At 38.2% G+C, this 72,089-nt stretch overlaps 4 protein-coding genes across 8 annotated transcripts; 1 reads left to right on the top strand and 3 right to left on the bottom strand.

The window, feature by feature from the left end:
- On the bottom strand, nucleotides 19,457–21,164 carry LOC109850217 (uncharacterized N-acetyltransferase p20-like). The gene is made up of 2 exons (XM_020420179.1): nucleotides 20,804–21,164; nucleotides 19,457–19,825 (listed from the first exon to the last, which is right to left on the bottom strand). Exons 1-2 carry the CDS (start codon nucleotides 21,056–21,058, stop codon nucleotides 19,553–19,555), a joined length of 528 nt encoding a protein of 175 aa, XP_020275768.1. The 5' UTR covers nucleotides 21,059–21,164; the 3' UTR covers nucleotides 19,457–19,552.
- LOC109847839 (uncharacterized N-acetyltransferase p20-like) lies at nucleotides 22,090–23,025 on the bottom strand. Its single transcript, XM_020417075.1, has 3 exons — nucleotides 22,961–23,025; nucleotides 22,481–22,778; nucleotides 22,090–22,419 (listed from the first exon to the last, which is right to left on the bottom strand). Exons 1-3 carry the CDS (start codon nucleotides 23,023–23,025, stop codon nucleotides 22,282–22,284), a joined length of 501 nt encoding a protein of 166 aa, XP_020272664.1. The 3' UTR covers nucleotides 22,090–22,281.
- On the top strand, nucleotides 30,398–30,899 carry LOC109847838. The gene has a single exon (XM_020417074.1). It carries the CDS (start codon nucleotides 30,398–30,400, stop codon nucleotides 30,740–30,742), a length of 345 nt encoding a protein of 114 aa, XP_020272663.1. The 3' UTR covers nucleotides 30,743–30,899.
- On the bottom strand, nucleotides 32,290–49,873 carry LOC109849001 (F-box/kelch-repeat protein SKIP30). Of its 5 annotated transcripts, none has more exons than XM_020418764.1 (3): nucleotides 49,633–49,873; nucleotides 44,420–44,686; nucleotides 32,290–33,677 (listed from the first exon to the last, which is right to left on the bottom strand). In XM_020418764.1, the coding sequence occupies exon 3, from the start codon at nucleotides 33,626–33,628 to the stop codon at nucleotides 32,570–32,572; it is 1,059 nt and encodes a 352-aa protein (XP_020274353.1). In that variant the 5' UTR covers nucleotides 33,629–33,677; nucleotides 44,420–44,686; nucleotides 49,633–49,873; the 3' UTR covers nucleotides 32,290–32,569. The 5 variants fall into 5 exon arrangements, with proteins under 5 accessions (XP_020274353.1, XP_020274354.1, XP_020274352.1 ...); XM_020418765.1 differs by having other exon boundaries at nucleotides 44,449–44,686; XM_020418763.1 differs by lacking the exon at nucleotides 44,420–44,686 and having other exon boundaries at nucleotides 49,633–49,872.

Genomic DNA, 72,089 nt, shown 5'->3' with positions numbered 1-72,089 from the left:
GAATTTTTGCCTAATTTCAGGTGCCACATAGAATTCCATGCCATGATTGAGGTATCCCATTCATTGCTAATACAAGCTGGTATGACAAGATGTCACTTTTTTATTTAACTTGGATGGTGCTATGATGAGTGCATGCAACTATTATATGCAATCACATGTAACTTAACATTGTCAAGGCGAAGCAAGTTCATGTTGGCCACAACCATTTAACATATATTGCAGCATTTAATGTAATAGCTACGTTGTACATGCATAACTGATTGTTAATGAGGAGCCTAAGCACTGTTTTTTGATGCAGTTTGTATATGCATGCACAACCTGCTGTAATGATGATTGACTTTTTTTCTGATATTCTAAGCTAGTAAATATTACATGCAATGTTTTGGCGAGATAGTCCCAACATTTACTTAATAAGCTGAGGAGTAACATGTAAAGGAATGCAGCCAACATTGCGATGCAATTGTTTACTGGTGTGAGATATATGATGATGTAGACATATATCTGAGCATATTTTATCTAACTTTGTTTGTCATTCTCACCATTGGATAATACATCTGCATTTTCTGATATGAAGATGTAGAATTGGATTAAATAATACTTTGTTTTATCTCACTTTTTTAATCATGATTTCATGTCTGGATTCATGATATGTATATCATGATTTCATGTCTGGATTCATGAGACATTTCACTGTATATTTCTTTATTGTTCTGGATTTTCCCAGACTATTACACTCTCTGATGCATTTCACTTTGTTTGTTTCCCACACTATTAATATTTTGCATATAATAGTTGTATAACTTATTTCTCTATACTTAGGGGCTGTTTTCTCATTTTTGTTTTCTTGTGAGTATAGTGTTGGATTTCATTGTTGTGAAAAATACATTTCTGATGCATTTTTCAGCACAACCTAGTTGCCAAATTTTTTTATTTGTTACATGTTTTTACATGTGAGTATTTTGCAGCACTACCCAGTTTTCTAGACTATTACACTCACATATTCTGGATTTTTCAGCATTACCCATTATAGTCATCAGAGAGTTTTATTATTCTGGATGTCTGAATTCAGATACTAAGTTCTTGTTTGTTACCTGTTTTCATATGTGAGTATTTTGCATATAATAGTTGTAGTTAGAGTTATTGCTTTTCTGCAATTTTTGTTATATATATACATGAAGGGATTTGCATCTCATTGTTTTTTTAATCTGTTCACTTGTGCATTTGAACTCAGACATTACACATGAGTCCCTACATTATAAAGAGATTTATGCATTAAATTTATAAAAAAAGAGCAGATTACAATGTTTACGACAAATAAGGAAAATACTAAATATTCCTAAGACAACAAGACTTTTCTTCAAGTAATCGACTTGTTGATTTACAAACTTCAATTCTCTTTACAAATGCTTTGTTTCCTTATTTTTATTTCTAAAACATCATGAGGAGAGGCTTCATCTTTGATTTCTTTACATTTTTTGATATCATGCTCATCTTCTGCCCACCTAAAAAATTTGTTTTGCCTATTTGGGTTTTTAGCGCAGCTCTAAAGGTATTTGCCCTTGTTCGGTCTATTTTTGCACAACTTTAATGGCGTTGGTATTTTACAATGGCAAGTTATCTCTGCAGCTCTATTTTAGAGATTTGGGTTGTTTCCTTGGCTCAGCTAAGCTTGAGAAGAAGTCTCTTTGGTTAAGTATTTGCTCAGGCTTCTGTAGTTTGAAGAGAGGAAATAAGTTAAGGGGAGATTGATTTGCAAATATTAACTCAGCATATCCCAACTATATATGTGCCTTCATGGGTTACTGTGACGAATGAGGAGGCTCAGGTCACTGCTTTCTTGTTTATTTTTTGCTCGTTGCTAAAATTTTACCATTTCCATGTTCTTATCATTGTTTGGGAGGTAAGCTTACCGTAGTGAGCTTATATAGGTTTTCTCATTTTGGGGGATGTGCATGCCAAACAAAGGAAGTGGAAGAAATATGAAAAAGGGCTATGGTTTCTTTATTACATAGTGTTGTACCAAACATGTGAAAAGGAGAACTTTGTTTTCAATCACTTGATTTCATTGAGAAACAAACAAAATATCTCAAATCTGTGAAACCCCATTAAAATGTCAAGAAATAGTTTTCATCCTATATTTCTATTTTCTTTTTTTTTTTCAGAAATGTACAAAACAACCCCTAATCGGAAAGCTCGGATTTTTTAGTGAGATTTGTGGTAGAAGTGGGATGAAGATGATGAAAGTAAGCACACAAAGGGGTGGAAGAGGCAGTGGCAAGAGAAGGAAGGAGAGTAGAGAAAAGTGGGTGGTGTTTAACTTTAGTAAACTTAGTAATGAGAAGAGGAAGGGTAAGGTGACTGGGGTTTTTAATTTTTAATCATTATTGTATGATAGTTTCAACACTTTCCAGCCAAAACTACCCATTTTGAAGGGATTTTGTCAGAGGTGGACACTTCAGCATTTTGGATGCCAAATCAACATCTTGTCATACTTTTAGTGCTGGATCCAAACAATGTAAATTGATAAAAATTGAACACCAACACCACATTCTGACAACTTTTCGCCCCTTTACAAAGAAAAAATGAAAACCAAACAGCCCCTTACTGGTAATTGGTCACTACCAGTACTAACTAGTGTTATTCCACTCTCATAATGCATAAATCTCAGATTTGTCTTATCTTTCACAATTATATATTGAGCTTTTCTCAAATTAATCGGTAAAAATTTGAACAAATCTCTACTCTTCCATTTAAACTAACAAACCTCCTCAACAAGCCCTCTTTTTTAAAGCTAGCCTTCTTCAAAACCCTCTAGCTAGGTGTAGGCACTAGACCGGGTCAGCCCATGAGCCCGTTGGCTTGACTCACGCTTGCGCTTGGCCTGATGTGGTGTAGGTCAAATATCTGAGGATATTAATATGGGAGTATGGTCAGAGATGTTAAGGATATTAATATATGAGTATGCTCCCATAACTGATATGATAAGAAAATGCGATGAGTTTTAAATAGGAGTTAGGACCAATATCCAATAACTATAATTTTTGTGTTAAACTTGGTTAATAGCCTCTATTTTAGGCCCATTAACTCTCAATCAAGCCTGATTATCCCCCAAAGAGATTCGTCCACTACAATGGCTGACAATTAAGTTTTCCTTTTTATTATACAATTACTTTTATCACAATTTGTTATAATTTTTTGTTCTTATATTTTATTAAACTAGCGCATCAATTATTTATTGCTTGTGGACTTGCTCCGAACCATGATAAATTTCTTGTGATTTTTTCCTTTGTTAATGTATACAAATATGAAATTTTACTCAATAAATTTTTTTCCCTATTGGAATTGGGATGTAAGCCTGGGGTGTGTGTGTGTGTGTGAATAGGATTGCTATATTTTTTTGACTAACTTAGGATAAGCAATGAAATAAAATAAGCAACAAACTAAAAGCAAACCAACACAGGGACACACGAAACTTTATAGCGATTCAGATTAAAATCTTACTGTTGTGCACGGCGGAAGCTTTCTCGGGCAACACGAACAATAACTCGAACTAAACCACAATCAATATGCAAACCACAATCACAGCACGAACAAGAGATTTACGTGGTTCGGCAAGTTGCCTACGTCCACAGGGCAAGGAGGGGGGAATTCTTACTACTAGAAATCAAGAGAATACAAATAGGATTACAAATCTCTCAGATCAAACCCTAAAACAAAGATCTAGATCTCTTACAACTCTCCCACAATTGGATGCAACAATTCTCTCTCAAAGGCTGCTCAAATTCGTCCTTGCTTAACCCTAACAAAACAGGTTTAGAGATATATATAACTTACAAAACGAATCGGGTCAAAAACATGAAGCCCAGCCCAGAAACTTCGCCGGTTGACCGCGACGGTCGACCACGTGGGTCTCGCGGTCGACCGCGATGGTCGACCGAATCTCAGTCCCGAGAGCAAAAAACCTTTATAATCATCCACGGTCGACCGCATCGGTCGACCGCCACCATCCGTGGTCGACCGCACCGGTCGACCGCCACCAGCTCCGATTCCCAGTAGGATTTGTGCACGTTGGCGGTCGACCGCGCCGGTTGACCGCTGATCTTTTTGTCTTCTACCTGCTGATTTTCACCTATTTACTATAATTCTTCAATTCTCCACCTCGGCAAATGTTTCCACCAAAACTGAGCTGACACCAAATCATCCAATAGTCCCTCAACAAGTGCGGGAACAAAACTCGAGCTGAAACTCGATCTCCCCCCATCTGAATCAACTGATCAAACCGGCTGCATCTAAAAGAATGCCTACCTATCCTCTTGCCCAAGGAATCAAGGCGAACATAGTTCACCTAAATGGCCTCTAAAGGCCTCAGCACTGAAGGATGTTCAAAAGCTTCAAACAATGACCAAAATTTACTCCTGAAACAACTTTGGTCAACATAACTGCAGGGTTGTCATTCGTGTGGACCTTCTCTAATATGACGTCTCCATCATCCAAAACGTCACGTACAAAGTGGAATCTGACGTCGATGTGCTTCGTGCGCGCATGATAAACCTAGTTCTTCGTCAAATAGATAGCCGACATGCTATCACAATATATCCGAATAGTCTCCTGAGCGATCCCCAAGTCCTCTAATAATCCACGCAACCATAAAGCCTCCTTAATTGCTTCAGTAACTGCCAAATACTCTGCCTCTGTAGTAGAGAGAGCCACTATGGACTGAAGCGTACAACGCCAACATACATGTGCACCTGTCAATGTAAAAGCATAACCTGAAGTAGATCGGTGTTTGTCAAGATCTCCAGCATAATCTGAATCCATATATCCAATACAATCCTGCCCATCATTCTCATCCTTCTGAAATACCAAACCAACATCCATGATGCCTTGAACATACCGTATAATCCACTTCACCGTCTCCCAATGACCCTTCCCGGGGTCGTGCATGTATCTCGATACCATGCTCACGGCCTGTGACAAATCTGACCTCGTACACACCATTGCATACATCAAGCTACCTACTGCACTGGCATATGGGACCTTCGACATATAATCTCTATCCTCAACTGAAACAGGTAACATCAACGCTGAAATCTTGAAGTAGGGAGCCAATGGTGTGCTAACTGCTTTTGCATTGCCATCAAAACTGAATTTCTTCAACATCTTCTGCAATAACTGCTTTTGCATTGCCATCAAAACTGAATTTCTTCAACATCTTCTGCAAGTAGCTTTTCTGTGTAAGTTTCAAACTCCCTTTCACCCTGTCTCTCTCGATCTCCATACCCAATATCTTCTTTGCCTCTCCAATATCCTTCATCTCAAACTCGGATGACAGCTCATCTTTCAACTTTCGAATAGCCGAAGAATTCCTGGAAGCAATAAGCATATCGTCAACATATAAAAGCAAATATATATGCTCACCAACCTGTAGCTTGTGCATATAAACACATGGGTCATATGGGCTCCTCGTGTACCCTCGGCCAATCATAAAACCGTCGAATCTCTTATACCACTGTCTTGGTGACTGCTTCAAACCATAAAGAGACTTCTTCAGCTTACAAACCAATTCTTCCTTTCTTGCAGCTTTGAAACCCTGGGGTTGTGTCATGTAGATATCATCATCTAAATCACTGTGTAGAAAGGCTGTTTTCACATCCATCTGAACCAAATCCAAATCCAACTGTGCCACCAATGCCAATAAAATTCGTATCGACGAATGCTTCACAACAGGTAAAAATACCTTGTTGTAATCAATGCCCTCAAGCTATGCATATCCCTTGGCAACCAATCTTGCTTTAGACCTTATGTCCCTAATAGAAGATCCCTCCTTCTTCGCATATACCCACTTGCAACCTATAGCCTTCTTACCCTTAGGTAGATGTACAAGTGTCCAAGTATCGTTCTTCTGAAGAGACCGCATCTCCTCCTCCATAGCTTCCCTCCACCTGATCGAATCAGGGCTAGACTCTGTCTCCCTGAATGTGGTTGGAACCATATCGTCAACGACCTCCACTGATAATGCATATGCGACCATGACATCATTATACCTAGCTGGCCGACGAATCTCTCTCCTCGGTCTATCTGCTGCAATGGACCTATGAACATGACCCTGAGCATGAGTCCCATGATCCACTGTATCCTGTATCTGCTCGGCTATCATCTCATCTCCTCCTAGTGTCACCTCTGTAGGAGTCTCGATGGATACAATGCTCTCTGGAGTGGGTGGAGTCACATCATCCTCCACCTGCTGTGATATCTCTTCTGTTTGGTCTCCCTCCACCTGCTGAGGGGCTCGAGGCCTCATCATGTATGCCTCGTCAAATATGACATCTCTGCTAATAACTATCTTCTTGTCCTATGGATCTCATAACTTGAAGCCTTTGACTCCATCTCTAAATCCCATAAAGACTACTTTCCTCGCTCTCGGATTTAATTTACCATCACTGACATGATAATAAGCTGGACACCCAAATATCAGAAGTGACTCATAGTCACTAGCCATCGAACCAAACCAACGCTCCAAAGGAGTCTTCCCGTCTATCGCAGTGCACGACAACCTGTTCACGAGATGGCTAGCATAAACTACTACCTCAGCCCAAAAGGATCTAGGCAATCCACTCTGTGTCATCATACACCGCACCTTCTCCAGCAAGATATGGTTTAATCTTTCAACCACCCATTCTGTTGCGGTGTCTCTCGAACTATGAAGTGTCTTCTAATACTGTGATCCCGACAAAACTACAAAAACGGATCACTCTTGTACTCTCCACCGTTATCTGAACGTAGAGTCTTTACCTTTCTACCTATCTGTAGCTCCACTTTCTTCTTTCACTCCACAAAAATATCTAGGACATGATGTTTATGCTTCATCGGGTATACCCAATACCTCCTGGAATAATCATCAATGAAAGTGACAAAATAGTTATCCCCACCAAGAGATGTGTTCTTGGAAGGACCCCAAACATCTGTGTGAATATAATCCAATGTACCTCGGGTGCTATGAACAACGATGCCAAACTTCACTCTAGTCTTCTTCCCAAGTACACAATGCTCACACAGTTCCACCTTGCAGGTCTTAGCATCTTTCAATAGCCCCTGTTTAGCCAATGACTGTAGGGACTTATCACCTGTGTGTCCAAGTCTCATGTGCCATAAGGTGGTAGTATCCTCCTCTGTAGTGATAGAAGCTACCAGACCCCCTGTAACTATCTTGCCCTTCAAGTAGTATAGGTTGTTTTCCCTGACACCTCGCATCACCACGATAGAACCCTTCGTGACCTTCACTATAGCATCCTTTAAGATCAGTCAATATCCTGCTGCCTCCAAAGTCCCAAGAGAAATGATGTTCTTCGTCAACTACGACAAGAATCTCACTTCCTTCAATTCCCTCACTACACCATCATGCATCCTAATCCGGACTGAACAAATAGCACCAATAGGACATACGTAGTCATTACCCATAAGCACGACATCCCCTCTTTCCAGCTCCTCAAAGCTAGAAAACCACTCCCTCTTAGGGCAGATATGATATGTAGCTCCTGAATCCATCATCCACTCCATGGAATCCGCATAGCAAACCGACGGTAAAGCAGGGCATGAATAGCCTAAAGAATCTGAATCTGAATGCTCACCAATGGTTTTTGCAACATTCACCTCTGAAGCTTGTGCAACTTTCCCCTTATTCTTCCCGGCTTTTTCTTTCCACTTTGGGCAGTCAATCTTCCAATGTCCTTCTTCTTTACAATACCGACATTAATTTCTACCAACACTCTTATAGGCACTCCTACCTTTGATTTTGAGCGATTGAACGGGCGACAGTTTGGATCTCGGCCACGAACTGCTAATGCATCTCCCGATGCCTTCTCGGAGGATTCACCATCATTCTTCCTCAACTCATAATTCACCAAAGCTGAGGTCACCTCCTTATAACTGACTGTAGTTCTTCTATTGATTATAGTGAGAACAAACATACCATAATCATCTTCGGGCAACGAACACAGAAGTAGCATCGCCTTGTCTTCATCCTCAACTATAATATCAATATTGGCCATATCTGAAAGTAGCTTAGTGAATGTGTTAACATGCTCCCTGATGGAAACTCCCCTCTTCATCTTGAACTGATAAGATCTCTTCTTCAAGTGAAGTTGATTCTCAATGCTCTTTGTAAGATATTTCTCATTGAGTGTTTCCCATATCTTCTTCGCTGACGTCTCATTCATAACATCATAAATAAGATCCGGAGTCAAGCATGACCTAATAACACCATAAGCTCTACCATTCATCTTTCTCCAAACCTTATCCTCCAACTCAGCAGGTTTCTATTTTAACTCAAGAGTCTCCTCCAAATTCTGTACATCCAAAGCATCCATCACCTGACACCTCCACAATCCAAAATTGATCTTGCCGTCGAACTTCGGAACATCAATCTTTGTGTTATTGATGCTCAGACTCTGTATCGCCTTTGTAAGAGACGAACCTGACGTGCTTGCATCTCTCATGTTGTTGATCTAGCTCTTCAAATATGAATTCTTAAGAGAATCATTCGAACAAGCCCTAAATCCAACCCGGAGCTTTGATACCAATTGTTGTGCGCGACGGAAGCTTTCTCGGGCAACATGAACAATAACTCGAACTAAACCACAAACAATATGAAAACCACAATCACAGCACGAACAAGAGATTTACGTGGTTCGGCAAGTTGCCTACGTCCACGGGGCAAGGAGGGGGGAGTTCTTACTACTAGAAATCAAGAGAATACAACTAGGATTATAAATCTCTCAGATCAAACCTTAAAACAAAGCTCTAGATCTCTCATAACTCTCCCACAATTAGATGTAACAATTCTCTCTCAAAGGCTGCTCAAATTCATCCTTGCTTAACCCTAACAAAACATGTTTAGGGATATATATAACTTACAAAATGAATCGGGTCAAAAACTTGAAGCCCAGCCCAGAAACTTCGTCGGTCAACCGCGGCAGTCGACCGCGTGGGTCTCGCGGTCGACCGAGCGATCGACCGAATCTCAGTCCCGAGAGCAGAAAACCTTGTACAGTCATCGCGATGCCGACCGTTGCGCCACATCCGCGAAATCAGACCGAACACATCCGCAGAATCGAACCTGCCACCAGCTCCGATTCTCTAGGCTAGGGTTTGTGCACGTTGGCGGTTGACCGCGCCGGTCGACCGCTGATCTTTCTGTCTTCTACCTGTTGATTTTCACCTATTTATTGTAATTCTTCACTTATGTCCACTCTTCTTTCTCGTGGAGGGCCTTCTTCACTATGACCAAAATTCACCCAAATCACAACCCGATTTGGTTTGCTTTTAAGACCGTACCCTAGAATCTATCCGAAACTAGTCGTATAGCCTAACCCTTCACAATGATCAAAAAAACCTAGCCCTATCTAGCCAAACCTTCAATTAACCTAGCTTGAGTACGCCAACCTTCAATTATACTGGCATGAGGACGCCGTCAAAATCACAAGTTTGAAATACAATCAACCCAAAACAAATAAAGAACAAAAGATCAATCTTACAGCCATTTATCAAACCGTTCTTCAAATCAATGTAGATGAAGATTCGTGAAGAAGCAGTATAGCATTGTAGGTGTAGGGCACTCATTTTATCTCAATCAAATTCCAATGAAAAATTGCACCGAGAAGAAGTTGAGCAAGACTCGGAGGATTAGATCAACTCTCTCTCTCTCTCCCCCCTCTCTCTCTCCCCCCCTCTCTCTCAAATCCTAGAAAAAAAATCTCCCTTTTTTGTGCAATTGCCTTTCTCTCTTCTTGTTGTCTCTTCAAATATGATCTCTTATATAGGCCTTGATAGAATAGGAAAGAGATACTCTAATCAGAGTTCCAATAGGAAATCAAATCAATTAATGAACGACTAAGATTATATCTAAAAGTATACTAAATCACGTCATAACCATCGATGGTGAGTCACGATCATCGATGGTCCATTGATGATCATTGATGGTTGACAGCAGTTCATCAATTGTGTAAATTCTGGTTTCTAGATTTCTGCGATTGTTGAGTGCAGACTATTAATAATCTGATTTCTAGTTTCTATTTTCTCCGATGATTTCCTATAGTCCATCGATGACTTGCTTGATCATCGATTGTGCCTCTTGATCATCGATGTTTCAAATGCTAAAATAAACCTTCGCATTGTTTTAAATAACAACTTGTTCGTACATGTTTATACCTAAAATATATCATCTCACAAACATATCAGTAGCAAATAAGATTTTGTTATTGATGAAATAAGATATATCATTCTTCATTTCTTATAAGGGTTAGATTGTTAGTTTCTTAATTGTAGGTAATTTTTAAGTGTTAAATAATGCTTAAAACTATTCCATAATAGAAAATAAAAAAATAAAGAAATAGTAAGACAAGTGGGCTGCCCTATGCTATGGTCCGTCCCGCTTGTTCTTGAACCCACGAGCGACTTGGGCCAAACTGGCGAACAAGTGCCAAAGACGACTTATTGATCTAGCTGCATGCCATAAGCTAGTTTGCTCCACCACTAGGCCTGAATGGGCTAGCCCGCGAGATGAGCCAGCTCTCCTCACTGCCCATCTCTTCCTCTAGCCATTCTAGCTCTGGCCACTCCTTGAATACCGCCACCTCCACCTTCTTCACCGCCAACATTGTCGCCATCCCTCAGCCCTAGTGGTCGCATCAGATGCCGTACCCGATCAATGCCTTGTTAAGAAAAGAAATCTTTTGTTATTCATTGATTGTTGAAAGGAGTATGCTGTTATTTCAAAGCAAATGTAAGGGATAACAAAGCTGATGGACCAAAGTCTTTTAGTCCACTTAAATGTATAAAAGATATACTTTATATATACATACTAAATATGATTTTTCTCTTACTAGACTCTAACTTTTATCAATGTTTTTATTAGCCCCGAAAATATTGATGTTTTGTAATAACTAATCAAACCCACATAAAAGGAAATATCCGGCCTTCTAATAGTCAAATAAATTAGAATTCCAAAAGGGCATGAAATGGTTGAGGATTTGAAAGAAGTTTCCCTTCTTCCAGCCTTAGCTTCATCCTTGCATCAAGAGGTGTGGAGTATCATTTTCCTTCCGTTATGTTTAACCTTTCAACAATCTTCTTTGCACAACCTATCTAAGAAACAAAAATTCCTTCTAGACATAATCTATCATAGCCCAAGAAAATAATGCACCTCACGTAAATCCTTCATCTCGAAGTGGATGGATAACTTGGCACATAGCTCGGGTACCTCTGCCTCATTGCCCGTGATGACCATATCATGAACGTATAAGAGAACAATAATATGAATATCACCATTTCTTCTCAAATAAACTCGAATCTAAATAAAGGGCAATATAACCACAAAATTCAAGGTATTGTGCTATTTGTTGCAATATAATTCAAGCTTCTACAGTCCACGTATTTAGGCTGAATAAGTCAGAAATACATAGCTATTTCTTAGGTAGACTTTGTCAATTCAGTTGCTGTTTTTAGCTAATTGTTAGGTGATTATTTATGTTTTTTTTTGTTTGAGTCAGTTTGTAAGCCACTATCTTAGGCATTATTAATCGTAGATAGTGGAGTTAGTTAGCCAAGTTTAGTAGTCTATTTAAGCTCTGTAATGTTCTGAATTAAGTATTCTCCATATATAAAAACTAACATTTGGTATCAGAGCCATAGAGAGAATTCTTGGGTTTGGTGAGTGTTTCGTGTGAAAGATAAAACACAAGGGAAACACAAGTCTGTTAGTGAATCATTCATCATGCAGAACAACAATGGGAATGAGAATTCACTAAATCAGTTACCTATCTTTAAAGGGGTGAACTATCATTTTTGGAGCCTAAAAATGAAGACTCTCTTCAGATCTCAAGAGCTGTGGAATACTGTTGAGAGTGGCTTTGAAGATAATGGAACTGAGGAGCCAGACCAGGAGTTGAGGGAGAAAAGAAAGAAAGATGCCAAAGCACTTTTCATCATTCAATAGGCACTTGATGAAGAAGTGTTTCCACGCATTGCAGCAGCTTCTACAGCAAAAGAAGCATGGAGTACTCTTAAGCAAGAGTATATGGGAGACAAGAAGGTTATTGCTGTCAGATTGAAATCCTTGAGAAGGGAGTTCGAAACTTCTCAAATGAAGGACAAAGAGACAGTTCAAGAGTACCTCTCAAGAGTCTCTAGCACTGTGCAACAGATGAGGTCATATGGAGAGGAGGTCAAAACTCAGCAAGTTGTGAGTAAGGTATTAAGAAGCCTTACAAAGAAGTTTGATTATGTTGTAACAGCAATTAAGGAATCCAAGGATATGGAGACCTACACGTTTGATGAACTTATGGGATCTCTTCAAGCACATGAAGAGAGACAGGCCAGAGGAGATGACAATAAAGAAGAGAAGGCTTTCCAAGCAAAAGGAGAGTCTTCAAGCAAAGAAAGATTTCAACATAATTCAGGCAGAGGTAGAGGCAAGGGAGACTCAAGAGGAAGAGGCCGTGGAAGGGGACAAAGTAATGAGGGAAGAGATCAGTCTTCTCAAAATTACAAAAGTCCTCTCAAATGCTATTATTGCAAGAAGCCAGGGCATAAAGAAGCCAGCTGTTGGAAGAAAGAGGAGGATGAACAGAAAGGTAAGCAAAAGTCTAACTTTGTAGAGCAAGAAGAAAAATTGTTCTTGGCACAGAATGCATCAAGCAATGATGCAGGATGTGGCATCTGGTATGTTTACAGTGGGTGCTCACACCACATGTCAAATGCCAAATCAATGTTCAGAGAGCTGGATGAGACAGCAAAGAGCAAAGTCAGACTGGGTGATGAAAAACAGCTTGAAGTAGAAGGCAGGGGCACGATTGCAATCACAACTGGGCAAGGTAACACCAAGCTCCTATGTGATGTCCAGTATGTGCCAAAATTAGCTCACAATCTCCTTAGTGTTGGTCAACTCCTCAACTCTGGCTATCATGTGCTGTTTGAAAATGAATCTTGTCTTATCTGTGACAAGAAGACCAAAGAAGTTGTTGTGAAGATCCCAATGAGAAGAAACAGAATGTTTCCTCTAGATTTGTCAGGCCACGTGAGCAGAGCCTTGACAGTCAAGGGGGATGAAGATGCCAAGCTATGGCACCTAAGGTATGGTCATCTGCATATGCAAGGACTGAAGTTGCTGCAGTCCAAAGACATGGTGCTTGGATTGCCTAAAACTGGAGAGCTTGAGCTGTGTGAAGGTTGCATCTATGGGAAGCAATCAAGAGGATCATTTCCAAGTGGAAAAGCCTGGAGAGCAAGTGAATGCCTTGAACTTGTCCATGCAGATTTATGTGGCCCAATGAAGACAGTTTCACTAGGTGGAAGTAAGTACTTCTTGCTCATTACAGATGATTACAGTAGAATGAGCTGGGTTTATTTTCTTAAAGCTAAATCTGAAGCGTTTGATTGTTTTAAGATTTTTAAGGCTATGGTTGAAAAACAGTCTGGTTTGTTTATAAAAGCATTAAGAACAGATAGGGGTGGTGAATTCTTGTCAAATGAGTTCATCACATTCTGTGAGGAGCATGGCATAAGAAGAGAGCTGACTGCACCTTATACTCCTGAGCAAAACGGAGTAGCTGAGAGGAAGAACAGGACAGTGGTTGAAATGGCAAGGAGTATGCTCAAATCTAGGGATGTGCCAAACAAGTTCTGGTGTGAAGCTGTAGCAACAGCTGTGTACATTCTCAATGTCTCTCCCACAAAGGCAGTCTTGAACAGAACACCACTAGAGGCTTGGAGAGGAAAGAAACCTTCTGTAAGTCATTTGAGAATTTTTGGTTGTACAACTTATGCATTGGTTGATTTGAGGTCTAAGCTAGATAATAAGTCAGTGAAATGTATATTTATTGGCTATGCTACTCAATCAAAGGCATATAGACTGTATAACCCACTGACTGGCAAGATAATTATCAGTAGAAATGTTGTATTTGATGAAGATGCAGGCTGGAATTGGGAGGAAAGTGAAGTCAGCAAAAATGTTCAGCAGAAATCAGTCTGCTTTGATGGTTCAGAGGAGGATTCAAATGTGCCAGAGAATGATCATACTCCAAGTCCTCGTTCAACACCATCATTATCATCCGATCAGAGCTCAATATCTCCTTCTAGCTCATCATCATCAGGCTCATCAAGTGATTCAGCTCCAAGAAGATACAGGTCATTAACTGACTTGTATGAAAATTGTGATTTTGCATTAATGGCCACAGATCATGTCTGCTTTGAGGAAGCTGAGAAAGAAGTTGAGTGGCAGAATGCAATGAGAGAGGAGATCAGGTCCATTGAGAAGAATGAGACTTGGAAGTTAGTAAATCTTCCTGAAGGAAAGAATGTCATTGGACTGAAATGGGTGTTCAGAACCAAGTTCAACACTGATGGGAGCATTCAAAAGTACAAGGCAAGGCTTGTAGCTAAAGGGTATGCACAACAAGAAGGGATTGATTTTGAGAAAACATTTTCACTAGTGGCAAGGTTTGAAACTGTGAGAGTGGTGCTAGCTTTGGCTGCTCAGTGAAAACTGGAAGTGTTTTAGCTGGATGTAAAGTCTGCATTCCTTAATGGAGACTTGCAAGAAGAGGTTTTTGTAGAGCAACCACTCGTCTTTGTCAGAGAAGGTGAAGAAGGTAAGGTTTATAAGCTGCAAAAGGCACTTTATGGACTGAAACAAGCTCCAAGAGCCTGGTACAGCAAGATTGACTCATTCTTTACTCAAAATCAGTTTGAGAGAAGTGAAAATGAGCCAACTCTCTATGTGAAGAAGCAAGGCATGGATGACTTCATTGTTGTCTGTCTCTATGTGGACGACATTATTTATTTCAGCTCTTCTCAAAAGTTGCTAAGTGAGTTTAAAGTAGCAATGATGGAGAAATTTGAAATGACAGACCTAGGATTACTTCAGTACTTCTTGGGTCTGGAGGTAAAGCAAGGTGAATATGGGATATTTCTGTGACAGAGGAAGTATGTAGAGGACTTGCTAAAGAAGTTCTCAATAGAGAAGTGTGAAGCAACCAGAACTCCCATGAACACAAATGAGAAGCTCCAGAGAGAGGATGGTACTGAGAAAGCAGATGAGAAGATTTTCAGAAGCTTAGTTGGTGGTTTGAACTATCTCACACACACAAGGCCTGACATAGTCCATAGTGTGAGTATAGTGTCACGCTACATGCATTCTCCAACTAAGCAGCATCTTGGAGCAGCATGAAGGATTCTGAAATATGTGGCAGGCTCAATTAAGCTTGGAATTCTTTATGAAAGTGTTGAAAATTTCAAGTTAATTGGATACACTGACAGTGACTGGGCTGGTTGCTTGGATGACAGGAAGAGTACATCAGGATCAGTGTTTAGTCTTGGCTCAGGAGCTATCACATAGAGCTCCAAGAAGTAGGACACAATAGCTCTATCCTCATCTGAAGCAGAATATGTAGCTGCTGGTGCAGCAGCAAGGCAAGCCATTTGGTTAAGAAAGCTGCTAAAAGACTTGTGCTGTGAGCAGGAAGGCGCAATAGAGCTTTGGTGTGATAACAAGTCGGCAATAGCTATGACCAAGAATCCTGCATTCCATGCAAGGACCAAGCATATAGAAGTTCAGCATCACTTCATAAGGAAGCTTGTGTCTGAGAAGAAATTGGTTTTGAGATTCTGTGGCACAAATGATCAACACGTTGATTTGTTTACAAAGGCCTAAACTCAAGTCAAGCATCAGTTTTTTTTGAAGAAGATAGGCATGTACGAGCTTGAATTAAGAGGAGGTGTTGCAATATAATTCAAGCTTCTGCAGTCCATAGGCATGTACGAGCTTGAATTAAGAGGAGGTGTTGCAATATAATTCAAGCTTCTGCAGTCCACGTATTTAGGCTGAATAAGTCAGAAATACATAGCTAGTGTTGCAATATAATTCAAGCTTCTGCAGTCCACGTATTTAGGCTGAATAAGTCAGAAATACATAGCTATATCTTAGGTAGACTTTGTCAATTCAGTTGCTGTTTTTTAGCTAATTGTTAGGTGATTATTTATGTTTTTTTTTGTTTGAGTCAGTTTGTAAGCCACTATCTTAGGCATTATTAATCGTGGATAGTGGAGTTAGTTAGCCAAGTTTAGTAGTCTATTTAAGCTCTGTAATGTTCTGAATTAAGTATTCTCCATAAATAAAAACTAACACTATTTTACCATACCAAGCTCTGGGTGCTTGTTTTTAACCTTAAAGAGCCTTTCTTGAGTTTACAAACACAGTCTAGCTAGATGAGAAGTAGACACATACCCGATGATTGCTCCATATAGATATCCTTATCAATCTCTCCGTATTGGAAAGCATTCTTCACATCTAGTTGCCCCTCCAACCACGACTATCTGCCAAGGAAATGACCACCCAAACTGAAATCATCTTCGCGATGGGGCTAAAGATCTCTTCATAATGTTGTCCACAAACTTGAGAAAAACCCCATGCAACAAGCCTTAATTGCTTTGTATTGCCTGATTCTCCCATCCGCATTTCGCTTTAGCTTGTAAACCCATTTACACGTATCCACGTTTATATCCTTAGATTTTGGCACAAGAACCCAAGCATTATTCTTTAGCAGAGCACGCATCCCCTCATCCATTCCATCCTCCCATTCTTTGATGCCTTTGGCTTCATCATAGCACAAAGGTTCATTTGTATCTGCAGGTCCCGTCAAGAAGTAAGAAGTCAAAGCCACCAAATCTCCGTCTCAGTACTGAGCTGGCTTGATAATATTCTTTCGTATTAACCTTCAGAGAAGTGGTGCACTTTCTATAGCTTCAGCGTTCTCCTCTATTTGATTGTCAGGAACAACATTGCTCCCCCTTTCACTTTGCTCTCCTGACATCGAATACGAGGAAGAACTAGATGCACTTGGATCACTTGATTAAGTGGGCAAGCTCACCGTAGGAACAAGATCATCTTCATCATTCCTATATATATTATCCAACATCATTGATCACAACACTTTAAGGACAATAATAAGAGGATGCCTCATCAAACACCACATATTGAGAAATTGTGAACCTATGAGTCTCTGGGTCCATGCATTTCCATCCTTTCTTTCGTTCATCATAACCGATGAAAATGCATTTTTTTAACCTTAGCATTAGGCCTTCTCCTTTTAGAAGCTGGTACATGAACGTAACTGAACACCTTGAAATACTTCACATTTAGTTTCTTTGTACATATTAGCTTGTAAGGAGATTTCATGTTGTTCGGACCGAGAGGCACACTATTGATGACATATGTTGCACAAGCCATACCCTCTGCCTATAAGGCCTTAGATAAATTTTTTGCATGGAGTTAACTCTTGCAGGCTTCTGTGAGATGTCTAATCTTCCTCTCCATGATGCCAATCTTCTGCGATGTCTCGCACAAGACAACTCCCGTCTAACGCCATGTTGCCAACAAAAGTGGAAGTACTCGTGAGATGTTTATACTCTCCCTCATTGTCGTTCCGTAACCTCTTGATCTTCTTGTCAATGACTCCTTCCATGGTAATATTTAACTCCTTGAATTTAGGGAATACCTCTGACTTCACCTTAGAAAATAGAGTGATGCTACAGGCACACCTCCGACCACACCACCAGCCACACCCCTCACCTGCTACAGTGCAGGGGGCCCCACTTGAATTTTTTTAAAAAAATTTCAAGTGGGCCCCCCTGCACTGTAGCAGGTGAGGGGGTGTGGCTGGTGGTGTGGCCGGAGGTGTGTCTGTAGCATTTTTTTAGAAAATAAGCCCATGTCCATCTGGTGAAGTCGACAACAAATAGGAGTGTGTACAAAAATCCAGAATAAGAAGGAATATTGAAAACCCTCATATCACTATGAATCAACTCTAAAGAAGCTTTGCACCTTGAGAGTGATTGATCAAATGAAAGTCAGTGTGCCTTTTCATATTAGCAACCCTCACATACATCATCATTACTGAGGGTAGTGAGGTTAGGAAAACCATTCACAATATGTTTAAATACCATCACTTTGAGCTCATCTTACTAATATAGGCGGAAGAAAAGAGACCAAACAATCTCTCAGTTGCTTGCGGGAATGGATGGAGTCCACCTTTAATTGTGAAATGTCTCGGAGAAACTTCACATCTTGGGGTCTAAATAGAACATTATATCCAGCATACATTGCGTTTTCTATCGAGAAGAGATTTTTCTTCATTCCGGGAACATGATAAACACTGTAGAGAGTGATGGGTTGTCATTTTTGCTCTGGATCTGAATGGTGCATTCTTCCTCCACTGGTTAAACAATGTTTCTGCCGTCACGATAGCCTCATTGCCATCATAGCAAGGAAATAAAGAGAACTTGGATTCATCTCGAGTTAGATGGTGCCCACAACCAGCCGGAATCAACAATTAATCCAATCTTGAGGGAAGAATACCAAAAGAACTATAGAACATAAAATGTTATAATAAATAATAACAGAGTTCTAACATGAAGGGGATGTATCTCAAATGGTAGAGGTGGGGATCGATTGTAATACCCCAACCCTTGAGAGGGTGATGTGATTAGTATTGATAGATTTGATTGGAATACTCATACCACCAAGATGCATCTTTTTTTTCGAAAACCTAACTCCTAGAAACTCCAAAGTTAAGTGTGCTTGGCCTGGAGAAATTCTAGGATGGGTGACCCCCTGGGAAGTTTTCCGAGGAGCGCGTGAGTGAGGATAAAACATGCTGAAAAGACATGTGGTGGTTTGTGAGGCCAGTCCATCAGATCTAATAACGTACCAACTCCGGGATTCCGGGACGGGGCGTTACAAATGGTATCAGAGCAAAGCCAACCGGAATTGTGAGAGCTAAGTGCTATGCGGCGCAAAGTGCTACGTCGAGAGGGCGGGAGCCACCTCTTGAGGCCGTAGGAGCCACCTCTAGAATCTCACACGGATGGTACGGTCTTGGATGATATGATTTGACACAACGAGGACGTTGTGAATTTAAGTGAGGGAGTATGTAATACCCCAACCCTTGAGAGGGTGATGTGATTAGTATTGATAGATTTGATTGGAATACTCATACCACCAAGATGCATCTTCTTTTCGGAAACCTAACTCCTAGAAACTCCAAAGTTAAGTGTGCTTGGCCTGGAGAAATTCTAGGATGAGTGACCCCCTGGGAAGTTTTCCGGGGAGCGCGTGAGTGAGGACAAAACATGCTGAAAAAACATGTGGTGGTTTGTGAGGCCAGTCCATCAGATCTAATAACGTACCGACTCCGGGATTCCGAGGCGGGGCGTTACATCGATACCCCACATCTGTAGATTTTCATTTTTCCACTAATTTTGGTTTTCAATTATTTACTCTTTTTCAAGCCTCCTGTTTTGACTAACGTACGTTGGTCACTCGAATTGACTGTTTACCACTTGGAGATACCTTTACTAGTAATTCATCACTAGCAATACTAACTAGTGCTAGTCCACTCTCATATAATGCATAAACCTCAGTTTTGACTTACCTATTTCACAATTATATATTGAGCTTGTCTGAAATCAGCATAAATTACAACCACAATCCATATAACTCTCAATCCAGCAAAGGATCCGTAGACAAGAAACTAAACACGAACACATCTCTACTCTCACCTTTAAACCTAACGAACCTCCTCAACAAGCCCTCTCTCTTAAACCCAACCTTCCCCAAAACCCTCACGCTCCCCACATTTGTGATCTCCACTGTTGCTTCCAGCCTCTCCAGCTCAGACCACTTCTTGAATATTGTCGCCACGACCGTCTTCACCGCCAATGTCGCGATCCCTCGGCCCCAGTGGTCGTAGCGGATGCAATATCCAATCGACGCCTTGTTAAGAAAAAAACTATCTTGTTATTCTTCATTGATCATTTGAGGAGACATCATGTATCGGTATGCCCCCCCCAAAGCAAATACAAGAGATAAGAAAGCTTTTTATTCCACTTAAATTTATAGGAGATAGGTGTTGGGACAAACCCGGGGCCCAATAGAGCAGGGTCGTAGCAATAGTAGAGTAAAAGTAGAGATAAAAAATTGGACACACAGATTTACGTGGTTCGGCACTTGATTGCCTACGTTCACGGGCAATGGTAGAAGAATTCACTATAAGGAGAAAAACTCTGGAGTTACAAACTCTCTCTTTCTAAGGAGAAACTCTCTCTATTTTTTTTCTCTTACTCTTCTATATAAGAAGTTGTTTCTAAGATGATATTTCCTTAAGGATTTGGAGCCACATTTATAGTTTTCTTCTCAAATTTTCAACAGAAGCTGCAGGAGATGAAAAAACGTGGGCGGCTTGGGCTTTCTTTCGGTGCAAAAGCATTTCACGAGGCCCGCCTTCTTTATCATTCGTCAAAGTAAGCTGCTGCTGACAATAGGCCTCATATATATGTATACATGCACATGAATATTATTTTTTATATTTTTTTCCTTCTAGAAAACATTACGTGATTTTTTAAAAGAGAATATAAATATGAATTATCTCTTACTAGATCCTAAGTTCTATTGTATTTTTATATTTACTCCCCAAATCTTTATATTTGTAAATCACATATATCCCCAAATCCATCAAATTATTTTAAATAAGACTCCCGTGCGTGTAATTTAAATTCGCACATCCATATGGAGTAATTTTCACTAACACCCCAGGTTCAAACAAATATGAATATATGGTAGTATAATATAAAAATAAGATAGAATTAAGGGTCTGATATAAGCATATGGTATCTGTGAAAGGAAAACTCTAATAAGAAAAGAAAATTATTTTTAGGGAAAAGTCCTGCGAAAGGAAAATACTATATTTAACACCTTTCTGTAGTCTTCGCCCGGTGCAGGCCAGACCGAAACCCAGCCAACGGGCCGATCACCAATGCAAATTGCTCGACAAAAAGGATGGTTGGCGACGTAGGTGGTGATGTACTCTGTGGCCGACTCTTTGGTAGTGCAGAGGTCGCGGCGGACGAACTTCATAACTCGGTCATCAGATTCCCATGCCATGAATTCGTCGGCGTCCGATGGTCGGAAGAGGCGGAGGGTGATGTTTGTCGTCGGGATTTTTTCCATTTTTGAGTTTGAGGGGTTTATTGGGACTGATTGAAGGGTTGTTCTTGGGTTTAGTATAAAAGTGGCAAGGCCGAGTTGACTGGCTAATGGTCTACTTCATAGTTCGTTAATGATGTCTTTAGAAATTTGTTAGTTTTAAAGGTGACTCAGAATGGGACCTAAAGTTTATTATGGCCTTCGTTATTGACCGATCAGCTAATATAGTGGACTATTCTCTGAGATTAATTTGGTAGTTGCTTGGCTAGCAAGTACCTAATTGCTCTAGTTGTTCCTTAGGGAAGCAAGAAGCTAAAATGGATCTTAATTGTGATGATACTGAGGAATTGATTCTTGGACCGCTTGGAGGTTTTTCAAGAAGACCCCATCTTAATTATGCGGAAATCTAAGTTTACGCAACAGAACCAATTTTTTTAAAAATCCATTTTAAAACCGTGTAGGTACGGTAGTTAAGCCTTGACAGCTCTGATACTACGCCAGAGAAGAGAACGCTATCACTATATCAAAATTTCAAAGTTATGATAAGAGTTAAAGTGATGGAATTTCTTCATATGTAGCATTTATTGTAGGTACTCAAGAGTGCTAGCTTCGTCTAATATTGGACACATACAAAAATAATTCTGATAATTGATTTGTAATTAATGCTGAGGAAATAGTCCCAAGTGAATGCTCCAAAAGGGATTTCAATATATAGTATCCCCTACTCCAAGCTAATTAATTGATTGATATACAAATAAGTTTTGTCTTGTGCATAAAGAACGGGTTAATATGATTTATTTGTACATATTTATAAAAGTCCTAGATTTAGTAAATTTCACGTCACCCCGAAATAGTTTTGGATGTTTCCAAAAAAAATCCCCAAAAACTTAATTCGTTTTTCCTACAAAACATAAAAAAAAGAGAGTCCGGCCCCCGTAAATCCTCAAGTAACAAAAATGCTCTTCAGCACAATGGGTAAAAAGAAGAAGAGAAATTTACTATAGACCAATTGCCGATATACTCACTATAGTTCTATTCGTGAGGATAGACTCTCTTGAAAGTGAACATTTTTTTTCCCACTCTTATTAAGAATCCGCTACGGGGATCTTTCCATATTAATTTGGACAAATAGTACAAGGATCTAATCTATACAAACGGAACATGACGGGTCTATCTATAATTGGGCGATACTACATGGAGTCAATCCGCAATTAACCTAATAACATCTGCATCGGTTAAACACAGATCTAACCCTGCAGGAGATCTGCACGCACAAGACCGAACATAACCACATCTCTGACCTCCCCTTTCAAAACCAAGTACCTCCTCAAAACTCCCTCCCTCAAGAACCCAGCCTTCTCCAAAACTCTCATACTCCTAACGTTCTCCACATCAACCACCCCTTCCACCCTCTCCAACCCCTCCCACCTCTCGAACACTCCTAACGTTCTCCACATCAACCACCCCTTCCACCCTCTCCAACCCCTCCCACCTCTCGAACACCTCGGCGACCGCCATCCTCACCGCCACCGTCGCGATCCCCTTCCCCCAGTAATCATGTGCCAACCGGTATCCGACCGAGGCTCTGCACTTATTCCCCTCGTCGGAGCAGGGAGTGATTGAGATCGAGCCCACGACGGTGTTGTTGTGTAAAATGGCGCGGTGATAGGGGTGAGGGAGTACGTGGGTGTGGAGGTAGCGGACGGCTTGTGTGGGTGTAGGATCGCGCGCTGAAGCGGGAACCCTGTCAGCGGAGGGCCCATGACATGATTGCGCTCTCTCCGCGTCGGAGATGCGTTGGCTCGAAGGGCCGGAGAGCGATTGTCGGGTTCAATTCTCTTTTTTTTTTTTTGGTATCTTGATTTGGTCTGAAGATCGAAGAGGGTTTGTGTGAGGAGATGGGAAGAAATCGGAGAAAATGATCACTTGGTGAAGGAGGCTGGGAAAAGAATTACGCTATAGCTGGAGGAGATTACGAATGTATCCTTCATGTACCTACGTTGTCATCAGGATGTGATCAGAAGCGGAAGCAAAACCGCGTGCCGAGTGAGAGGATGCTTGTGGGGCCCACCTTCACGAAGTTCACGCGTGAACTTCGTTTCCGCGTGGTGATGGCCCACCCGAATACCTGGTTTATAAATACCTCTTTGTTTTTTTTTTTCTTAGGTGACGTGCAGGGAGTTATTTTTAGGCAGAGTTGAATTTTGCGGCTGCTGGAGAAAAAGTGTAAAAAGAAAGGAAATAGCGGCTGTGTGCAAGGAGTTTCGGCTGTTGGTATTTTTCGGTAGAGGTGATTGTGTGTTGTCCTTTCGTGTCTTTGAGAGGGTTATTTTTGACATCTCCTCTATGAGAGGTTTGAGGGTTTGTGTGATTGTAAATCTTAGTTGTATTATCTTCCTTTAATAGTAGATCTCCTTCCTCCTTGCCCTGTGGACGTAGGCAATTTGCCGAACCACGTAAAATTAGTTTGTCTCGCTTTTGTGATTTGTAATAGCTTATTTAAGTTCCCTCGACAGGTCAGTCTTAGAACTGATGAGAAGAAGAGCTGATATCCTACTTTGTTGAAATATTTTGCTTTTGCTTCTTGTTTCTTTGGTGAAACATGAATTCCTATTGCGACCCGACTCTCTTGTTGTTACGCCGAGGTGCTGCCGAAATTTCCGCTGCGCGCAACAGAATAGTCATTACTTTTTCTCAGTATAATTGCACGTGTGAATTGCGACTCTAATGACAAATAATAGTAACCCGTGTGAGAGTGGGGGTCACTTTCCCACGTGAAGAGATTTCACGTGAATGATTTGGTTTGTTTCCGCGTGAACAGAGCCGAAGCCGCGTGAATGCGGTTTCAATCAACCCGCATGAAGCCCACGAACCCGCATGAAGCTTCGTATAAATATGAAGTGATTTCCCTTAGGTTTTTTTTGATGCGAAGGAGGGTTGCGGCTGTGCACTTGTGCGGCTACAGGAAAGGTGCGTGCAAGGATTTGTTTCATGTGAGCTTGGCGGCTGCGAGAATTGTTTTCGGCTACTTGGTTTCTTCCTGTGCAGCTGCGGAACAGAAGCAAGAGCACGGAGTTTTGTGAAGCCTTTTGTAGAGAGATATTTGTGAGGGATTTGAGAGAGTTTGTTTGAGGGTTTAGATTGTGAGTGATTGTAAACCCTAGTTGTATTCTCTCCCTCTATTAGTAGATCTCCCCCCTCCTTGCCCCGTGAACGTAGGCAATTTACCGAACCACGTAAAAATTGGTTGTACTGCTTTTGTGTGATTTGTAATAGCTTTTAGGATCCCTCGACAGGTCAGTCCTAGAACTGATGAGAGGAAGAGCCGATATCTCACTTGGTTGAGATATCCGCTTCAGATTCTTGTCTCCTTGGTGAGACGGGAATTCTTATTGCGATTTGACTCTCTTGTTGTGCTGCCGAAGTGCTGCCGAAATTTTCGCTACGCGCAACAAGTGGTATCAGAGCCGAGATTTCAGATCTAGGGTGTTTTGGATTTGGTGGAGGAAGATTTTTTGTGAAGCTTGGTTCTTGGAGTTCTAGGCTTCGGTGGAGATAGCATTAGGAGTTACCGTTGTAGATTTCGCTTTCCTTGTGTGGATATGAGATCTATTTGGAATCCGATCTAGGGTTTAGTTGGGTGGTTCCTAATTTCTATCAAATTTGTTCTTTCTCTATAATTTGGAGTTAGTTCGCAATGGGAGAAGAAGATGAAAGCAGCAAATCGATGGCGAGTACAATACAAGTTGGTTTTCAGAACACTAAGATTAGTGTGGTGAAGTATGACGGAAAAATCAACTTTGGTTTGTGGATGAGCGACGTACAGGATGCGCTCAATGCTCAGAACTTGGAAGAGACCATCATGGTCCACGAAAGACCACCTAAATATGAAGAGGCGGTATGAGAGAAGATGAATAGGAACGCTTGTGGGGTGATCAGGTCCTGTTTGGAACAGGAGCTGAAATATGATGTGATTGGGGTGACGTCTGCAATGAAGATGTGGGAAATTCTCAACAATAAGTATCTCACAAAGAGTGTTGAGAACAGGTTGCACTTGATTCCAGATGTCCAGAGGCACCTCGCTTGCGGCTCATGTGAACAACTATACGAAGTTGTTGTCGGACTTGACGAATGTTGATGAGAAGATATCGGATGAGTACAAGGCGATTATTTTGTTGGGCTCCTTACCGGATGAGGAGTATGATACCTTCGTGCTCACTTTGTTAAACGGGAAATTTTCTATCAGCTATAGTGAAGTGACTAACGCTTTGACAAACTACGATTTGAGGAGGAAGGACAAGGAGACTTCCCGTGCTAGCACTTCAGGCGAGGCCTTGTCGACGAGAGGTAGAAGCCCATATCCGAAAGGTGGTAACAGAGGGAGGTCAAAGTCTAGAGGCCGCCACCAATTAGCAAAGAACCAATGTGCATTCTGCAAGGAGCAGGGACATTGGAAGAGAGACTGCCCGAAGCTCAAGGAGAAGGAGAATGGCAAGAAAAAGGGCCCGAAGGCCAATGAGGTGAACATTGCGAAAGGCGATGATTCCGATGATTCGTGCTTTTCTCTACTGATTACTCCGGAGGTGAACCATGTGGATGCATCAGATTGGATGCTTGATTCCGGCGCTACCTTTCATGTGACCCCTAGGCGAGACTGGTTTGCATCTTTTGAGAAAGTCGACGGGGGCGTTGTTGTCATGGGAAATGATCAATCCTGTGGCGTTTGTGGGATAGGTACCGTACGGATTAGGATGCACGATGGAGTAGTCCGTGAGTTGAAGGAGGTGAGATTTGTTCCTCAACTGAAGAAAAATCTTATCTCAGTTGGAGCTTTGGAGGCGAAGGGATTCAAGGTGACTTTCGAAGACGCTGTAGCGAAGGTTACTAAGGGATCATTGGTGGTGATGAAGGGAGTCCGCAATCGGAATTTGTATTATCTGAAGGGAAGCACCGAGATTGGCCAGGTTGCTTCGGCTATTTCAGAAGCGGACATGAGCAGACTTTGACACTATAGGTTGGGGCACACAGGTGAAAAGTCACTACAGGCATTGTGCAAGCAGGGGCGGTTGCTTCGGCTATTTCAGAAGCGGACATGAGCAGACTTTGGCACTATAGATTGGGGCACACAGGTGAAAAGTCACTGCAGGCATTGTGCAAGCAGGGGCTATTGAAGGGAGCCAAGAGTGGGAAGATTGAGTTCTGTGAGCACTGTGTTCTTGGCAAGAAGATGAAGGTGAAGTTCGGGACTGTCATTCATCAGACGAGGGGCATCCTGGATTACGTGCACACAGACATTTAGGGTCCCACCAAGACTGCATCACTTGGTGGTAGACATTGGTTCGTCACTTTTGTAGATGACTATTCTAGGCGTTGTTGGGTGTACACCATGACGAAGAAGAGTGAAGTCCTAGATTTGTTTGTGGAGTGGAAGAAGAGATTGGAACTGCAGACTGGGAGAAAGATCAAGACGTTGCGATCCGACAACGGTGGTGAGTATACTTCTGACCCCTTTCAGCAGCTATGTCGAGACGAGGGCATAGAGAGACACTTCACGGTTAGTCATACACCGCAGCAAAATGCGGTGGCAGAGAGGTTGAATCGGTCTTTACTGGAGAAGATCCGATGCTTATTGTCGCAGAGTGGTTTGGAGAAGATCTTTTGGGCTGAGGCGCTTACATATGCGAGTCACCTCATTAATAGGCTACCTTCATCTGTGATTGAGGGGAAGACCCCTATGGAGAAGTGGTTGGGAAAGCCAGCACATGACTATGACCAGCTCAAGGTATTCGGGTGCCCTGCATATTATCATGTTAGAACTGATAAATTGGAACCTCGAGCTAGGAAGGCCATATTTGTAGGATTCAAGCGTGGTGTCAAGGGATACAAGCTTTGGGATCCAGTTGATAAGAAGATTGTGCTGAGTAGGGACGTCACATTCGATAAGACTTCTATCTTGAAGCTTCCCAGCTCTCATCAGGTGGAGAGCGACCCGACGGAGGAGATATCGCAGGTGGTGGAGATCGATGCAGCTCCATATTGTCCAGATGGTACAGTATCCATGCAGGTGCCGACTGAGGTGACACCAGGTGAGCACGACGGTGACACGGAGGATACGAGTACAAATGTGCAGAATCAGGAACCGACGGCTCAGGTTCAGGATTCAATTACGGCTCGGAGACAGAGGAGAAACATATAGATGCCAGCACGGTATGCCGACATAGTTACGTATGCACTTCCGGTGGAGAGTATCGATGAATTAGTGCCTACTACATTCAGAGAGGCCGAGCAGAGTTCGGAGGCTGATTCGTGGCAGGTGGCTATGCAGGAGGAGATGGAATCTCTTCATAAGAATGATACATGGGAGCTTGTTGAGCTTCCAAAGGGGCGGAAGGCAATTGGTTGCAAGTGGGTATACACGAAGAAGGAGGGCATTGAAGGCACTCCGTTGAGATTCAAGGCTAGGTTGGTTGCGAAGGGCTATGCACAGGAGGAAGGTATTGATTACAATGAGGTTTTCTCTCCGGTGGTGAAGCATTCGTCGATTCGGATTTTGCTAGCTTTGGTGGCACAGTATGGATTGGAGTTAGATCAGTTGGATGTGAAGACAGCATTTCTTCATGGTGATCTTGATGAAGAAATATATATGACTCAGCCATTGGGATTCCGAGCTGCAGGGAAGGAAAAATTGGTTTGCAGGTTGAAGAAATCGCTATACGGTTTGAAGCAGTCTCCTCGACAGTGGTATAGGCGATTTGATGGTTTTATGCTTGGTCATTCGTACACTCGGAGCCAGTTTGATCCTTGCGTATATTTTCGCAAGTTGAAAGGAGGTGCGTATATTTATTTATTGCTTTATGTCGATGACATGTTGGTTGCCTCTAGTTCCAGGTCAGCTATAGATGAGTTGAAAGTTCAGCTTTCGAATGAGTTTGAGATGAAGGACTTGGGCGATGCGAAGCGCATTTTAGGGATGGAGATCGGCAGAGACAAGAAGAAGGGAAGAATTTGTTTGACACAGATGGCTTATTTGAAGAAGGTTCTACATCGATTTCATATTAGCATGGATACGAAGCCAGTTAGTGTACCATCGGGAGCCCATTTGAAGCTTTCAGCTGGTCTTTCACCGAAGTCAGTTGAGGATCGAGAGTTAATGTTGAAGACTCCATATGCGAGTGCGGTTGGAAGCTTGATGTACGCAATGGTATGTACGAGACCGGATTTATCACAGGCGGTGAGCATGGTTTCGAGATACATGCACGATCCAGGAGTGGGTCATTGGGACGCCGTGAGATAGATTTTGAGGTACATTCGAGGTACGCTCAATGTTGGTTTGGTTTATGAGCGGGACACTACAGGTGGGCAGCTATACATCAGTTATGTTGATTCGGATTATGCTGGGGATTTGGATAAGCGCCGGTCTACGACAGGGTATGTGTTTACTTTGACTCGTGCGCCGGTGTGTTGGAGATGCACCTTACAGTCGACGGTGGCTTTGTCTACGACGGAGGCAGAGTATATGGCAGTTACGGAGGCTGTAAAGGAGGCTATTTGGCTTCGAGGACTTTTAGAGGAACTTGGTGTATCGCAGAGGTCCGTCACTATTCATTGTGATAGCATGAGTACTATCTATTTGGTGAAGAATCAGGTTTTTCATGCGAGAACGAAGCATATTGACGTTCGTTATCACTTCGTTCGGGATGTTCTTGAAGATGGCGATGTGGAGATTGTTAAAGTCCACACGAAGGATAATCCGGCAGATATGCTCACTAAGGTGGTTCCGAGCAACAAGTTTGATCATTGTCGAAACTTGTTGTATATTCGTGATTGTTGAGGCTGTTGGCGGCCATTTGGTGAACTACGTTCGGCTTGATTCCTTGGGCAAGAGGATACGTAGGCAGTCATGTTTGATGCAGCCGGATTGGATTAGTTGATGGGGTGAGATTGTTTGGACTCTCGTTCGGGTTCTCGACTTATTGTGGATTGTGTTTGTACATGACACAACAAGTGAGATATTTGGTTGCTTCGGTGTCAGCTCAGTTTTAGGAAAACTTCGCCGAGGTGGAGAATTGTGAGAGTGGGGGCCACTTTCCCACGTGAAGAGATTTCACGTGAATGATTTGGTTTGTTTCCGCGTGAACAGAGCCGAAGCCGCGTGAACGCGGTTTCAATCAACCCGCATGAAGCCCACGAACCCGCATGAAGCTTCGTATAAATATGAAGTGATTTCCCTTTGGGTTTTTTTGATGCAAAGGAGGGTTGCGGCTGTGCACTTGTGCGGCTACAGGAAAGGTGCGTGCAAGGATTTGTTTCATGTGAGCTTGGCGGCTGCGGGAATTGTTTTCGGCTACTTGGTTTCTTCCTGTGCGGCTGCGGAACAGAAGCAAGAGCACAGAGTTTTGTGAAGCCTTTTGTAGAGAGATATTTGTGAGGGATTTGAGAGAGTTTGTTTGAGGGTTTAGATTGTGAGTGATTGTAAACCCTACTTGTATTCTCTCCCTCTATTAGTAGATCTCCCCCCTCCTTGCCCCGTGGACGTAGGTAATTTGCCGAACCACGTAAAAATTGGTTGTACTGCTTTTGTGTGATTTGTAATAGCTTTTAGGATCCCTCGACAGGTCAGTCCTAGAACTGATGAGAGGAAGAGCCGATATCTCACTTGGTTGAGATATCCGCTTCAGATTCTTGTCTCCTTGGTGAGACGGGAATTCTTATTGCGATTTGACTCTCTTGTTATCCTGCCGAAATTTCCGCTGCGCGCAACAACCCGTGCATCAAGATTTGTAATTGACTTCACGTATTTATTAGTTATTTCTCTATATGATTTTGTACATATGATCATCTATTGGATTTCTTTTGATGTTATGTCTCTTAATCAGAACGCAGAGCACCTAACAACATTCTATGAAGTGAGGAGGCATTATCAACTGAGTACGAATCTTATTAGGGCGTTCTGAACCAACCGATGTGGTGCGTAGCAGGGTATTTTAGTAATTTTAAGGACCTATATGGATGGTTGAGATTGGCCTCTATAATGGGGTGTTCTCATAGGAAGTGTAGTCGTTTTCTTTCTGGTAATCTTGTAGATAAGAGCTTACGAACGGTCAAAGTCAATCTAGGTGGCTTCCGACCAGTCAAAATTTGATCAGAAGCTTCCTTGAGACCCAATCAATCACATTCAGTGCACCCAAACCATCAAAAAAAAAAAAAAAATCCAGGCATAAGTCCACACACAACACACCCTCTAATTACTCCTCGGTGCCATCAGCCAACACGAATGGAGACTCAACACAGCATGATCTCAACAGCCCACAAAGAAACAGTCTCACCTCTCCGCGATTTGAGATCTCCGATATCGACCACTACATGGTCTGCCTCGACGGGAAGCCCATCGGAGCGATATCCGTTACGCCATCGCCGGTCAACGGGCATCGCACAGGCGAGATGGGGTACGTGCTCGCGTCGGAGTACTGGGGGAGAGGGATCGTTACAAAGGCGGTGAACATGGCTTTGAAGGCGGTGCTTCAGGAGGTGGAGGGGTTGGAGAGGGTGGAGGCACTGGTGGACGTCGAGAATGCGGCGTCGCAGAGGGTTTTGGATAAGGAGGCGGGGTTTGTGAAGGAGGGGGTTTTAAGGAAGTATGGGGTGCTCAAGGGGGTCGCTAAGGATATGGTAATGTTTAGTTTTTTGTCTAGCGATCCTTTGTGTTAGAGTACTGATGGAGTGGCGTGGTTATTCTGTTGTGTAGATTATTCTGTTGTAGATTAAATAGTCTTTCTATTCATGAATTGTGTAGATTATTCTGTTGTATTTGGTTTGTTTGGTTTGCACTTGAATTGGACGTATTTGCTTTCTTTTTGTTACCACACCTCTTAGTGAATTTATTACTTTTTTGTACTATAACTGCATGTAAAGTTTGAATTATTCAAAGTTAAGCCCAGTATTTGGTGAACTTTAAACTTCTGAACTTAGTATGGAAACTTTAAAGTAGATTGCAGCCCTATCACTAAATTAGATACTAATGGAAAAATAGTGTTTTCTCATGAAAGTTATTTTTAGCTTTTGTCCAAATTGCAGCTTACGATTTTAATTTTTTTATTATAAAAATCCCTAAAAAGGGGAAAATTGCTTCAAGGCCCCAAAACCCAACTTCTATTGTGCCACAGACCCCCTTACTTTCCCTAATGTACTACAGCCCCTCCTTTTAAAAAAAATTACGTCCAGACCCCTCCATGTCCAAAAACCCGATTTTTCCCTCCCTTCACATCTCTCCTCCTCCTCCTTTGCCGGTCCCCCTTTGCTCCCTCCCCCGCTCTGCCTCCCTCCCCCGTCCCCACCTCCCTCCCCTATGCTGGATGCTTTTGATGAATAGGAATAGGAGTCAAAATCAAAGCTTATAATGAGCATCTATTGGAGTCGATCAGCCTTCCCAAGCGCCTCCGCCTCCGCCGCCAGCGCCTTCCCAAGCGTCGCCGCCTCCCTCCCCTCCCTCGCCTCCCTCCCCCGCTGCACCTCCCCCTACACCTCCCTCCCCCTCCTCCTCTCCTCCTCTGCCCCTCCCCTGCTCCGCCGCCGGCATCGTCACGAGGAACTTCGCGTGGGCACATTAGTAAGAGTTAACATGTTAGCTGCAAGAGTTAACATGTTAGCTGTAAGAGTTAACATCCGCTGGCATGAGAAAGAAGAGGGTAAATTTGGGATTTAAGCTAGCTGACATGTCTAATCATGAGTTGGCATGTCTAATCAACTGCTGGCATGAGCTGGAATCATGATGGAGGGGCCTTGGGCACATTTTTTTCAAAAAAAAAAGGGGCTAAAGCACATTAAAAAAAAGAAGGTGTTGAGGCACATTGGAAGTTCAAATTTGGGACATAGAAGTAATTTTCCCTTATATATAAAGAAGGGATTCATGCTATTTGGATACAATTAAGTATGTTCGGCAAACACCCTACAATTGGTCCAGGAATGATCCTGACCCAATTATTGACTAAACTGAATTTTTTTTTTCCAGTCCTGGGCGGAAGTGCAGCAAAACAAAACTGCGGAACAATTTTGAGCTTAAAGGAACAGGGTCAATAGTGGCCATGTTTTACCCAAACTCGTTTCTTCTCAAAATGGGCTTAGGACTAAACCTAGCCCCATTTGAAGAATTGCCAAACAGGTCTAGCGCCCGAGCATCTGTCAAAGAAAAAGAATAAATGAACACTTACTAATTTATAAGGAAGCATACCGCATGTCCATATCTTACAGTATTAAACTAATATGAGGTTAGTGGTAAACTATTTGCAACATTTTTTTGGAAAACTGTAACCTTAAGAGACATCCTGCAGTAATCATTGCACATATATGTTTCTCAGTTTTAAGGCTATCATATGAGTGTCGTCCTGGTTCTCAATCACCAACAACACTTTCAATCCCTTTGAGACCAAAAAAGCTCTTATCTAACTCCTTTACACGGTTCAACAAATGAAGTAACCTAAGAACCATACATTAACAATAACAACAAACAATTCCACCACATATAACATCCCACATTCCCTAAATCTTCAACAATGCACACCCCAGAATACTTCCCCGACACTTGGTCATCGGCGCAGCCAGTCTCCACCCCGGCCTAGACCCAACCCTGAGCACATCGACATCACACAGCTGCTTGATCGACTGGTTTGTGGGCCCAGGCCCGAGAACGCCTCCGATAACATAAATCTCATCCCTCAGACCAATCATCCCAAACGCAATTCTTCTTTTAAACTCCGACGTAGGCAACAACACCTTATCCATCATCAAATTCTCCTGCTGCTGCTTCAGTATAAACCCTCCATTCAACACGTATGGATCTCCATCAACTACAGCCATCGGGCCCTGGAGCCATCCGTAGTCCTCTACAACCCAACCACGGGCCCCATCCTGTAATATTTGGACCGTCGATAGCCCTTTGTGAATAACATGCATCTTTCCACGAATCACCACACCAGAGCAAGCTGAGGTGTGAGTCTGACAGAGATCTGGCAGAGGGGCCCACGTATCAGTATCCGGATCGTAGATCTCAGCTCTTGATACCGATCTACGAAAACTGGTAAATCCACCAGCAACTATGATTTTATCGTCTAAAGCACAACATGCGAACATAGCACGGGGCAAGATCATGTTGGCCCTACGGGCCCACTCGCGAGATATGGGATCATACGACCAAACCTCACTTGTCGCAAATATCCTATCATGATCACCAGTGAGAGGGTCGACTCGATCGCTTCCTCCGCCAAGGACGAAGAGCTTTCCTCCAACAGAGGCCACGCCAAATCGAGCTAGGTGTCGGATCTCTGATGGCATGACTGGGAGAGTCAGCCAGCGGTCTCTGAGAGGGTCGTAGAGTTGCCAAATGTTTTCAGGGTCAAAAGCTAGGACACAGAGGAGCTCTTCAGTTACATTGACTTCACAGCGGACTTTGAAGAGCTCATGGCTGCGGAGGGCGAATTTCCAAGATCGGCAGACAAGCTGGAGCTGGTTGTGGTAGCAGAAGGGGACACGAGCGAGGCAGCGAAGAGCGACTGCATCTGGAAGGCCTTCTATAAGGTCACACATAGTATCATTTGTCATTCAAAAGACTTTCTGAAGATAACTTGGTGGTTGTGGGGAGCGGAATAATCTGAAATGAAAAACATGATGCTCGGTAACTTAATATGATGATACATGCCTCTGAGAATCTGTACGTGGAGATGAATTAAAAGAAAAAGGAATATAAAAATGAAAGGTAGGAGTAAGGCAAGCTTCAGCATTTGCACTAATAAAGAAAATTTGCAGTTAAGACTTCACATGCCTGCTATAAATTCATGGAACTTCAACTAAACAAAAAAAAGCTGTTTGAATATTGAGATTTAACTACAAATATTCATTTTGAGCACATGAATGCTAACTTTCTTGGCTAATCCAATAACAGAACTGCTTGGAGATTTTAGCAATGTCTAATATTTTCGATGAGTATGCCAAAAATGGTGAGGTATCCAATTCTAGAATAGGAATCGATCCAGAAGGATAAAATCCTTTAGTGCAGCGACTGTACGTCCTATTTCTTAACCTATTCAGATTTGATACGGTATGCAGCCAAAACCTCCCAAAAGACGGTTTCTATAGTTGTTCAGGTTGATCTTTCCTGTTAGTTGGCATTTTCAGTATATTTGGAATCATTTTATCCTACACTACACGATCACAGGTACAGGTGTGGAAACAGGTCCAAGACACAACGATTTGTAAAAGGCAGGGTACTGTACACAACAATCTATGTGTGTATGGAAACTAAATTTCTCCAGCGACAAATATAACTTTTCGTTCATATGTTATGAGAAGTAAAATTCCTGTAAGTTTTAATTTATCTTTGGTATGTAGATTACAACTTAGAAACCGGTTTTAACCCCATATCCAAGGTTTAAAATCATAGTCCTAAATTGGATATGGGCTTCAACAAGCCCAACATATGTCCAACCAGTTTCAAGAAGAGAATATGAAATGTAGGAAATATGTTCAAGAAGAGTACGATGGGTGTTTTAAACTAAAAGATGTATCACATAATTAATCACACGTTTGAACAAGCCTAAGCATATATCCAAGGAGTGTTCAAGAAAGTCAGCGTCTGGTATAAGTATGGCTTGATGAGAGAAGTATTCATGCTACATAGGTTTCATCCCTTCCCAGTGCTTAGCAATTATGAATCTTCCATACCAAGTTCACATAATTATCCAAGCAGATAGAAATATGTGGTCTATGTTAGGTCTCAAAAACATGTTTCAATTTTTTAATTAGAGAAATCGGCATTAGGCTGCCAACTTCTAGATAACTTTCATTCCTAAGCAATAACTTTCATTCCTAAGCACAATTACGTGCTACTGAGTATTTCCTTCCACAATATGTCTATGTTTATCTAATAGGCTATGATGTTGTAGTAGTATCATCTCTTCAAAACCCTCAGCCCATGCCGTGCTCATCAAAACTCATAGCTGATACATAATGTAAATTATATTCTTTATTTCCACAGGGAAAACATATCTTCCTTGATTTTCAATACTATTGAAATTTGTCATGTTTTAAATAGTTGCAAGAATTTAGTACTATTTAATAATTTCGAGGTCTTGCACCAAAAATATAAAATGTTCTGCCTTTATGTAGCCTGAGATATAAGAGCGAAGAAATATTATTTAAACATAGCCATTTGTAAATAAACATTTTTATTTAGCAGAGACAGCAGTCAAAATGGCAGACATTCTAATTTAGAGTGTACCTATCATTGCAAAAATATGTTTAGGACTGTTCAAAAAGTTAGTAGCGTATGAACGTAAACCTCTCTCCCTCCCTATGTAACACGGACACGGATCCGACACGGCCATCCGACACGCCGACACGAGGCAAATCCTAAAAAATACATAGGATACGTGTGTTCGACACGTGTGTCCGACACGGACACGACACGATACGGCTTCATGTTATGCGTGTCCGTGCTTCATAGCTCCCTCCTTCCTTCCTCTCCAAATGATACTGAGAAACAAATTTGAAGTCACGGAGAGTCCCAAAAGTGAAATGATGCAAGGCAAAATCTATCTCGGATGCTCAATTCCTCTCCTTCCTCACATCCTCCCTCCCTCATGTACACATCCTAAACAAAGTATGTGCACCAAGTGCATGCGGCAAAAAAAAAGAGTAAAACAGAATTTGAGTGAATTAAGTTTTGTGATCCATCATGGCTCAAGCTTAACTAGAAACCAGAAAAGATGCAGCAATCAGCTTCCTAGTGGGCAGACAAACTAAGCTACATACGCATGTCTGCATTCAAACATGAGAGAACGGTGGATGATTGACAATAGAAGGAAATTTGGTCCCAAGGGACATCAAAAATTACAGTCCCCCTAAAATTATTCATGATCACATTATTAATGATCTTCATCATCTCAAAAATAGTGGCTTAAACTTCGTATAAGCATGGAACTAGGGGCTGCGTTTGTTCTATTACTGGAAAATGGTAAGGAAAAGTTGTCAGCCCACATAATCTACATCCCAGATCAAGGAAATCCATAACCATTGCCGCCACACCAAAGCATCCACAACCTATCAACCACTTCAGGTGGTTTTCTTTTATTTGCAAATAACGCAATTTAAGAATCAATTGATACATGAGTAATAAACACTGATTTTTAGTCAATGGACAATAAATCGCTGTTCCTTGACAAGTGCATCAACAGAACACCTGATATGGGATATTCTCAATGGAAGGAAGGCATGGGCTCAATGAATTGTACGTTTCCATATTCTTCGTCTGAGAGGTCAACCATTAACATGATATTTGAATCATTATTAATGAAATTTCCTTTGGAAAATGTGAAAAGATGTTTATTGATTTAACAAATCTAAGATCATAGAAGTCGAGCAAATATCAGGACAGGTTGAGAATGTTAAAACATGTAGATTATAAATGTGTGTCCACATACCTTCCTTTTTTTTAGCGGCTTTCTTTTTGTTGTGCGTGAGCGCATGTGAGGGGGCCCCCAGGTGTGGAGGAGTTGCGGGGATGTGCATCTATTACTACTTATTTAATTATTTGAGAGAAGCTAGCCTTTTGGACCATTTTTCTGGTGTTACACCCTTATTTGGTCAAATTTGCCATAAACCCAATGATGTCCTTGCAGCCGCAGGACCAGGTTATAGGTTTTTAAAACATTTACAAAAGGGCAAAATTGGGAAAAAAAATAATTACATGACCCACGTCCTTCCCACTTACCAATGTCATAAATCCTCCATCAACATTCCCCACTTACCCACCTTTTAAATTTCAAGGGGCAAAAATCAAAACCAATCTCTTTGCTCTCCGTTCTGCATCTATCTTCCTTCTGCAAGATTCAGCACGACAACCTTTGCTTCCAATGATAAGACTTTTTTATAGGCAAGTTTCACATTTTCAAAGTGTTTGTTTTAGTGGATAACTATGTATATTTAAAATTTCTCATTCAATTGTATATAATGGAATGTGTTCAAGTATTTCCTATCTAAGATTCAATCTCTCATGATAAATAAAAATTTGAGATTCGGATCTCTTATTAAATTAGTTATTTTGGTACTTTTCAATCTGAATGCTATATATAAGGGTAAATTACACTAAACCCCCATGACCTTTTAGTGTTTTACAGTAGACCACTATGAACTTTAAAAATCACGCTTTAACACCAAATAGCTTTTTGCATTTTGCGGATAACCATCATAAATTAGAATCAGAAAACACAGAAAGGCAATTTGAAAGTTATTGGGGGTTTAGTATAATTTACCAAAAGACATTAGAGTTTTCTACAAAAACTAGTAGGGACTTAGTGTTAACGTTCATAGGCATTTGCTTCAAAATGCTGAAAGTTCATGGGGGTCTAGTGTAATTTACCCTAACTTTAAATTCTTTTCATGATAATGTTGATCAAACCATATTATTGGCAATTTGCTATTGTCTACTCTACAAAACAATGCTAACGATTTTTTGCACAAATATGTACTGTTTATGCATGCACTAGGAATACGAGTCAGCTACTTAAAGGCACTGTTTTAAATATCGGCCGATAACCGATATTATCGGCCGAGTTATCGGATTTGGAAGCTCTCCGATAGGATAACTTGGATTTTTAATCGGTTATCGTTTTTGGCAAGTTATCGGGGAGTTATCGGCGTTATCCGTACTTATCGGCCGATAAGTAAGGTTTTTTTATCGGGATTATCGGCTGATAAGTAAGACTATGCAATCGAATGGTTTCATCGTGCGGTCAAGATGTAAGTTTTGCTTTCTACAATTGGTTAGTGATTTTAAACATGATGATTTACATTTTGGTATGTTTATATGTCATTATGCATGGTTAGATTACATTTTTTAGTTATTATATTATATATATACACCATTCCGTATATCACTCCGATAAATACTACTTATCCCCGATATATCCCCGATTTCCGCTATCCGATAAGGATTTTGGCCGTCCGATAAATCCCCGATAACCGATATTTAAAACCTTGCTTAAAGGTCATGCAAGAATCAAGGGCTTGAAAATCAATAAGGAGTCTTTTAGAGTTTGAAAAGAGCATTTATCTTTGTTGCATGGATATACGTACAGGTACAGGTGCAGACGCGAACACGGGTGCATATATGGGACATGATAAAACTGCAAAACAAATCTTTAAGAGATCGATATTGTTTTTCATTCAAATGTTAAGAAAACTAAAATCCTTATGATGTTTTTATGTTTCTTTTATTGCATAGATTATAAATTAAAAAATTGCTCATTTTTTAACTAGATGCCCAAACAATCTTTTAAAATTATACTTATGAACTACGTATGTGCTAAACGAATCTGTCCCGAGTCTCGCGAGCTACATAATTTTAAGGTGAAGTGTAAAATACATGTTCAAGAAGTGTATCACGCGTTTTTAACTAAAATATGTGTTATATAATTGTATACACGTCTAATAAATGTATGCATATATTCAACAAGTGTCCAAAGAGTGTTTGACATGGATACAGATACAGTAAGTGTTAGACACGGATGCAAGAGCCTAGATGAAGTGTCTGGATAACCTACCATTTATATTATCATATGTCATATCTACATGCATCAACCACAACGACAGAATTGCATCTGCAGTTAATTATTTGAACACCATATAAAAATCCTCCGCTTAGTCCGTCTAGGTGTACACCTAGGCTTAAGCAGTATCTAAACCGCCTAACTAGCGCCTAGTACATGGATGATACCTAGATTGCTCACCTAGGTTTTAGAAGTGTTCAGGAGAGCATTGTCTGCTTACATGAACAGCACCCTTTAGACATTGATTGTGATTTTTTGTGTTGTAGCCTCCACGTCCTCCAACCTACTTCAAACTCATTTAACCTCTAGATATGAACACCTCTAATACCTCCTTCGATACATATATGTCAATTTACGTCAGAAGCAAGAGAAGAGCAGTGTATTAAAAATTAGATGTCATGGATATGTCGGACAAAAAATCCATATTGGATGGTGGATATAGAGGACATATAGGAGATATTTAATAAATACTGACATGTCATATGGGATAATGTCTACATACATATCATAAATGTTAATACTTGATGCACCATAGAATGGAGTTGTGTAGAGATACCTTTTGAAACACTTTTTGCCAAAGAATTTGGTTTAAATTGAGCTCTAATTATTCTTTATGGTTATGTTACATAACTAGATACTTATTTGGATTTAGAGTCTTTAGACCTCAATTGAACCATAAATCTAAACGAATCTTTTAATTCAAAAATCATTTGTGTCAACTTCAAACCCTTTCCTGTAGTTCTTTGGGCATAGCAATTCCATGATTTGACTCTTGAATTTCAACTTCAAATCCTCTCCAACAACTTATTTTTACCCCAACATTTAATTATTAATATATAAAAGAGGGAACATAAGATTTGCAAAAAAAATCTTGGGATCTCATTTGTGTCATATTCCTAATGTTGGAAACTTTCTTGCATAAAATAATATATGTCAATTTTCCCAAAGAATCACACAGGTAAATTTGTAAGACAAGTTAATTTGCAAGACTAAAAAAATATTTTTAACAATTACTTCGATAAGACTAGCTCTTTTCAATGTTTCAAAAATATCTCGCCTAGGCTTACATAGTACCTAGGCCACCTAAGCTTCGGCCGCCTAGGTCTTGAGAGGCCTAGGGAAGCAGAGACCGCTTGTGCGGGATGCTCCGCTAGGTCTTGGTGGTGATTTCCTCTGTTATCGTCTCCACGTCCTCTAACCTCCTCTAAACTCATCTAGCCTCCTCTATCGACTACGAACACCTTCTCTGACTCCTCCAACTTTTAACAAAACCTCTTTTGCCACCACTTAAACCAAAAAAAAAAGAAATCCTCCTAGGCCTAACGCCTAAGGTTTTAAAGATCAGATATCAGGAAAATATTAAATGCTAAATTCATATCAGATAGCAAATATCGGGAAAATATTTGGGGTATGTGGTAAATGTAAAAAACGGATGTTTGCATATATAGTACAACGCACTAAATATAATCTCAACATACTTAACAAAATCTAAGCATACAAAATATAAATTATATATGTTTAGGATTACTAATCAACCTTGTAAAATAAACAAGTACTAGTCAACATTGTAACATTCCGTCTGATTTATTAGGCCAAAATGTCATTTAATATAATGGGAGAATCATGACTTCTCACCCAAAAATTGCCTAATGCGGTATATTATTTTGCAACAAGCTATGTAAAAGGATACATTGGCTAATATATCGGCTAATATCAAGGTTTTAAATGTCGGTTATCAGGGATTTATCGGATGGTCAAAATCCTTATCGGATAGCGAAAATCGGGAATATATCGGGGATAAGTAGTATTTATTGGGATAATATACTAGCAAATAATAAACAAACATAAGCTTTAAAAAAATATAATGTTAGTCAAAATAGAATAATAAACAAGCAAATAATAAGATAACATCAAGAATGAAGAACCATCTATGCATTTATATAAATTATTGTTTAACCATGAGATTCATAAACTAACTTATTAAGTTGATATTTAGTAGTTATAAGCCATTATCAATATCCATAAACAAACATAAGCTAATCACCAATCAACCAAGTTCCAAAAGCAACAAATAGTTCATAATTTGTAAACATTCAAAGAGCAAATCCAAAAGAAAGTAAAAGCTCTCAAATCCTATAGTTCATAATTTGTAAACATTCAAAGAGCAAATCCAAAAGAAAGTAAAAGCTCTCAAATCCTACTTATTCGCCGATAAAGCCGATAATTAGAGCCTACTTATCGACCGATAAGTGCCTTAATCGCCGATAACTCTCCGATAAACCTCAAAAAACGATAATCGGTTAAAAATCCTACTTATACTAGCGAAAAGCTCCAAAATCCGATAATTCGGCGATAAAATCGGATTATCGGCCGATATTTTAAACCATGGCTAATATATCAGTCATATCGGGGATATATAACCCAAAATAGCAAAAAAAAAGGTAAATGATATTTAGAGACCATATCAGGTGCGGCAAGCCATGTAAAACGATATATCGAGCGAAATATTGGGCCATGTTCGGGGTATTAAAAACAATGGTAGCACCAAGGCCCTAAGCACCAATTTGTCACCTAGCGGTGCCTAATGCTTTTGAGAACATTGATTGAACCTAAAACATAAAATAAAAAAAACATCTAAGACCCGTGGAGGCACCTAGGCTTTAGGCATCGGGTTCGGCGCTTAGGCTGCCTAGCGCCTTTTGTAAGCTTGGTTCTTTTAATAAAATAATACATCAATCAATATCAAAGTGTAAATATATGTTTAAGTAACTTCCACAGACTACCCTCAAGTTTTCCTATCTATTCAAGTTAGTGCAAATGGAATGTTTTAAATATTCAATACCTTGTTATGTTTTTGTTGTATACTAGAATGAAGCAGGGAATCTTTCCGTGGTCTACACAAAGACATGGGAAATTTCTTAATCCACAAAGGCATGCATTATCTCTATGAAAAATACAATCCACAAATCTAAGTCATATCGTCAATCTGACAAAATCCAAGGGCCTAGCTTCACAAGGGCTCGTGATCTTCAAGAGATAAGGAAGATATTTCATGAGGAGCTAAAGGATGGAAAGGCTAAGTTGAAAATTTACTAAATGTTTTCTCCTGCATTATCGACAAAACTAACAAGGACGTTTGTCCTAGAAGCTTTTATGCTTTAGGGATGCTTATACCTGATGTTAATGCAATAAATTCTCAAGTGATGCGGAAGCAAGCTAAGGTTTTTAGCCTGCAGAGGGAACAAACAAAATCAATGACGTGAAAGGTAAAGTAGACTAGCTTACAATTACCACAACTCAAGAGGTGCCTTCAGAAACCATTCTATCACGTGCAGAGTCAAATTCTGGCATCGACACAATTTACAAAAGTAGAGGTGTGAGGAATAGTTTGATCCCCTTATGAGATGGAGCATAGATGTGAGCCCACAAATTGTTACATTTTTATGTCCAAAATTTATTCAGTAATCTATATTTATCCAAAAATGGATAATACTCCAAAATCGAGATACGTAAGGAGTAAGAAAGAGAAAGCTATAGTATAATAATTACATATAGAAGACTACCTGTCTGGCTATTCCACTGATTAGCAACATAGAGAGGACCAAATGACCAAAAAAGTTATAATATTCAAGCTGTAGCAAAAATAAGATGGCATTTCATAAAAAAAAGGAACAAAAAAGGCTAAAATCGAGAGGAGAGAAATAAATTACAGAACATGAACCAAAATCAATTTGCAAGGAAGAGGACAACATATAAAAATGACCAAGAGAAACTTGAAATCAACATAAAATTCAAAAGCTCGAAAGTGATTAGTTGCAGGAAAACAAAAGTGGAAGCCTAATCATGAATGCAAACAAACTTACCTACAATGAGGAAAGAGAAAATGGTTGCTCCCACAACCACATGCTACTAATGTGAAAGTACGGATGACCTAGAGCATTAGGGGATAAGGAAAGAGGCATGAAGAAAAACTTCATATATGCCTTAATCAATGATACTTCTTTGCTCTGGCTCGAAGTGTGTGCCCCAGCAGAGAGCCTATTTAGGGTATGAAGAGCAAGCTTCATATGCCTCAATCAATGAGGCATATAGCACTTTAGAAAGAAACAACTCTAATTTGCCACATGCGACTAGCTACTAAAACTTCATGAGACACCCCTCAAATCACTTTTTCAAACAATATAGATAAATGTTCATATAGAATTACCCCTTTCATTCATGCTTTGGAATCATTTAACGAATTGAAACTTACAAGGATAGGTTACAATTTGTTGACTCTGTTGGTCATCCCCATGTGATCCATGTCTTTAATAGTACATTATTTACTGACTTTCTAAACTTTAACTCCATGGCATGTCTAAGGGAGAGCATTATTATTGAACATCCAAGGTCCCTTTCTCTATTCTCTCCACATAACATTGATTCCTTCTCTTTAGGCTTCTCTTCTCATTGTTATCCTATACAATAACAATTTTTCTTCTCAAACCCTCCTCTCTCCCATAACCGTAAGGACACATAGCGCTACATGATGAGAAAGGAAAGACCTAACTAGTGTAATCTTATTGCAAAGGTAGACTTAATTTGGATGAAGATGGGGTACCAAAGTGCAACTAGGCTAAGAAATAAATAAAAAATTATAGTAAACTAATGAAAAGAAGTCACAAAATGAAACCAAAGTTACTTTAATCTTTTAGAATATCTTCGAGGGTGTTTAGGGGGAGCTATTTTACGGTCAATGTCACTTCTAAGCTAGCTTTTCCATGTATACTTATTTGATATGACATAATAAATAATCTAGCTTTAAAGCCTAATTTTAAAAAGTTGGCATTCCCCGACTTTTTATAAACTAGCTTATGAACTCATCCAAATTGCAAAGATTAGCATGATGTGTTTTCACATAATGCTCGTTTTAAATCATATCAACACAATGCTCATTTTAAATCTAATTACAATGTCACATTCTAGAGATATAAATTGACTTCAAAGATCCAAATAATAAAACACTAAATAAATATGACAAATCTTGTACTAAAGAAGAATACAACATAAGAGCAATGAAGAAACAGAGTGGCCATGCTCGATCTACAAGACTAAAATATAATCCCACAAAAGAGCACTCAAAGAGGAAAAAACACAAAAATATTTTAGTAACTTAATTACTTCTTCCCTCTAATTAAACATCACATTCTAAAAATATAAATTATATTCAAAGTTCCAAATAATGAAACACTAAATCAAATCTTACAACAATAAAGAAACATGACATAAGAATAATGAAGAAACACAATAGCAATGCTCGATCTACAATATTAAAACCTATTCCCACAAAAAGGTGCTCAAAGAGAAAAATATAAAACTATTTTAATAACTTAATTACTTCTTCCAAATAATTTCATAAAAGAAACAATTATAAAATCCTAAGACAAACAAATGCCTTTAACAAGATAAAATCCAAATCACAGAAGTAAGAGAGAGAAATTTTGAAGAATAACACAATGCTAAAACTCAAATCAAACGAAGCAAAAGAGAAAAACAATAAGAAAACTAAAAATCAACTAAATAGATCTATAATAAAGAAAAGAAAAAAACTAAAATGAACAAAATAGGGCAAAAAAACGTCTTGTTGTTCCACTAAAGGACAAACTGAAAAAATCACTGGGGCTAGCTAGACTCTAGAAAAATCTTCCAAATATAACAAAAAAGAGCAAAATAAATCATCTCAATTTTCATCTACAGATTCTACACAACCACAAAAATCAGAAGATAAAAGTTTAAGAAAATAGCTCACATCATAATAATGTGGATGGAATTCGTGACCTTGATCAAAAAGTGATTAGCTTGCATGATCCACTTCATTAATGAGGACGTGGTGGATGTCACATCGTCTTCATCGACGCGACATAAAAGACACTGGTGACGTAGTCACCACTACTTCCAACTCTTACAGGGAACTGAATTTTGCGAGTGATCGTGTCTTCATTTTTGTCGAGATAGGATTCAGCAATACAAGATTGAAGCCCTCCCTTCCGCCACCTCGTCCTCCATGGCGGAAATTCTTCAAGTATCCATGACGAATTAATTGACTAGGTGAAATCATTAGTTTGAAATGAATTGGGAATAGACACGAGAGAGAGAGAGAGAGAGAGAGAGAGAGAGAGAGAGAGAGAGAGAGAGAGAGAGAGAGAGAGAGGTAATGTGTAGTTTTTTGGGTAAAGATGCTAAAGAGTTGAGCAAGGTTTTGTTTTTGCTCAAGAGGGAGGGAAGGGAGGGAGAGGTGAAGAAGATGGTGTTTTCAAGTAAAAAAAATTGAATAGAAATTGTTGGTGTGTGTTTAGGTAAAAAAATTGAAGAAAATTTGTTAGGACCCACAGATCACCCAGTGTGGTATTTAGGTCTTATTCTATTTCAGCTGAACAAACTTGTAATATAATAGAAATGAGCTCAGTAGCATATGGAAGCACGATGACTGCATATATTGGTTGGTAATCAGAGGCATGATAAGAATAAAATACGCTAATTTCTTAGAATAACAAAAATACTCTTGTTTTAATGTGTAGTTTAATACGAGTTAACATGCATAGCATACATGGGTATTGCATAAAAACATCCATACATCCATCAGGTTGTGCAAAGGCAGATAAAAAGGAGGAGGTGGCCTCTAACATCTGACACAATAAATACTGGCTAATTGCCAATTCTTTATTTTTTTATTACCACACCTCCCCCACCACCAAAAAAAAAAATTTGTATTTGACTACTTGTTTCTCCACCAATAAAATGACCACCAACTGATGCTTTGAGAAGCTTTTTTATAGAGCTCAAGGTTACTACAATTTATGATTTTTGTACCAACGAACATGGTTAGTGTTACCAACCAACATGAGCTGCTGTCACCAACCAAAGTCAGTCACTTACTACTTGGTCGGTGTTGATTTTAACATTCTCACTATCTCTGAAACAACTTCTCTCGCTACCATGTCATACTTGTAGTTGTTGTTCAGCTTCTTGAGTGCAATGCTAGTGTTTGCTAGATCTATCATCAAGGCATGGTAATTATTTAGTATATGCATGCAAGCTTAGTCCCCAAAAACTTCCCAGTCATAGGGCCAATTTGGAAAACTCTTCAAAACTGGGCTAGGAATGATCATGGTCCAGTTTTGTGATAAACTGGTTCTTTTTTGACCAATGGAGGGGTGGTTCAAAAAAGAACCATTTTAAGCGCCTTTTTTTTGGCTTGGAAAAAATAGACCAGAACTAGAACGATTTTTGCTAATAAAAAGCAAAGTCAAAACTGGGCCAAATCTGAACCTGGCCCGGTATTAAGAATTTGCCAAACAATTCCTAGAATACACACAAACAATTTGAAAGGATTATCATTACGTAAGTACCGATCTATAATCATCTACTCTGTTAAAATCAACACCAATTTAGTGGTTGGTGACGACCTTTGGTTAGTGACACCAATCATATTGATTAGCACTAAATGATAGTAATTTTGAGCTCTACAAGAAGCTCTTCAAAGCATCAATTGAAGATCATCTATGGATAGAGAAATAAGTAGCCGAAGACAAACAAGTCTAGGTTACATTGAGATATTGTGAGTGTGTGGAGAAGAGAGGAACAATACGAGAGCGAGTGTGTAAGCATTCCTCCATCATAAGTTAGGAATTTGAGTAGTTGTGAGCTTAAACTAATGACAATCTTGCAAGAATACGTGATGTATTAGTTTGTGTACTATGAGAAAATAAAGAGTATAATATAGTTAACATGTACTATCATACTTTTCGTCCATCTACTCTGACTCAACAACTAGTTTCGAAGCCCAAGTTACGATGCGCCTTGGTTGATGTCTTTTTGCTTCAAGATTTTATTGCATTAGTTAGAGCTTAAGATGTAGTGCACGACACCATATTTACTCCTTGTGTAACTTGGTCCAATACAGGTTAGAGCTCCTTTGGGTGCACATGCCAATACACTTAGGCTGCTATGTGACTGCTTGTCTATGAAGTGTTAAGTTTAGACGCTATCTCCATTATTTATTAAGTTGTGGTAGTTAGAATCAAGTTGAACTCATCTGGACCGGAGCCAAGATGGAGATTTTCTTGGAGTTTCTTGCACCCACTTGGCGGCTAAACCGGTAAGGCTTTTTGGAGTGACAACAAGGATGAAGTGAAAATTTATTATACTCAAGTCAATGTGAATATTTGTCGAATGACTTGAACATGATCGAAGCAAAATCAAACTTGAGATAGACTTGTATGTGATTGTTGAATGATTTCATTCATGTGCCATATTCTTTGCTACTAGTTTGTTGTGGCAGTGGCAATCTCAATAAAAAAGATGTCTATACGAATATACAGGAATAATACAACTACATCTAGATAGTATAGACAGAGAAAACAACCAAGGATTTAATGTAGTTAGTCTATAAATTAGCTTACATTTATAGGTGAAGACAATAAGAGGAATTCGCTAATCACAAGAGAATATTACAACAAAAATAATTACTCTCTAATCTCACTTACCCAAACCACAAGAATACTCAATGATGAACACAATGGACCATTTTCATCTTCCTCAAGTCGCATAGTTCTTCCACACTGCCTATCACCACAACCCATTTTTTATAATGAATCCATCTTAGTGTGAAATAGACAAATGGGTTAGTGATAGCAGTTCTAATTGGTTGGTAGAATAGTAACCTAATTATCATAAGGTCAATGCTATGTTGCCTAGGTACGGGTGCGGGTGCGGGTACGGGTATGGGACACGGCAAATTTGTAAAAAGTAGGGTACGTGGACACGACTATATATATATAAAATAATTCACTTTAGATCAATATTCCAAAAGTTAAAACTATATTCCTTGCATAGGAAATAGAGTAGAAAGCTATTTTTACTTTAATTAAAAATTTAGAACTAATATTATTACCTAGATCTAAGTTGCATGGAAACTGGTACTGGTACGTGTGCGGGTACCACCGTACGGGTAGGTGACACGACAAAACTGTAAAATGTTGGGTACGGGTTCAAACTACATATATATATTGAATTAATAATGTACATGAGATAATTTTTTTCTGCTTCATGTGTCATTAGAATTAAAATTTCGATCACATTTTTGAGTTTATTTTATCATATTGACTATCGTGAATTGTAAACTACTCATTTTTTACTAGACATCTAAACAACCCATTAACTATATGGTTTTGAACTTGGGTATGGACTGAAACGAACTCAACCCGTATCCTATTAGTTTCAAAAGACGGATGTGAAGTGTAAGCTCTACGTCCAGGAAGTCTTTGACAAGTGTTTTAAATTAACACATATATCGTATAATTGAGTACATGTTGTAATAAATGCATGCATATATTCAAGAAGTGTCCATGAAGTTTGGGTACGGAAAAGTGTCGGGTACGTGTCCGGTACGGGTACGGCTTCAATAATGAAGTACCCGGGTAACATAGGGTCAATGTGATAAGAAAGAGAAGTGTGAATTTGCTCCTATCATATTCAAGTTATTCAACAACTATTGTATGAATCTTTAAGAATGAGGAGTGCTTATTAATTTCGTGGACAAAAAAGTTGTATGGATTTTTGAATGCCTCTTATGCATTCTATTTTGCTAAATTGTTCTTGACCTGTGTCATGTCCTGCGAAGACAGCTTCTAAACCACATTGAACTGAACAAATGGGATTGATTCAATTGAGTACCCCCAGCCAGTTTTGGTTCCGATTTTTCATGAAGCTTTAGCAAAAAAATCAACCAACCTAATTGTACGACCACCTCTACTTATATCCTATGTTACCTAGGTACTTCTAATCTGAACTTGTACCCCTACCCGACATGTACACACGTACCCAAACTCCTTTGGACACTCCTTGCGTATATGCATACATTTTATTCGGGCATGTGCTCATTTATACAATACATGTTTTAATTTAAAACATTTGACATACATTTTTTAGACATATCATACACTTCACATCCACTTCTTGAAACTCATTGGACATAGATCACGTTCTGGATAATGATTTTGAAGGGTCATTTGGATGTCTAGTTCAAAAACTAGTGATTTTCCAATTTTTAATCCACATAATAAAAGAAACATAAACATATTATAGGAATTTTAATTCTCATCCTTGTTCTCATATAAATTATTAATTCCAAGATATAATATATGCATATATAAATATTTATATAGCTACGTCCCTGTACCCTAAATTTTACAAAGTTGTCATGTCCGTACGATACCCATACCCATGCAACATAGCATACATGTACAGTATTCTACACACATACCTAACTACGTTTTTCTGAATCTACTTTGTGTTCATCTGCACCCATCACAGAATGCAACATGACATGCACCTGAGGATTTGAACTCCATTCTTGTTACCCCATACAGAATAAATTGGATTTACGATCTTCCTTTGTCCTGTTGATTTCCTACGAAAAATTTAACCAACCCCTCCAAAAATGGGCATAAACTCTTGGCTTATATACTCATCCAGCATCAGTCAGTCATTCACCACCTCTCTTTCAATCAAAATTGGCCACCACAACCAGTAAATCCAAACATTAGACAAATATTACATGTAAACCTAGGACAATTCGCTTCCTACACCAAAGGCCCTCATTCTAAAACAAATATATCCTAAACCACAAGGCAATGCCAATTTCATCGAAGTCAAGAATCAGGAACTCCTCAATATACTCTATTAATCTAGGAAAGATTCAAAGAAACTGCGACAAATTGAATTAAATAAATTTAGATCCAAGCTCACAAAACAACCGATTGAGTAATCAACAACTTGCATCGCAACAAACAAAAGGGTTTGCAGAAAAACCTACCTCAAAAAAACCCCTAAAATTTTGAGATTTGGATCAAAAATATTTCAAAGAATCGAGCACATAAAAATCTAGCACATTCTGTTCCTAATTGAGCGCAAAATTAGAGAAAAATTAGAAAGAAATGGGGGAGATCGTACGATTCGTACCTTTGAATAGCGTAGGTCTGGAGCTCTTCGTTTCTTTTCGATTAATAAATAGAAATTTTCAGGGTTCGATTTGAAAAAAAAAAGATTAGAGAAAAGGGAAAAGAGAGCTCGTCGAAGAGAACAGCCAGGTTGCGCTTGGGATGGCGTTGGAGAGAGACAGGGATGCGCATATGCGGTACGAAAAGGCGCCGCAAACTGCAAGTTGAACCCGACCCGGTTGTATGAGAACCCGCACCGAGCGAAGACTGATGTGGGATGTGGATCTAGTGGGCGAGAAGCTAGGGGTAGGCATGGACAGGGCCGTGGGCCGCCTCAGCCCAGCCCGCCTTCTGGCAAGAACCAGCCCGGTCCGAATTGGGTTTGGATGGGATAAACATCATATAATATTCTAACCGGATAAAGATTCAACGTGTCGAAATTCTATAAAGGATGCAAGCCTTACAAAAACTAAAGAGACGTTCGATTGACAGAAAATAGGGTCGTCAACAACTACAAAACTGCATAGGGAATACCCTGATATTGGCAAGATGGAAACAAAAATGCAAAACAAGAATCATAAAACTTGGATACCACGGTGTTTTATTTGTTTCTATGGTGTTTTTATCAAAAACAAAACACCATACGTTTAGAAACCATGGTGTTTTTAGAACTAATCATCCTCAAACCAAAAATACAACAATTATTTCAAACCATCTTTTAGGCGTTTTAAGTTTGGTGTTTTTGTTTTGAGTTTGACAAGTTGTTAATATAATATCTAACATAGTATATTAAATATAATTAATATAGAGTTATTATCAACATGCTTATTATATTATACCATATTATACTATAATATAATATAGTTAATTTAATATATTAGTAATATTTATTAAATAATATAAAAATATAATAAATAAAATATATTTTATAATAATATAATAAATATTAAATATCAATATTTAATATGTTAATAATGTATTACATAATAAATAAATAATAATAAAATATAAATAAACTAATAAAAATAACAATATACATAATAAATAAATAATAATAAAATATAAATAAACTAATAAAAATAACAATAAAGTTATTGACAATAAATAACAATATAATAATGATATAATAATATACTATTCAATAGTATAATCGCTATAATATTTTTAACTTTTAATAAATAAATTATAATAATTTAATAATTATAAAATATTATATAATAGTAACATATTTAGTAATAACATAACAATATAATAATAATATTATAATAACATATTGTATTAGTAATGTAATATATATAAAAATATTAATATATTATGTAATAATAATATAATTTATTATAAAGTAAAATAAATTTTAATAATAAAAATTTATTGCTAACAAATGTTAAATGTAAAAATATATATTATAATATAATAATATTTATTTATATCATAATACTAATATATTATTAAAATATTATTATATAATATATTATATAATATTAAAATATTTATTATATATTAATTTTTAAACATACTAGTAATAACATAATATTAATATTATTAATAATATTATATTATATGAATAATAGTATAATATTATATTATATTAATAATATTATAATATTATATTATACTAATATAGTATAATATTATACTAATAAATAAAATAATATTATTATAAAAATATTATATAATATACAACAATAATAAATTGATATACCAAAATAATTAAATATATAATTATTTAAAATAATATATAAATACTCTATAATATATAAAAATTATAATATAAATATAACTCATTAAAGTCAATATAATATTATAATAAATTATATAATATTTTATTGCATTACATTTAATACTTATAATACTATAATAATAATGTAAACTAAATAGGGAAAAATGTGTCCAGGCCCCAAAAACGGAAACTTTATGTGACGAGGCCCCTTGTATTCTGCTCCATGTGGATAGCCCCAAAAAAGTGACGTTAATTTGGCAAGGCTCATCCACGTCAGCATTATACTAAAGCAGATTGTATTTTATAAAAAAACCCCGAAATTGCCCTTCCCATTCTTCCCTAAACAACGACTCATCCCCAAAAGCTACATTATTCACGTCTCATTAATGCGATATGATGGAAAAAATGGAGGGAAAGTTCCCCCTTTTTTACTCTATCATGAGCAATAACTATTTAGTTCTCCATTACTCCTCCCATACAAAAATTCTCTCCATTACTCTCTCTATTACTCCACTGTATCCTAAAATTCGATCTACTACTCTTACATTCCCTTCATAATGGTTGAGAAGGACATTATCTGCATTGTCTCTTCGGGGGATAAAACAGTATTCATGAAGATTAACTCTTCAACCATCATTCTAGACCTCAAATTTGATGTGTCAGAGATGTTAGATCTTCTATATGATTCATTAAGTTTGTCATACAAAGATGAAACAAATGAAAGCTTCAAATTTCCTATTGAGAACAAGGGTGATCTGTCATCTATGGTGGAACATTGCCACAATCTTGGACTGAAAGAGGTTCACATACAAGTTTTTAAAGAAGCAGATGATTCTTCAAATATCAAAAAAAAAAGGAGCAAGTTCGACAAGACACATAGGTTATTGGATTTTTTGATGCTAAGATCAATATTTATGACGTTAAGTGTAAAATCAGTTAATGCTACTTCTAATCGTCGTCTTGTTAAATCTATGTTAGGTTTAATTGGATTTCAGTTCTAATTTGAGCGTATGTTAGTTCTACACGATTTCTTGTTAACTAGTTCTTTATTAGGTCAAATATGTTAGTTCTAATGGTATTCTTGTTAGTTCTAATCAATTTTTGTTATTTCTAGTGTCAGTTCCATGTGAGGTCAAATGTGTTAGTTCTAATCGATATCTTGTTAGTTCTAATGGTTTTTTTGTTAGTTGTAATCGATATTTTGTTAGTTCTATTCGATTTATTGCTAGTTCTAGCTCCAGTTCCATGTGAGATCAAATATGTTAGTTCTAACCGATTTCTTGTTAGTCCTAATTGTTTTATTGTTAGTTCTAATCGCCATTTTGTTAGTTCTATTCGATTTATTGTTAGTTTTAGCTCTAGTTCCATGTATGGTTAAATATCATAGTTCTAATCGATGTCTTGTTAGTTCTAATGGTTTTCTTGTTAGTTCTAATAGATTTTATGCTAGTTCTAACTGCAAACAGTTGTTATTTTTTCTTTTTTCTAATTGGTATTATTTGTTAATGTTACTACTATTTGTGTAGTTTATGATTATTTATGTTCTTAATATTTGTAGCGCTTCTAGCAGTTTAAACTCAAAAAGTATAGACTGTGGCCCGTCATTGTCGACGCCTACATGTGTTTCGGATAGGATTCCCAATGACAATCCTTCTGGAGATAATATTTTGATGTTTGATGACATGATTAATAAATCAGAGAGGATTCCTGCTTGGTGGCACACTGCTTTAACAGGTGAGGGACAATGATTTAAAAGTGCGAAGGAATTAAGATTGGCCTTGTTATACTACTCCATGGGAAAAAAATCGAGTACGAGTTTGGAACGAATGAACCAAAGCATATTCTAGTCTTTTGTCGATTTAAGGAAGCCAAAAATTACCCGTAGATGTTATTTGCCTCTCCAACTAAAAATGAAAATAGACTTGAAATCAAAAGGTTCGTGGACAATCATACTTGTGGTCAGCATGACAATAATGCAAGTCAATCTAGGGCCTCTCGATAATTTATTACGACCCAATTACAACCCACGTTAAAGGTCTGACCGGATATACGACATGTTGACATACAAAAGGAGTTTTTAAGTTCATATGAGCTTAGGGTCGATTATAGCAAGATATGGTTGGGTAAAGAAAGAGCACAAGAGTAATTATATGGTGATGCCTATGAGTCCTACGATCAATTACGATGGTAAAAAAAGATAATATCTATAATATACAAACTAATTTCATTTATGTGACGATGTTTATACTAATTTATGTAGAAGAGGTTAAGAAGACAAACCCATGTAGCTACATTCATGTTGAACAACATGAGGGGAGGTTTACAAGTCTATTCATCTGCTACGCCGCCTGCATAAATGGATTTTTGCATGGAGATAGACCACTTATATTTTTGGATGGTACCTTTCTGAAAGATCGATTCAAAGGTATACTCCTCAGCGTCGTAGCACAATGTTACATTAAACGCTGAGCGCTTCTAGGCGTCGGACTTGGCACCCAGCGCTTAGTCGCCTAGGCGGGCGCCTAAGCGGTTTCTAGGCGTTTTTTTTAATTGTGATACTTAAAGATAAATATATATATACTCAATTAAAGATGCATAAATACTAATATACCAACACTATTAACTAAATTGTTTGGTTTACCAATTAGGCAATTACAATAGCTCTTTGTATGTTTATACTTCTCAACTCAAATTATAAGTTCATCTTAATAGTAAAAAACTTATTCTTAACTCAAATTACTGTTAACTTATAAGTTACTGTTAAGTTTAAGTTAACAATAAACTTAAACTTATCACCGTATTCAGGCTCGCTATCCGCCTCATTGCCACTCTCCAGTTCTTCCACTGGTGGTTGGTCGGGGTCCTGGTATAGGAGAGAATCTGCGAAGTGGTTCTCGACGCCTTTAAAGGGATGTTTGTCGGCCACTACCGTTCTTACTCGCTCGTAGTCGTCCACGTACTTAAACTTAAGTTTACTGTTAACTAAAATATTGTTAACTTAAGTTTACTGTTTACTTAAACTTAAGTTTTTCATCAACAAAAAATTTAATATTAACTTAAACTTAAACTTAAGTTTACTGTTATCTTAAACTTAAGTTTAACTTAAACTTAAACTTAAATTTAAGTTCACTGTTAACTTACACTTCTTAAGTTTAAGTTACTATTGTTAACTAACTTAAATAGATATTTAAGAAGTACTCTTTACCTTGTTTGTAGTTACAGAGAGCGGGGAAGCTCGACAATGTTATAGAAGGCGCTATGCAGACTAGGCGTTTGAGCGAGCGCCTAGCGTCTAGAGCCCTGGGCGTACGTCTAGGCAGCGCCTAAGCATTTGACTATTTTTAAATTATTTAATTATAATAATTGATAAAAATATGTATTAAATTCATATAATTTTTTAAAAAAATATAGCAATCTTAGTTCCACAATAAATCATGCATACTCAGATATTAAATAGCCAAAATAATAATTAACAAGGTTAGAGCCTAAGATGTTTTCTTTTTTTATTTTTAATTACAATAATTGATAGTTAATGTTAATGTTATAGAAAGCTTAAATGTCGGACTCGTGTCTAGACGGATTTCTTTCTTCATTTAAGTGAAGGTATTCATATTTGGAGGTTAATGGAGTTTGGAGGACGTGTAGGCTACAACATATAAAATCACAACCAAGGCCTACAGGGTGCAATCCACGTAAACAGACGTGTTTTTTAAAACAGTGTCGTAGCATATGATAGAAATCAGGGGATATTTTTATTAGCCTATTGTATATGCGATCAAGAAAATAACGTTAACTAGAAGTGGTTCTTACAAGGTTAGTTCTATCATGAGTCATGTTAGTTCTATTGCAGTTTATGATAGTTCTAACTCATTCCTTGTTACCTCTAATTTCGTGTATGTTAACCACAACTCTTTATAGGTTTGTGATCTATTCTATATGAAAGGCCATATCCATACAACCATCCACACAATCTAGTTATAATATCAGATGCGGATAAAGGGATCAGAGAAACGGTTAGAGAATTTTTCCCAGATGCTATACACTCTTGATGTGTTCTGCATCTAGTTGAGAACTTTAGGACAAAGTTGAAGGATTTGGAATTCAAGTCAAATGATACTCAGATTTTGGGGAATCTTTTGCAATCTGCTTGTTATAAATATACTAGAGCTGAATGGAACGATTATATGGACGACATTAGACTGGTTAACGAAAGAGCATACAATATTATCATGAACTATGCTCTAGAGAACTGGGCAAACGTGTTTTTTCCTTGAATTAGGTAAGTTATAAGCTATTTCATTTCTTATCTCAGTTAAGTCATTTGACTAATGAATTTAGACATGAATGTTTACACTAGAACTAACATAGGCATTAGAACACACATTTAAACTAGACCTTGTGTTAGTTGGAGTTAGAACTAACACGAGAACGACTAGAACTAATACGGCAATAGCTATTTTTAACATTAACTCAGCTAGAACTAACATATCTAATAGAACAAACACTTAAACTAGAACTTAAAGTTATCTGGAGGTAGAAATAACAAGAGAACAGCTAGAACTAACACGGGGGCCATTAGAACTAACAACAACTAAGCTAGAACTAACATAGGAAATAGAACCAAACTTAAATTATAACTAGCGCTAGCTGAGGGTAGAACTAACATGAATGCAGCTAGAATTAATACGGCAGCGGATAGAACTAACAATAACTCAACTAGAACTAACATAGCCACTAAAACCAACACTTATACTAGATCTAACGCTAACTGGAGGTAGAACTAACATGAGGGCAACTAGAATTAACACAGAAGTAGATAGAACTAACAATAACTTAGCTAGAACTAACATAGCCACTAAAACCAACACTTGCACTATAACTAACAATGACTCAGTAGAACTAACAAGAAGTTTTGACGAATCCCCTGTTATGTTTCAGATATGGTCACATTACAACAAATATTGCAGAGTCATTCAACAAATGAATACATGAGGTTAGGCTTCTACAAATACTTTAATTGGTAGAATACATACGTAAACAGATTATGGTTCGTATGAATGAGCAATGAGTCATGGCTGAAAATTGGAATCAATTTCTTTGCCCTAAAGCTGAACTTGCCCTCAAAGAGAACATGGGAAATGGGCGTCTATTGGAGGTGCGACAATCCCACACATGATTATTTGAGGTACAATCCAATAGAACTTGTCAAGTGGATCTTGACAATAAAACATGCACGTGCTGTGCGTGGGATATAACCCGTGTTTCTTACAAACATGCATGCGCAACCATTATGTTTATGAAGAGGGATATTTACCAATTCGGTGATTGATTTATGACGGTTGAACATTTTAAAAAGAGCTACAAGCCAATCCTATACAATATCCCTAACTACGAGAAGCGCAGCGTGCCACAGGGATGAGATACAGATCCTACCTCTACTAACAACAAAAAGAAAAGGGAGAAATAAAGCCATACGTATTAACAACAGAACTGTTTACACTCGGCCACTTAAATGCTCTCGATGTTATATGGAAGGTCATAACATTAAAACATGTAATGAACCTATCGCTGACTAAGTGTTTGATATATTGTTAACTGTTTTGATGGTATATTTACAAAATATTTTGTTTTTGGCAGGTCGAAAGTATTTTCATGTTAAATGAGAACTAACACCATCTCCACTAGATCAAATGTTGTAAGTATTAGAAATAACCTCACAATAACTAGAACTAACACTAACTCAGCTAGAACTAACAAATGCAACAGAACCAATGCTTACGCTAGAACATGTGTTAGCTGGAGGTAGAACTAACACGATATCAGTTAGAACTGACATCACAACAGCTAGAACTAACATTACCTCAACTAGAACTAACATAGGCAACAGAACCAATGTTTACAATAGACCTTGCATTAGCTGGAGGGAGAACTAACACGATATCAGTTAGAACTAACCCAACAACAGCTAAAACTAATATTAACTCAGCTAGGACTAACAAAGGCAACAGAACCAATGCTTACACTAGAACTTGCATTAGCTGGAGGTAAAACTAATATGATATCAGTTAGATTTGACCCAACAACAGCTAGACAAACATTATCTTAGCTAGAACTAACATAGGTAACAGAACCAACGCTTACACTAAAACTTGCGTTAGTTGGAGGTAAAACTAACACGATATCAGTTAGAACTGACACCACAACAGCTAGAACTAACATTATCTTAGCTAGAACTAACATATGCAACTGCATTCAATGTTAAGTTTACTGCTATTCACTTGCAATTGGTTGTTAGGGTTACCGAGTTATATTTACTGTTACTGCATTCAATGTATTTCATATTTCCCAAGGAGGAGAGTAAGATAACCTGGACTCCTACCTATCCCCATATCCCACGCGGCAACCTCACCATTCCTTGGCCTGTTCACATACAAGATAGTTATGATAACCTTTCGGCTCACTCTTTCATCGATCTCCCTAACATTATCTCTTTGTTGACCATCACTCCTTTATATGTAAATCCTAAGCTTACCCTCTCCAAAAAGCCTCCTACATCTTCAAGTCCCCTTGTCGCCATAAACCAGAAGATCAATGCTAGCCCTCATGCTGATGAAGATCATGGCTAGCCCTCACGTTGATGAAGATCAACCTATTGAATGTTAATACTGTTATCCTTATCCCCATTGACTTTGCTCTAAGTTCCATCAACTGTCGGTGAATATAAATGGCTTTCTCTAATGAGCTTGTTCAATAACAGGACAGTTAAGATTCATAAGTACAGTGAAGACAATCAATTCAGTTAGATCATACGTGAAATCACATGAGAAAGGAGGCATATGACGGTTGAGATAGTTCTCTGGCTTACGTTAACAATGTATAGGTATACAGTGTTAACGTATGCCAGATGACTCTCTCTCCACCGTCATATGCCTGCCTTCCAATGTGATTTCACGCATTGATCTAATTGAATTGATTGTCTTCACTGTACTTATGAATCATAAATGTTTTGTTAGTGAACAAGCTTATTGGAGAAAGCCATTTATAATCACCCACGGTTGATGGAACTTAGAGCAAAGTCAATGGGGAGGCAGGCAATTCTCATCGTGTTGCTGAGCTTAGGGATTTGTTGTTAAGGTTACGGGTTTGTTGTTAAGCTTATGTGTTAGTTGTAAAGGTTGTGGCTTGATAGTAAAGAAAATGTGCCTGATACACGTATGTTAATGCCTATGTTTATTGTTGTTCAGAAAGATTATCACTTGGCTATTGTGATTAAAGTTATGGACTTGTTGTCAAGTTTACTGATATTGTTAAGTTTAGTATTTTATTGTTAAGCTTATGGACTGGTTGTGGATACAGTCCTAGAACTAACGCATTACATAAACTAGGACTAACATGATATCTGTTAGAATTGACCCCACAACAGCTAGAACTAACATTAACTCAGCTATAACTAACATAGGCAACAAAACCCACGCTTACACTAGAACTTGTGTTAGCTGGAGGTAGAACTAACATGATATCAGTTAGAACTAACTCGAGTGCAGCTAGAACTAACATTGGATAAGCTAGAACTAATACGCGATCAAGTAGAACGTACATAGAAATTAGACCCAACACTTACACTAAAACTAACACATTACATAAAGTAAAACTAACTCGATTGCAGCTAGAACTGACACTAGAGAAGCTAGAACTAACAAGCGAGCCAGTAGAATAAACATAGCAATTGGACCCAACACTTACACTAGAACTAACGTATTATATAAAGTAGAACTAACTCGATTGCAACTAGAACTGACACTGGAAAGCAGCGAATATATGATGTGAACTGTTGGGGTGATAGAACATATCTTCGAAAGCAGCGAATAGATAGTGTGACTATTGGGGGTGAAGAAAAATTTCTTTCTTTGAGAACACGTGAAATAGAGATAGTAAGAAACGAGATAGAACTAGCAGAAACGAACGTAGTACACTAGAATTAACACTCAACTAGAGCTAATAAGAAACGAGCTAGAACTAACACAACATGCCATTAGAGCTAACACTTACTCTTTTAGAACCAACACAAAGGTAGAGCTAACAATACCTCTGATAATATGCATTTTTAATTAAATATACATATATTATTGTATTTATATAAATATGTCATTCATCACTATACATTGATTCATCTTTATGTCTTTGTTCATAACCAGTAAGTAATAATTGTGCGGCAAGTATTGCTCGCATAGCTTCAGAGATATCATCCGGAGGATTAACGCGCAACATCGAGTGACCTTCAATTATTGCTTGCATATAGAGGTAGACGAATACACCACAGTCATAGCTGCAACATAGAACGCTAAATTAGTCATTTTTGCTATATCTAATACTAATACAATTTAACACAATTTAGACATTAGAACTAACCGCCCTCTTTGTTGCTCACATTTGATGAGTTGATATTTAAATAATCTGCGCACATTTGGCTTAACAAAATTAACTTGCTGAAGATCAAAATAGTTTATGATTTTATTAACAGGCTCTATCCAAGCTTTATGGTCAGCAGAACTGTAGTGTCTGACGATCTTTTCTTTTAAATCAAGTTCAACAAGATGCCAGTGATCATCCCTGACCAAGGGGATCAACAGATGCTCTATGCGAACTATGGTGTATTTTTCAATATATATTAAAAATAGCTTGTAATTGTCCGGGTCGATGCTATAGAGTGAGTGCTGCAAACCAAGTATGTATGGGTTGAAATTAAAAGGAAGATGGGTTGAAATTAAAAGGGAGAATTAGAATTAACATGGTATAAATTAGAACTTACGTGGCATAAATTAAAACTCACATGGCATAAATTAGAACTCACATGATATAAATTAGAACTAACATGAGATGCGACAGAACTAACATGATATAAATTATAACAAACATGGTTCAAATTAAAACTCACGTGGCATAAATTAGAACACACATGGCATAAATTAGAACTAATATGAGCTGCGATAGAACTAACATGGCATAAATTAGGATTAAATTAAATTGTACAAATTAGAACTAACGAGACATAAATTAGAACTCATATGGCATATAATAGAACTAACATGAGCCGCGATAGAACTAACATGATATAAATTAGAACTAGCATGGTATAAATTAGAAATCACATGACATAAATTAGAACTCACATGGCGTAAACTAACTGACCTGCGGTAGAACTAACGTGACATAAATTAGGACTAGCATGGCATAAATTTGAACGCGACCTAGAACTAACGTGACCCAAGGTAGGACTAACATAACGCTAACTAAGACTAACATGACCCAAATAAGGACTAATATGAATACGGCTAGAACTAACATGGTGTAATTAGAGCTAATATGGCATAAATTAGAACTAACATGACATAAATTAGAACTAACGTGACGCCAATTAGAACTAACATGTATTTCAGTCAAAACTAACACGTTAATTTAGAACTAGCATGTGCTTACAAGAAAGAACACTGAGACGACTCTAAATTTTTTGCCATATGCCTCTTGCTGAAGCGTGTCCAACACTGCTTCTTTCATCTGTAACAGTAATGAAACATTAAAATTCAATATAAACAAGACATTTTCAATTATTAAGCATATGTAATCTAACCTTCTCGTCAAGCCGACCACCACAAAGCAAATATAACAACTCTTCCATGTTCATACTTCTATTGGATGTTTTTATGACATCATATCTCCTGAAAATTAGAACTAACATGAATTAGGACTAACATGTGACGAATTATTGCTTGCATAAATAGTCAATTAAAACTTACTTGTGAATATTTTGGGCGTAAAATTTGGTTAGACACTTATTCTAAGCTTTGTCGAGTCTTGTTGCTACTGAAGATGGTATCCTAAAATTATGTACAAAAGAACCTCTGCTATCTATTATGCGTATGTTAAATAATGCAGGGTCTGGAATCTCTTTATTTAGCTTGCCCAATAGAGCTTCCTCCTCCTCTATCATTAGCTTCAAACTCAACGCATCCCAAGTGGGAATTTCATTGCCGGGGTAAAAATGAGTAACTCTGCAAACTGAATGTACATACTCAGAACTTGAAAGTATATCTGTAGTAACTTTTTGCTTTTTCTTTCCCTTTCCTTCTGTGTATGAGGTACTCTTTCATTTAGACCTCTTGCTTACCCTTCTTGGTGGTGGGCTACCCTTCGTTTGCACATTACTTGTTAGAGAAGCTACAATTTTGTCCACATGTTGTGTAATATTTACAAAATCCTCTTTCTCCTGTGCTTCCAACTCCTCTATAACTTTACTATCAACATGATTGTTATCTGTACCTTTGTTATCTACAACCTCCTTTTTATTATCAATATGATCATCTTCCCTATCTACATGTTCTTCCTCCATATCTACATTCACCTCAACCTTAATATCTACATTCTCCTCAATCTTACTATCTACATTCACCCATTCTCTACTAACATGCTCCTCTACCTTATCTGTATTCTCCTTCTCCTTATCTATATTCTCCCCAACCCTACTATTTACAATCTTCCCTTCTCTATCTATATTCTTATCTTACTTATCTACAATCTCCTCTTCCCTATCAACAATCTCCTTTTTATTATCAATATGATCATCTTCCCTATCTACATGTTCCTCCTCCATATCTACATTCACTTCAACCTTAATATTTATATTCTCCTCAACCTTACTATCTACATTCTCCCTTTCTCTACCAACATGCTCCTCTACCTTATCTGCATTCTCCTTCTCCTTATCTACATTCTCCTCAACCTTACTATCTACAATCTCCCATTCTCTATCTACATTCTCATCTTCCTTATCTATAATCTCCTCTTCCCTATCTACAATTTCCGTTTCATTATCAATATGCTCCTCTTCCCTATCTACAAGTTCCTCCTCCGTATCTACATTCTCCTCAACCTTATTATCTACAATCTCCTCTTCTCTAACTACATCATCAATAGGATCCTAAACATTCTCTTCAACAATCTTATGTATAGCTTCTTACATGGTGGGGTCTTCCATATGTACATAGCTTGATTTGGACTTCTGTTCCTCCTTAGCTACCTGTGGCTTCAACTTTATTTTTTTACAATTTTCTATTTGATATTTGCCTTCAGCACCACCGGGTCTATAATCTTATCGTGTCTTCTTAATTCTTTAATTATTCTGTTTAGCCTGTTGATCTCAATCATAAATTCTTTATAATATGTACTCTTGCTCTACTTTGTGGCACATAGTATTCGTTTGAGAAATTTAGCAGAATTTCTCCAAAAAAGTAAGTTGTTGCTCATGGGTAGATCATTCACCTCCTCTTCATCTTTAAAAACAACGTCAATATGCTTTGCCATGATCTGAGATTATGAAGAGATTATAATTTAAAGTAGGATTAGACGTAACATGGATATTATTTGCAGTTAGCGTGAAATAAGTTAGACTCAACATAACATGATACTTACATAGCTTATTGAAAAGTTCTTATTTGTTTCCTCTTTATTCACCTTCCTCTTTGCCTTAAGCTTATGATGCACTCCTTCACCCCTCTGTACTACGGGAAGTGCATGTACATTTGAAGGAGCAGGCCTAACTTTCATAATAGGCATATGAACAAAAGTTATTGAAGCTGACTTAGTCTTATTTGTAATTATCCTCACCCTCATAGATGACACTTTCATCTCCTCTGATGCCCAATTTGTCATTAGAGGTCTGGAGTTGTCAACGTAGGCATATTTCTTTATGTCTGTCATCTCGTAGTACCAAAGCTGTAGCAAATACATTAAGCATTCAAATTAGAACTAACAATGCATAGATTAGAACTAGAGTAGTCCAAAGTAAATAAATTATGGGTGTATCTAGAACTAACATGATGTAAATTAGGACTAACACGGCATGAATTAGAACTAACATGATCTATGATAGAACCAACATGAGCCCAGGTAGAACTAACATGATTTATATTAAAACTAACATGGGTGCAACTATAACTAACATGACATAAAGTAGAACTAACATGATATAAATTGAAACTCACATGGTAGTTCTAAACTAAAACTAACATGGCATAAATTAGAACTCACATGATATAAATTAGAACTAATATGATCTGCGATAGAACTAACATGAATTCAATTAGAACTAGCAAACAGATTCTCCATTAGAACTAACATGACGCCAACTAACATGACTTCTAATAGAACTAACATGAGATGCAAACATGCCATAGAACTAACACGACCTTTATTATAACTAGCGTGACCCAATTCTGAACTAACATGACATCAACTAAGACTAACATGACCCGAATAAGGACTAACTTGAATACGACCAGAACTAACATGATTGTAGTTAGAATTAACATGGTGTAAACTAGAACTAACATGGTGTAAATTAGAACTAACATAGTATAAGTTAGAACTAACATGATAAAAATTAGAACTAGAATAAACCAAAGTAAGTAAAACATGGAACTTACACGCAATAATGTCATGCAACCTGTGACATATGTGACCCTTGGATTCTTCTTTCCCTCCAAAGCAACTCCAATGTTCCTGATAATTTCTGAATAAAAGAATTGGGCCCATGTAACTCCTTTGACCCTCTCAATGCTATCCAGGTACCTGAGTACAAGTCTAGGGATACATTCCCCACTTCTGGGGCACCATATCATAGAGCATTAGTATAGAATTTGTAGCAGAACAAAGTCTTGGATGTCCTGTTTTTCTGTAGATTCCATAAGCATTTCCAGTTGCTCTTTAAGGTATCTTCGATGGGTGATTGTTGCTTTTTTAACTTCTTCCCCTCTTCAGTTTTGAAAAGTTGAGTGAAGTATTCCACCCAGATTCTGTTTCTTGAGTCCTGATTGATACTTATGACTTCCTTATAAATTGGGAAATAAGTATGGTTATGAACCCACTGTAAATCAAATTTAACACTTTTCACTCCCCTAATTTTTAAATCAGGGATAGAAAATGTGTTATTATCGCTATCATAATACCTTAGCAGCAGTTCAAGTGTGGGGTGATCAGGCGCATGAGCCCCAAATAATATATAGTGTTCATATATAGCTTCGCGGTATGCATCCCTATGCCACTGACGAATCTTTGGGGGCAATACGCTTCACGAATTCCTAATAAGCCCTAAAATTGGCGGTTAGCCTTATTGATTCATCTGCATCAGCATCAATAGCTTTTTCTTGTAAAAAAAAAATCAAATTTGCAAGTTCAATTAGACCTAACATAGCAAAAATTAGACCTAACACTAACGAGCATCTAGAATTAACATGGACTCAAACTACAACTAAAATGGACTGTTGTAAAACCTAACATTGTTTAAGATGAACTTAAATTAGGGAAAATTAGGCTGAGTCCCCAAATACTGGATAACATAGCACTTACTGCTTTTTTGGGAGGGTTCGTTAGTACGGCCAGCCCTTGCTGTTCTTCTTTTTTGGTCTCGACATTCTACTGTTTGTCTTTGCATTTCCATAAGGGTTTGAGTAGCTTTCTCCATGCTACCAACCCTACATAAACCATCTTTGTCCTTCAACTCGAGGCGATAAACGATTTCGTAGTCGTTAACAGATTCTGCTTCCCTAGACGATATTTTTTCGGAGAAAACCCTAGCACTGTTGAAATGCGATGAGAAATGTGAAAGTTCGAGAGTTTCAGTGACTCCGCAGTGGTGGAAGAGAGGGGGAAGATGAAGAGGGTACTTGGGTAGGGAGGGGGCGCAATAACCTAGTTCAGTCCCAACAAAGGGGCAAGTTTATTAACTTCCAATGGGCTTTTTTTAAAAACTGATACTTTGGGACATCATCACAAATATTGTGTGTATTTGGGGCATATCCACATGGGGCTGAATACAAGGGGCATTGTCACATGAAGTTTCCGCATTTGGGGTCTGGACATATTTTTACCAACTAAATATTATAATATTTTATTTACAATATATTTTATTATAATTGATATATAATATATTAGTAATAAGTTTTATACTAATGTTATAATGGGTCAAACTAGTAGTGACAAAAAATACTTAACGTGGTGTTTTGAAAATATTTTAAGGGAAAAACACAACACCATTGTGTTTTTTTAGAGAAACACGACAAGGAAAACACAATGGTATTCAAACAAAGCCTAAGATTGCTTGACTTGATTTTTATGGAATAGTGTTTCTATAAGGTAGAGAAGATGTATGTCTTTTGTAAAAACTCAATTTTTGTTGTTTTGGACGAAGATGTGCAAGAAACCTAGCACATGATAATAATAGGGAAGCCCAAATAAAATAAAACCTCATATACAAGCCAAACACGTCAAACCCACCTATACCACCTATACGAGCGTGGGAATAATAATTGTTCTATAGAGGATGCAAACCTAAAAATTAAGGAGATGATTGGTTGACAGAAAATAGATTTCTCAGCAACTATGACAATCAAATTTCTACTTTCAATATTTGGTTAAGTAACAAGTAAATGGGTTGTCACACTGCTCAAGGTGGCTCCCATATAGCAGAACATGTGCAATGTCACCTAGGTGATGGGGATGTTAATTAGAATGTTTAATTAAGACATGAAAAGAGAGGTGTCTTGGAGAGCAGTCTATATTGTTCATCTCTTAGTTCTTGTCATCTGACGGCTAGATAGGCAAATGTAGCATCGTTGAGATGAGTTCATCAAACGATTGGATCGTCGGAAGCCAAAACGGGAACTTGGAATATGTTTTTGACTTGCTCATAAAGAATAGGTCATATGTTCCAATCAGTAGATCATTTTTTTTTTCTCTTTTCTTTTTTCTTTTTTCTTTTTTTCTTTTTTTTTTCTTTTTTTTTCGAACAAAGTCAACCAAACACATCAATAGTTGATTTGCGACATTAGGATTTACAAAAGTCCCTCTGAACTAAGAGATATCAGAGTTTTTATTAGTCTCTTTCTATTTTGGATAATAAAGTAGGAGCCTCTTTGGATTGGGAAATGAATTCAGTTTGATCTCATATTTGAGTGATTAGTTTCCTCAATCGCCGAGAGTCTTTTAAAGTAGTTTTTGATACTTTCTATTTAGAGAAATTCTATTCCTATTTAGTAGTCTACTTTGTTTTTTGATTTAAGAAGCAGATTGTAAAATCTAGAGATATTACTTTTATTCAATAAAATTCCTCTTTTTAATATTTATTCATGGATTTGAGGACTGTTCTTTGTGGATTGGAGGATTGTTCTTTGTGGATTCGTAGACATTAGATGTGAAAAAATATACTTTCTACAATAAAAATAGATAAAGTAACAACGGATTTGAAGTTAATTTCTGCAATAAATGGTGCACCGTAGCAGTTTATGCATGCAAACACTTTATGCAACCCCGAAGTGTTACTACTACCTACTATCTTGGGGTCATTACACTTAATTAAATTGTACTCTATAGCAAATATGACATATTTTGGAGCCTGATTGGTGTATCATATAAGTTTTTTATGCGATACAAGTTTGCTTAGGAGAGGGAGAAAATTCAAATTTTCATATACAATAATTTTAAGGTATGTGTTGCTAATTTTTTAAAATGGTTGGCGATTCGGAGGGAAACTAGAGAGGCAACTCAATTCAACAGCAGCTACGAGTCCAGATATGGCTCGGATTTTATGCTTACCATATCCATATCCGCTTACTCATTTCGAACATGAATACAGACACAGATATACCTCAGTAAGGAAAATTCATATCCATATCCACTAAAATCGGATATGGATACAGATATACATGTGGATATATAAGCGGATATGCATACGGATATAAAACGGATATGAGAAAACTAAATACTGTTAAAAAAATTATAGTTCATGTGATACAAAAGAGTTCATTAATATGTTCTCTATATCTGAAAAGCTAAGATTAGATATCTTGATCGTCAAAATTAACCTCATATCCATAATCTAAAGACTAAAACTATTGTAACAATATGACTAATATGTAGTCGGATATGGTTCTGGATATTTCACTACAAAACTATATTTGTAACTATATCTTATCGGTTATAGATTTGAGTAACCATATCCATATCCTAACGAATACGATTATGGATATTTTCTTAGATACAGATACATATATAGTTTAGTATCCCTAACGGAAGCTCAAATATCAAGGCGTTGCGTCACATTATCTAAAGGTAACTTCATCATTAACCAGCCCTTCATTGCCTCTCCTCCTTGTGATCCTCCAAAAGAAGCGTGTTTTCAACCTACTCCGCCTTTTGGAAAGCCATTCTCAGCCCTCTTCTCCACTGTTCCGCCACCAAAATCAGCCTTAGCTCCACTTCCCTGCTCCTTAACAGACTCCTTCAGGGTAAACCATCCATTATACCAGATCAAATAGGCATCCTTCCTCTTCCAAAGGACCAAAGATATAAACAAAAAGAATCGATATAGTTACAATCTCCCCTCTTCTCGATATTATCTAGCTCCTCCCTCGATTCCCAAAAGTTATTTTCTCTGCAGAGATAAGTTTCACATGCCTAATCTTGCAAGCTAGGAGACTTCAAGTGCTTTGCATGCAACAAGATTAACAACACCTGTGTCTTCTGCCCTCAGAAGAAATATCCTCAGCCTCCGACCGTCATTCCTCCCTCTTCTCAGTCACCCCCTTTGTTCTTCCCCTCGACCCCCTCTTAGACTCTATCTTGAAAAACATGGAAGCTTACTTCTGTTATAGGTTCTTCAATCTTCAAGTTGGAAACCTCACTAATGAGGAACTGTTAGCAAATATGGAGTTTCACCTCAAAATGAACTGGTGGATCTATGACGTTTAACCAACCTCATCTAGGTCATACTTGATTCAATTTCTAAATGTAGAAACCCTAGATCTAACTTGTTCTAGATATTTCTTTGACATGAGCTCTTTTTGGGGCTCTTTTGTCCGTAACCTGAGCAGCTTGGCCTCAAATCTCTCCCTAAATTCATTTATGTCTGAGTAAAGATCTCAAACCTCCTTATGCATCTCTAGAACACTAAATTCCTCATGCTTCTCTTTGCATATGTTGGGGATACTATCACTACTTCAGACGATGTTATCATTAAGAAAAAAAACTAAGGATTGCAAAGTCATGATTAGTGTCAAAGAAGTTTCAAAAATTCCTCATTCTATTGTCTTTCGGTATACTTCCCCAAATGATGATCACCTTATGGAAGGTTCTGTTCAGCACAAAGTTGTGGGTAAATCACTTTAAGAGAATAAAGGAATATGCTTGGAATGTTTTGAAAATTTCATTCGTAAGGATGTTGTTTCCTCATATTCCTCTACTGGGGCTCCCCGCAAAAATACAAACACTCATAGGACTTCTCACCCCCAAATGGCAGTGTCTCAACTGAGTGTTGGTTCATCCAATCCTCCACCTAACATCAAGGGCCAAAAAGTAATTCGAGAAGATTCAAATGTAGCGAGAAATACAGTTGTAGCAAATGAAGCTCGCCCTCTGAATCTACCTATCTCAGAAGAGTTAATCGATGTCAAATTCTAAGGGTCATCATCCGTATTGCAAAGTCATCATGGAATATGTTAACTAAGACCTATCCTTCCCTCCTTGAGGGACTAGCTGCTGCCCTGGATTCAAGCCATCAGGCTCCTATTATCCCTCAATTCATCAGTAGCTCCACCAACTCGCTAGACGTGATATCCTCCTTTGTGCCTCCTCCCCCGCCCTCCTGGATTTGAAAAGACTTCTAAAAGACTTAAAAGGAAGTCTATATGCAGGCCATTATCTCATCTTCTGCACCGCAAGCACCTAACTCTCTTGAAGAAAAGCTTCCCTCTAGGTGGTAAAAAGGTTCAGTCTACCTCCTCTTCATCTTCTTTTCCTATTAACTTTATGAGAAGGATACACTTATTGAAGTTTTAGTAAATTGTGGAGTCAAAGAACTAATTGACCCTATAGGACTGGACAAGCTCAAAGCCTTAGAAAAAGAGAGATCAATGCTTGCAACCTAGGGCCTGTCTCTACCTTGTTGCTTATGTTATTTCTACATTGTTCCATCATGAAGATTGGTTCATGGAGCGTCAGAGGATTAGACAACCCTACTAAACATAGGTTGGTCATAAATTGCATCAAATTCTCTCAAGTTGATATTGTTGGGTTGCAAGAAACCAAACTCAATTCGGTTATTAGAGCTAGATCACTCAAAGCCTTTGGTGGCCATAGAATTTTCTTCATGGATATATTTAGAAACCTCTGAATCCAGAGGGTGTGTGTTTTTAGGTTAGAATGACTCATTATTTTCTTGCTCATCTTCCTTTATTGGTATCTTCTTTGCTTTTGCTATACTCACGCATACTCCTACAAATTGGAAATTTGTTGTTACTACTATTTACACTCCTCATGATAAAGATAACAGAAAGGTCTATTGGTGGGAACTTATAATAATTAGAAGTATTTTTTTCATTGCCTTAGGTCGTCTTTGGTGATTTTAATATGACTCTTCATTTAGAAGAAAAAAGTGGTGAAAATAGTTCTATTAGAAATATTAATTCTTTCAAACCATTGATTGACTCTCTTCTCCTCATAGATCTTCCACTTAGCAGAAGGAGCTTCACCTCATCCAACATGAAAGCCAATCCTACCATGGCCAGACTGGATAGATTCTTGATCTCCCATGACTTCAAAGATCAATTCCCTACCCTCATTCAATATACCTACCCTTCATCATACTCTGATCACCATCCTATCCTCTAGGACTCTTGTGGAACTCCACTCGATCGTATATTTAAGTTTTGAAAAGACTTGGCTATCTCGTTCATCCTTCCAATATTTTATCTCCTCCTCCTAGAACTCCTTTTCTAGGAGAGGAGACCCTTCTAGTTGTCTGCCTTTGAAACTCAAACTCCTAAAATATCGTCTCAAATGGTGGAACAAACACGTGTTTGGTTCTATGAAGTAGAATAAACTCAAAATTCTAGATGCTCTTGACTCCCTTAACTCGCTAGAGGAATCTAGATCTCTTTCTGAGGAAGAGATTAAGTCCAGATCAAATTTCATAGCCGAACTCCTCCACATAGCCAATAACCAGAAGATTTTTTAGAGATAAAGATCGATAGTGCAATGGCTCATAAATGGTGATTCTAACACTTCTTTCTTCTGAAAATCATCCTCCAACCACAAAAGAAGAAATTTTATTCCTAATCTTTTGATTCAAGGCAATCTCCTTACTTCAAAGTATGATAAACAAATTGCTTTCTATGATTATTTTTCTAGACTTCTTTCTATCTAAGATAGAGCCCTGTTTGAACCTCATTGGTCTCTCCTATACCCTCAAGATCATACTAATCTTTCTACCTGAATGCCCATTTACTCAAGAAGAAATTAAAGCAGCTGTATTTGGTTTGCACCCAAACAAATCCATTGGGCAAGATAATTTGTCCATCCTCTTTTACCAAGAATTATGGTCCCTTATAAAAAATGACATCCTTTTATTCTTTCAATATCTGCATCAAGATGCACTCTGTCTCCACAGGATTAAGTACTCTATTATTACTCTTGCTCCTAAGATTGAAGGGGCATGTAGTTCTAAAGACTTCAGATCTATTAGCCTACTCAATGAGATTTTCAAAATCTTCACCAAAGTCATAGCAAATAGGCTTAGCCATTTCCTCTCTTCCCTTATAGATAAAACACAATCTACTTTTCAAGGTGTAAAGTCCACCTTAGACTCCATTCTTATTGCTCATGAGATGATTCACCACTGCTGCTCTAGCAAAAAAGAGATTGTGTTATCAAGATTGACTTTATAAAATCCTTTGACTATGTGAGTTAGTTTTTTATTCTCTCTCTCCTTAAAGTTAGAGTTTTCGGACCAAAATGGTGTTACTGGATTGAGCATGTTCTATCTTCCTCTAAATCCTCCATCTTAGTTAATGGCTTCCCTCCCTTCCAATGCCACTGTGATCTGAAACAAGGAGAACCCTTGTCCCCCATGTTGTTTATTGTTATTATGGACGTTCTTAATAAAATGATAAATAACAGTGTGGCCTCGGGGGACCTCTCTCAATTTAACTTTAATGGTGATCATAATCATACAATTTGAAAATGACATCTTTATTTTTAGTAGAACCAACAAACATGATCTCTCAATCCTTAAAACCATCTTCTACATCTTTGAAAATATCTTTGGACTGAGCATAAACTATGCCAAAACTTCTCTCTTCTACTTAGGGAAATTCCTTCTCAAGGGGAATTACCTAGCCAACATACTAAAATTTTCCCTGGGTACCCTTCCTTTCTGTTATCTTGGTCTCCCTCTTAAGAAAGGTTCTCTTTCTAGAAGGGATTAACAGCCTCTGTTAGATTCCTTCACCAAAAAAATTTCCATATGGCAAAGTAGAGTCCTGTCTATAGGTAGCAGATTAACTCTCCTCAACTCTGTTCTATCATCTATTCCTCTATACTATTTGTAATTTTTCAAATTACCAGTATGGCTCATCAAGGCAATTGATAAAATCAAAAAACACTTCCTATGGGGAGGTAATCAAAAAAATAAATAACTCCAAATGCTTGGTTAGATGGGATCATGACTGCAAATCAAAAAAGGAAGAGGGTCTTAGTGTCTTTAACCTCTCTGTCTTTAATCAAGCTCTTGTTTCTAAGTGGTTATGGGAAAAAAAAATCCTTGACCATAATTCTATCATCAGTCATGTCTTTACATCCTTCTATACTAGACAGAATTCCAACCTTCTTTGCTCGCCTCCTAAGGGCTCAACTTCTAAACTTTTCCATGATTT

Source organism: Asparagus officinalis, chromosome 7 (genome assembly GCF_001876935.1).
Source record: "Asparagus officinalis chromosome 7, Aspof.V1, whole genome shotgun sequence".
Taxonomy (NCBI): Eukaryota; Viridiplantae; Streptophyta; class Magnoliopsida; order Asparagales; family Asparagaceae; genus Asparagus; species Asparagus officinalis.
Note: the sequence above shows the minus strand (reverse complement) of the source record. Positions and strands in the feature narration are given on the sequence as shown.

Excerpts from the sequence above, each read along its gene's own strand:
- LOC109850217 (XM_020420179.1), bottom strand. The coding sequence starts at position 21,058 with ATGGAAAAAATCCCGACGACAAACATCACCCTCCGCCTCTTCCGACCA. Across the intron at positions 19,826-20,803 it reads CGGGCGAAGACTACAGAAAG|GCGTCGATTGGATATTGCAT; the intron begins GTGTTAAATATA and ends TTTCTTAACAAG.
- LOC109847839 (XM_020417075.1), bottom strand. The coding sequence starts at position 23,025 with ATGAAGGATACATTCGTAATCTCCTCCAGCTATAGCGTAATTCTTTTC. Across the intron at positions 22,779-22,960 it reads TTCCCAGCCTCCTTCACCAA|GGTTCCCGCTTCAGCGCGCG; the intron begins GTGATCATTTTC and ends CTCCGCTGACAG. Across the intron at positions 22,420-22,480 it reads GGGTGGTTGATGTGGAGAAC|AACGTTAGGAGTATGAGAGT; the intron begins GTTAGGAGTGTT and ends GTTGATGTGGAG.
- LOC109847838 (XM_020417074.1), top strand. The coding sequence starts at position 30,398 with ATGGTCTGCCTCGACGGGAAGCCCATCGGAGCGATATCCGTTACGCCA.
- LOC109849001 (XM_020418764.1), bottom strand. The coding sequence starts at position 33,628 with ATGACAAATGATACTATGTGTGACCTTATAGAAGGCCTTCCAGATGCA.